This window comes from Heloderma suspectum, chromosome 6, assembly GCF_057233095.1.
Source record: "Heloderma suspectum isolate Gila_16-S chromosome 6, 16-S_ref, whole genome shotgun sequence".
Classification (NCBI taxonomy): domain Eukaryota; kingdom Metazoa; phylum Chordata; class Lepidosauria; order Squamata; family Helodermatidae; genus Heloderma; species Heloderma suspectum.
In genome coordinates, this window is record NC_139463.1 from 107,620,945 (window position 1) to 107,692,843 (window position 71,899).

Consider the following 71,899-nt stretch of genomic DNA (forward strand, 5'->3'; position numbering starts at 1 on the left):
ATAGCCCAACAGGAGGTTAAGTGATATGTATGTCATAAAAAGTTTTGTATTGTGCTTTGCAGACTATTATAAGCATTCGCTTATCAGAAATGCTATAATTGTAATAAAATTATGCATTTAAAGGGGGAAATGTAGTAGCAATGTAGAGGGTCAGACTAAGTAGCCTCATGCCTCATGTTCTTGCTGAGCTCTTGCTCCCTTAAATATATGTTTGTAAGCTGACGAGACACAGGAACGTCTTATCTTGTCAACAAGGCTAAGGTCAGCATAGAGTTGTATATCATGTTCTCTGCTGTTCTCTGCTTATCATGCCCTATAACCCATTTCCTGTGCTATAAACAGTGGTGCTAGAAGAGGACAGGCTGAATACTGCAAAACCACACAGAAAAGAGAGGGGGAGCTTTTTCCTATGTGTCATAATGTCTATAAAAACAATTTGCTGGTGTACCTCAGGGCTTTTGGCTCTTTGGAAGTGATTCCAGCCATAAAGCCCGCGCGTTAATAAAGAAAAACTCTTTTTCCTTCACTCCGTGGTCTCTCTGACTCTGATTTCTGCAACAGAAATACAAATAAGACTGTTAACCACTCAGCCCAAACACACCATCCTGTCTGTATGTTAATAAAGGAAAAAGCGGAGGAAGATGAGCATCCAAAGTAAGTCACAAAGGTGAGAAACAGGTTCTCAGGATGCAAAATAGTTCAGTAACAAAAAGCCCAATGCGTTTCCACCTGTTATTCTCCCCAATAGAATGTTGGAGAGAGTTCACACCTTTGCACAAGAAACCTTCTTCTTACCAGATGTAATATAGTTCTGTCACACAGAGTAGTGGGCCAAGTGTCTTCTTCTGCTGGTATGTTTCTGAGAGTATCCTTTAGACACAGGTGCTTAATATACAGGTAGACCAGCTGGATCACTGCCTTGTTGTGGCGAAGGGGCTTGCGTAACTCAGTGAAGCCATAAGCTATGCCGTGCAGGGCCACCCAAGACGGACAGGTCATGGCAGAGAGTTCTGACAAAATGTGGTCCACTGGAGAAGGAAATGGCAACCCACTCCAGTATTCTTGCCAAGAAAACCCCATGGAACCTATCACAAGGCTAAAAGATATGACGCCGGAAGATGAGCCCCTCAGGTCGGAAGGTGTCCAGTATGCTGCTGGGGAAGAGCAGAGGGAATTTCCAAGTAGCGCCAGAAAGAGTGAAGCGGCTGGGCCAAAGCCAAAAGGACACTCAGCTGTGGATGTGTCTGGTGGTGAAAAGAAAATCCGATGCTGTAAAGAACAATATCGTTTAGGAACCTGGAATGTCAGATCAATGAATCAAGGTAAGCTGGAGGTGGTCAAACATGAGATGGCAAGATTGAACATCGACATCTTGGGAATCAGCAAACTAAAATGGACAGGCATGGGCGAATTTAATTCAGGTGACCATCATATCTACTATTGTGGGCAAGAATCCCTTAGAAGAAATGGAGTAGCACTCATAGTCAACAAAAGGGTGGGAAAAGCAGTACTGGGGTACAATCTTAAAAATGATAGAATGATCTCAGTACGAATCCAAGGCAAACCATTCAACATCACAGTAATTCAAGTCTATGCCCCAACCACTGAGGCCGAAGAAGCTGAGGTTGATCGGTTCTATGAAGACCTACAACACCTTGTAGAACTAACACCAAAAAAAGATGTCCTCTTCATCATAGGGGATTGGAATGCTAAAGTAGGAAGTCAAGAAATCACCGGGATAACAGGCAGGCATGGCCTTGGTGTACAAAATGAAGCAGGACAAAAGCTAATAGAGTTTTGCCAAGAGAACATGCTGATCATAGCAAACACTCTTTTCCAACAGCACAAGAGGCGACTCTACACATGGACGTCACCAGATGGTCAATATCGAAATCAGATTGATTATGTCCTTTGCAGCCAAAGATGGAGAAGCTCCATACAGTCAGTAAAAACAAGACCTGGAGCTGACTGTGGCTCAGATCATGAGCTGCTTCTTGCAAAATTTCGGCTTAAATTGAAGAACGTCGGGAAAACCACTAAACCATTCAGGTATGACCTAAATCATATCCCTGATGAATATACAGTGGAGGTGAGGAATAGATTTCAGGGATTAGACCTGATAGACAGAGTGCCTGAGGAACTCTGGATGGAGGTCCGTAACATTGTTCAGGAGGCAGCAACGAAATCCATCCCAAAGAAAAATAAATGCTCCCCATAGGGAGCCGCCATTCGCGTTCCTTATTTAGATGCTGTAGTCTACGTCAATGTACAAGTACAAGCTGGGTTTCGAAGAGGCAGAGGAACTAGAGATCAAATCGCCAACATTCGCTGCATCATGGAGAAAGCAAGAGAATTCCAGAAAAACGTCTATTTCTGCTTCATTGACTACGCTAAAGCCTTTGATTGTGTGGATTACAACAAACTGTGGCAAATTGTTAAAGTGATGGGAGTACCAGACCACCTTACCTGTCTCCTGAGAAACCTGTACGAGGGTCAAGAAGCAACAGTCAGAACCAGACATGGAACAACCGATTGGTTCAAAATTGGGAAAGGAGTACGACAAGGCTGCATATTGTCACCCTGCTTATTTAACTTATATGCAGAGTACATCATGAGAAACGCTGGGTTGGATGAATCACAGGTCAGAATTAAGATTGCTGGGAGAATTTTCAACAACCTCCGATATGCAGACGATACCACCCTAATGGCAGATGGCATTTTATATGCCATCAATTCCTGGCATATAAAAGGGGAAGAAATAGGAGCAGTGACATATTTTATTTTCTTGGGCTCCAAGATCACCACAGACGGTGACTGTAGCCATGAAATTAAAAGACGCTTGCTCCTTGGGAGGAAAGCTATGGCAATCCTAGACAGCATAGAAAGAAGCAGAGACATCACCTTACCGACAAAGGTTCATCTAATCAAAGCTATGGTTTTCCCAGTAGTAATGTATGGCTGTGAGAGCTGGACTATAAGGAAGGCTGAGCGCCGAAGAATTGATGCTTTCCAACTGGGGAGCTGGAGAAGACTCTTACGAGTCCCCTGGACTGGAAGGAGGTCAAATCAGTCAATCCTAAAGGAAATCAACCCTGAGTGCTCATTGGAGGGACAGATACTGAAGTTGAAGCTCCAATATTTTGGCCACCTAATGCAAAGAGAAAACATTTCTCTGGAAAAGACCCTGATGCTGGGAAAGACAGAAGGCAAAAGGAGAAGGGGACAGCAGAGGATGAGATGGCTAGATAGCATCAATGATGCAATGAATATGAACTTGAGCACGCTCCAGGAGAGAGCGCAGGACAGGAAGGCCTGGCGCGCTATGGTCCATGGGGTCACGAAGAGTCGGACATGACTGAACGAGTGAACAACAAGAGGCATTTCAAGTTTTTAGAATGGGGAAAAATGTGCAAAAGGCTGGAAACGAACAACCCATCTGTGGTGGGGGGATTGGTGGTGTTGGCCAGGTAAAGGGGCATAGCTGCCTGGGCAGCCCTGAAGGCTCAGCTTGGTGCTCCGGGAGAGCTGGATTTGACCCACAGGCCTGAGGTTTCCCTCCCCTCCTCTAGCCCTTTAATGTGCCTCTAGTGTGTAATACTGGATAGACCTTTGTAGAGTTTTAAAACTTTTTTTTTTAGTAGTCATGCGCAGAGGCTGTGATGGTGGTGGATAAACCAGTCTCAACATCTATGTGCCATGTTACTTTACAGACCATCCCCCAGACTGGTTAACAGTGGTGGCCTTTCAGCAGTGCCCCTTAGTCTCAAGGTGCCATTGAATAATGCCAGGTCTTTAAGGGGAAAGAGTATGATCTGGCCCAGAAAGAGAGACCTAGTTGGATGAAAGGGAAGGATAAACTTCTCCCAAATGTGTCCTCCAGAATATGCGGGGGGGGGGCAGTCTAGCACCAGTCAAGACTTGAGGGGCCTGGAGAGGCATAGCTGCATGCCATAAAGATTCCATCTTGTTGACCAAATACCCCATTCAGCAGTTGGCCCGGTTTGAGTGTCTTTTCCTGTTAAGAGAGCTACACAAAAATCCTAAATAAGTGACCACAGCATTGATAGTTGGAGGTTGGGTGGAGCGGTATCAGTTGAACTCCTTACCAACCTTGGACAATTCCATCTCCAAACAAAGGCCACCTCAGTGACCGTTGTGAAGGTAAGACAATGTAATTCGGCCATTTTGAGCTTATTGGAGAAAGGATGGGATATATATGTGATAAATAAATAGTGCAATATGTTGGTGGGGAAAGCAAGTAATGAATTCTACCCATCCCCCCCTCACACACACACACACACACACACACATGATTTTCTTTTTCATTTGTTCAGAGATAATTAGGAAGTGACACAGCGAGCCATGGCTGCAAAGGGGCTTTGTCTATTATGGCTGCTACTGGTGTTCCCTTGGATGATGGTAGGGATGGAAGCTTTCCGTAATTATGAATACTTCAAACTACATCATGTCGATTTTCCAAAGACAAATGCCCAGAATGGCAATGTCTACTGCACGATGATTCTGACCAAGAGATGCATTGCCTTTGGAATCTTTCACACTTACATCATTCATGCCTCAGAAGAGCAGCTTCAAGACATCTGCACCACTGATGGCAAACCAGTCACTGGAGACCATCGACACTCATCTCCCCTTTCACTGACTTCCTGTTATGATGGCTCATGACCTCACTTTCTCTGGTGCAGGCATCACTCGAATAACTGAAGTTCGGTGTAAGAATGGAAAACCAGTTGGATTTCTGGGATTTTGTAGATTTGTTCGGCTCCCAAGTCGCTGAATGTCTCAGCCAAAAATGTAGGCCTAGGTTGTAAAAGATCTGGAATGTTAATGAATTTAGATCTGCCTTAGATGACCTTTAGTCTGTCTAGAGATTCAAATGTCCACCCTGCTCCCTTTGGGCTTCCATCCACCCTCCTCTGATCCTTCGTCTCACTTTGCATGATTTCCTTGCTTGCTACTTTTCCTGCTGTAGGGCTGCAGCTGCTTCTTGACATCCTGCTGCCTTTCTGGCTCTCCCCATGGTGACTCAGATAAGCATACCTGGAACACTCTGATCAGCTTGTGAAAACACACCTGACAATTACATCACTACCTCCAGCCTAGATTGCATAGTTCAAGCGGGGGGGAAAGAAGTTGGTGTCTGCATAATTTAGCAACCACATCTGGCAAAGCTCAGGACTTCTGGGCCTTTGAAGGGTCCACTCAAAGGAGCCCCATTCTTGGCCAAATCCCGAACTCTCCTTCTACAGCCTTTAGTTAGCAAGCGTTTAATTAGGTAGCAGGTACATGTTCTGGATGGTTTTCTGCAGTATCTGAGATCATGGATCATTCTGGCTTTGATAAAATAAAACTTGTCCTTGTTTGAGCATGAAAAGATGTGCTTCATTATTCAAAGAAAACCTCTGGCCTCATTGCGCAAAATCTTCTCAATGGGGGAGGGGATAAAGGAAGGGGAATCTAGATGTCTCTTTGGTGATAGTCTTCTGTAACCAGAAGAAAAAGATGAAAAAGTCACAACCTCCCCTTTTTGCGTTCAGAACCCTAATGTCCTTGTGCACCACATACCAGATGAGGTGGCAAACCCCTGTGTCTGGACTGTACAATTTGGGATTGCAGGTGGAGGCTGACATAACTGAATGACCTTCCATTCTACATTATTCCCCCCATCATGAAAAATAGCTTGTTACATTGAAGTCTGGGCTAGAATCCTCTCACCTTAAGTTTAGTTTCCCTATGTGCATTTTAAAATTATATTGCTTGTCTTTGGTTGGAAGAGGCTTCAGTTGTATGAGGCTTCACCTCCAGTGGGACTGCCCAGTCCCGGAATTGCCACTGCAAGAAGAACTGGGCCTGTATGTAAATACAGCAATTCTTGTAGTTATTGAGATAACAGACCTTCTAGGATCTGTGACAAAGGAACTCTCGTTGCATTGTGTTCAGGGGTGGAAAAAGCAGTTGTGGTCCTGCACCCCTCTATGTACTCTGCTGATATTGTCCTGCCTTGGCTCAAAGTTCCCAGGGGAGCCACCCTGAAGCAGTTGCACTTACTGGAAGGACAAGGCGGAGTCAGGTCCAGCTACGCAGGAAGGCAGGACAGGGTCTTTCAGCACTCTGGCCAGATCTCTGCTGGCTGGAACTCACTCAGGAAGAGCTGTTGTCTCAGCAACATGCAGAAGCCTTCTGAAACCTTCGGAGGGCTGGCAGGTCTGGACCTGTGTTAACTCTGCACGCTCTAAGGAGCCATCTACTTATTAAAGGACCATTTTCTGATTCTGCAGCTGCTGGCTCCTACTGGCAATGAAGACTGTATTGGAGGGGTGCCTCTGAATCTTAGTAGTACTAAAGCTACATCCTCTGGCCTGGAAGATCCCCGATTAGTAGATGATAGGTGACTGGATGAAACCTCCTTCCCCTCTGAGTCCTCCTCTGAGTCATAGGGGGGAATCTAAGCCAGAGAACATGTGGATGGAAATTGATGTGTGGAAATGGAGGTAGTCTCAGAAGAGATGCGGAGACCTCCAAGACGTATAGTCTCAGGCAACTTTAACATGCATGCCAAGGCTGCCTTGTGTGGAGTGGTTCAGAACTTCATGGCCACCATGACAGCCATGGGCCTGTCACAAATAATATCTGGCCCAATACATGTGGCGGTGCACACATTGGGTTTGGTCATCTAAACTGGGATGGAAGAAAATGATATGTGGGTAGGGGATCTTATGATGACTCTAGGGATGTGGGAGAAATCCTCCACGGACCCCAATGAGGCTGGATTCAATGAGGCTGAATCCGGCCCTCTGAAGTCCATGCAGGATCGGAACTCCTACCTCCACCTCCCCTGTGAAGTCCTTGCCAGGGGATCCTGCCTGCTGCCAGCTCTGAAGCCCCAGCGATATGGCCACCATTGCTGTATCACTGGCTGGGATGACAAACTGCGCACAGAAATGGCGTCCAGCACAGCGGACTCCATTTGCGTCCATGCTCTTTGACGTGATAGGGAACGTAAATCTTTACGTAGCCTATCGCATGAAGGAACAGGGATGCAAAAGGCGTATAATCACTCCTAAATGTGCTCAGCCAAACAATAGAGTCATATTGGCTCCTTGGCATTCTGAGGAGCTGGGAAACAGCAAGGTCAATAAGTAGAATGCAGCTGGTGTAAAAACTGAAGCAAACATGACTAAAAATATGACCCTTTTAGGGCCTACTCCATGGATGTGACTTTGGTGTGTAGGGCGGAGTTTATTTCTTCCCCATCACTGTGTCTGCACAACATTTGCCAATAGAGCTGTTTCAGGTGGTCAGGAGTCTGCTTCGTATAGTTCAACACACACACACACACACACAGAGGCCCATTGTGTTGCATTTGTAGATTGTAGATACAATTATTTATTGTATCTACAATATTTATTGTAGATAGTTTTGTAGATTTGTAGATACAATTATTTATATTTTCTCCAACTTGGATACCACCATTCTGAAAGAAATGGAGATGGATGTAGCCATGGCACCCGCTCGTCCTGTAGCTATGGATACTTCTCAGCTTGTGCAAGCTGCTTCGAGGACTGAGGCCTATCACTTGTCCTTTAGGTCTTTGCTCTTGCTGGCTAGACAGGTCTTCCAGGGCTGGGCGTACAACATGAATATCAGGAGTGGTCAATGCCTCATTAAGGGATACATAGTTACCGCATTCCTAAAGGAGGCAGTAGTAAAACCGCTGTTGAAAAAGGCCTGTCTAGATCCCTAGGCTATGAAGAATGATCACCCAGTTTTGAATCTACCATTTCTGAGCAAGATCTTGGAATGGATGGCTTCATGTGAGGGCCAGTGAGGTTTAGATGACACTGATTATTGAGATACATTCCAGTCTAGCTTCCAGCCTCGTTTCAGAACAGTGTCCTTAGCTCCAGGGACCATAAGTTCTAGTAGCAGGGCTCAGTTAAAAGGAAGCCAATTTCAATGGCAGGGAGAGATCTTAGAGCATCTTGACTAGTCAGTCCTGGGATAGATGCACTAATGGGCTGACTCAGCTGAAGGCAGATTCAGATGAGCTCGACCAGGCTAGGGATGTAGAATGGACTTCCACCATCCACCTTCTCTCCATTGGTCCTATGCCAATCTGTATCTATTCGGACAGTTAGACCAAGTCTCCAATCGATTGCTTCACCCCAACAGAGGTTTGTATCTTTCCTGCCCCAAGATTAAGCAGGGCAAGCCCTATATGGGGTATGACCAACACATTTTATTTCCTTGTACTGGGACTTGAGGACTTGGAGAAAACAGATGATGTGCCCTGTAATTTTTAAAATGAATGTGTTAGGCACTGCTGATGTTGGAAGCCCCACAGGTAATCAGAGGTCCCCATGGGGAAAAAACAACAACTGATACCTCAAACAGCCCATCTCTACTGTTAGATGTGACATTCAGTCTATAAAGACTCCTGTCTGAACAACTTGCTCCACCATTATCTGGGAGATTAAGTTGAGGCAGGCACAGCTCTGTCAACTGAAGCTTTTCTGTATCTTCTGCCAGGACTGATATTGAGGATGATGGCAATAAGTGATCATGAACGGGTCCGGTTGGAGCTTTGTCCAAATCTGTCCATGTTCCATCTGATTTTGCTGCTGCTACTGTTATATTATTCTTCGAGCAGGAGTTTGAACTCCAGCTCCATACATAGCTGGAACTCAACAGTCCAATCTCATTCATATAAACCTTCAGATGAGATGTTCATTGGCCAGTTTGTGTCCATGGCACTTGCTAACACTGTTATACAGGAGTTTATAAAACACCCAACTTATTCCACTGCAAGAAATGCTTAGTAAGTTCTTTCTTTCTTTCTTTCTTAATTCCTTCCTTCCTTCCTTCCTTTTACTCTCTCATATGAAAAGTTCTGTACAGGACCCAGTCATCATTCTTCACTTCAAAAATAAATTGCTACTGTTAAGCACCATCTTTTCTCTTTCTTCACTCTTCTTTTCTTTTTGAAGCCAGGATGGTGTTCATTCAGACTAATATTCTTCCACTCTACCCTGTACAACCAGAACAATTAGCAGGTCAAGGTCAGATCTGGTTCTTCCTTAAACTTTTCTATATCTCAACTGATGAAAATGTTTTTTGAGCTGTCTTGGGAGCAGAGGTCAGACATTCATCCATGTGGGAAGAATCCTTAAGTGCACACCCAAACTGTCCTAGATAGTACTTTTCTTTTCTGCAGGAGCACTGTTGGATGTGGGGTGGGCAAAACCTCCAGAGGTTGCCCTACCCCGCACTCGCCACTGCCGAATTCGCTGCATCCAAAATTATGGCATTTTTGCAGAGCAACAAGATGTGTTTCCCTGCATGTGCCTTGTTTCCAAGCAGAATCGTGTTCCCAAGAGCATGATTCATCTTGCAAACAAGCATGCTCCGTTGTGCCTTATTTCCCTGCAAATTACTTCAATTTCAGCAGTCTTGGAAGGGGAACACAGTCACATGCAGCCTGTATCCTGTGTGTTCACTAACCCCTGATTTAGGTAGAAACATAGTTACTTAGATGTTATGGAGCCAATGGCAGGATTCTTTTTGCTTTCTTTCTTTCTTTCTTTCTTTCTTTCTTTTTTTAAAGAAATCATGGTCAATTCAGACCTCCAGAGTCATCTGTCAATCTCTCCAAAGGCTGCCAGGGGTAACAAAAGAAAAAGCAACCCACCTACCCCTACCCATACACACACATGCAGACCCTCAGACCAAAAGAAACACACATCATTATTTTCCGTATTAATATGTAATTCATTAATGCAAAAGGAAAAATGGAGAAGATTCCGAAAGGAAAAAAGAAAGCAGAGTTCTACACTCTGTTTTACTATTTTAAAAGCCGTAAATGGCTGCAGTTAGGTTAAACTAAGACCTTTATGGCCACAAATGGCATAGTGGACGCCATTTGCTACTGCAACCCATCAGCCCAGCCAGCGATGCAGCAATAGCGGCCGCATCACTGGTGCTCTGGAGTCAGCTGGCGGGGATTATCCGGCTGGTGAGGATTCTTCCAGGAAGCAGAGGTAAGTCTTCTGATCCTCCACGTGCTCCGGAGGCCAGGGTCTTCTGAATCCAGCCTCATTGGGGTCCGTGGAGGATTTCTCCCCCATCCCTATCGTTAATGTTATTTATTATCCCATCATCGAACAGATGGTTCTTCATCCAGTTGCTTTGTTCCTGAGGTGCTTCTCTGACAATTCAGGGACTGTCATAGATCCTGAGTGTGGAAACTGCATTTCCTGGTCTTGAAGCCCTCATCAATTCTCCTCATGGGCACCTCCCCTCAGGGAATGGTGCCTCTCCTCGGACTCAGTGCCTGAGAACCAAAACCTTGCCTAATATAGCCTATTATAGCCTAATCAAAACAGGAGCCTGACATGCACAATGGGGTGATTTGTCTATCTCCGCACCCCATTAGTTTTGCCCCTGAGCTGCTAAGCATCTGTGGATCCTTTCCCAGCTCTCTTGACAGACCAGACAGCTCCCTCCCTCATAATAGCCATCAAACTGCACTTTTATTAAAGAGGGTCTCTGTTAACACTGCATTGTGGAGTAAGTGATCTTGGTTGGTAATGAACTGAGGGGGGGGGACTGATTTGGGGAGGGTTATATTGGGCAGGATATTAATTTGTGGAAATAAATGATGATAGTACATTTGAGGTGATATGGGAGTCATGGAAGGGCAGGGATGTCTGAGAATTTCAACTCAGTTTGCACATCACTCAAAATGCCCTGTTGGTAGCTCTGAATGCAAACAGGAGTGCATGTCCTCTGAAAATGTTCACAGATTCCTGAACTTGTGCTTGCATTCACAAAATGTGCACTTTTAAAAAAATGCCTGTGTAAAAATGGGAAACTCTTGGTGAATGCACAACTTGAAAAATGCACAACTTCTGAAAAATGCACAACTTTCACCATTGAAATAAACAACAACAACAACAAATGGTCACAAATAAGAAGGGGAACAAGCTAAATCAAACTTGCAAGCAAAGTTTGGAGAATTTCAGTTTGGGGGCATCCCTGGGTCCTCCATCCCGACTGAAGGGGAAATGAATTGTTTTGAAGAGGAACAGTTTTGGGGTGCAAATGGAAGAATTTGGATTTTGATGGCTTGCCTTTGTAAAATTTAAATTCTTGTAAATCAGAATGTTCATATATGCATATAAATCAGCATATGCCAATTGTATGCAATACTTCTTCTCTGTGCTTGATCTTCTGGGTACCTAGCAATACCCCTGCAGACAAGCTGGGAGGAAAAGAGAGGTGGATGAGAAAGATTCCCAGGAGTTCACTCATTGGGCAGAAAGAGAGTGGGGCATTGGAAGAGCAAGGTGAGAAAAACTGACCTTTACTCTGCAAATTAGCCACATGGATCTAGTTATTAATTTCATTGTATGTTATGCTATATCTGCAAAGAGAGCTTCAGCTATTGGGCAGTACAGAAATGAAATGAAATGAAATGAATACATAAATACATAAAATTTCAGAGATACATTATATCTTCACAACAGTCCAGTACACTGCATTTGGTAGAGATTTTGGGGGTGTCTCCATGACAATGGAAGGAGAAGGAAGGAGTGGCTTACCCGCATTTTTCATGGAGCTGGTTTTGGTCCGGGCAGGGATCCACGAGTGCTTTGCGCCATTCGAAGTCATCTCAGAGAATATACTTCTGGGGGGCAGGGGGCTGGGGTGACTGTCATCTGATGGGCAGGGGCTGCTCAACCAATAAGAGAGGCTTCCCCCCTCCAGGTTTTCCCCCTCTTTCTTCTTCCTATTGTTTTGCTGATTATGCTTTATACTGATTTGGATTTTTATTCTGGGTGTATTAGTTATGGATTTCTTTATGCTGTGTGAAAGTCTGTGGTGAGAAGCAATGAATGAATGTTGTTTTTGTTAGGTATTATTATTATAATCTTCCTATTTAGTTAGATGAGTGAATCATAGTTCAAGATCAACATACTTGATTTAATAATATATAACACTCTCATTGCAGCATGATCCCTAAAAACTACCAGCATGTGCTTGCCTTTACTTTTGCCATTCATGAGATCAAAAAGAATGTCGAATTTTTACCCAACGCCACACTCGATTCCAAGATTTATGACAGTGCATTTGATCCAGGGCGAAACTGCTGGGCCACTCTGGATCTTCTCTTCACAGGACAGAGGAATCCCATCAATTATAACTGTGGCAGGAAAGAGAAATTGATGGCTGTCGTTGGAGCACTCACCTCTCAAAACTCCATCCAGATGGCCGACATCTTCAATGCCTACAAGATGCCACAGGTATGTGTTCATGGTGAGATTAACGTCAGCACAGGGCAAGCTCCTGCTTGTATCAAAACTGGCTCCCTTCTGATCCTCCTGCCCCTGCTGCTGTAGTGGTGGCACAGCAGTGGGGCAGGAAGATGAGAGGGGACTGTTGCTCCCCTCTCATCCTCCATTTGCGCACGGCAGGCAGCTGCTGTGTGTGAGACTTCCCTTCTCCTTCCACGGCCTGCACAGAAATGGCTGCTTCTCCCCCTCCTGGGGCCCAGGAAGAGGAGAAGGAGCCCTCGCACGTGGTGGCAGTAGTACTCGCGGCAGGTCGTGGAGGTGGAAACTCCTGCTGGTGCTGTCTGCTCCCTGCCGCAACCACCATGCGCAAACCCCTCACACTCTCCTTTCTGGTGTCGGGAGGGAGAGCACAAGAAGTTGGCACATGGGGGCGGCAGTGCTGCTGACATTGGCAGGGGGCGGCAGTGCAAATCCCTGCCACTCCTATCCACTGCTGCCACCATGTGCAAACGGCTCCTTCTCCCCCTCATCAGTCCTGGGAGGGGGAGAAGGAGCCATTTGTGCGCAGTGCCCATTTGCGCACAGGAGCTGTTTGCACACAGCGCATCTGGTGGGGAGCCTGTGGCTTGGCTCACTAAAGCAAGCTGAGCCAGGGCCTCGGGGGGAAGCCATCGAACCCCAAGAGGGCTTGATTTCCCCATGCTGGACACCCCTAAATGGGAATAGCAATGCTGAGCTACTCTGCAGGGCTGGAGTAACCCACACTCAGTTACAACCATGACTCCTGTAATATAGATGTAATAATGATGAACTTTATGAGCATTGCAATGCCAGTTAAAGAAAAATACTGTTTACAAACTCAGAAAAATATTAATTAATTATTAAGAGCTGAGTTCGAAAGAGCATGAACAGCTGTCCTTCCTCCAACATTTTATTTTGGGGGCGGGGGTAGACACACTACAGAGCTACACTAAAAGCCTGGATTTCCACATTGATCTTTTGAGGCAGTAATCACTTTTCCACAAGGAAAGACCCACCAAAAGGCTTTCCAATGAACCAGGAAGTCAATTCTGCAGACAGAGGGTGTGTCAGATGCTGCTATGACTTCATTCATTGGTTCAAACCAATGAAAGGTGGGAGGTGCTACATTTGCTTACAAACCAAAAGGGCAGAGAAGTGTCTATGCATATCGCAGGTTCTACAAGAGCAAGAGGCTTAGTTTTTAAAAACATGAAAGCTGGGAATCTGGAGATTATGGGTCATCGGGGTGGGCAGCGTCTGCCCCCCGCTGGCCCTTCCTGTGGATGCCCATGAAAGCTAGTTGCTTCAACATCCTGTTTAGAATCTACTCGCAGCCAGAGTATTGATAACACCAGGCGAGCTTGCTAAGAAATTTAAGATTAGACTGTTAGAGACCACAATGTTTAAGAGTAGATTATTATATTGAGTGAGGTCAAGATGTTGGCAAAGGTTTGGATGGAGTCAGTTTGAGTCAAGAACGTTGTGATAGTTTTCTCCATCCTGAAGGTATTGTATCATTCCCATTAGCTCAGCTATGGTGCCTTTGATCCAGCACTGAGGGACAAAACTCGCTTTCCTTCTTTCTACCGGATGGTCCCAAGTGAAGGTCTTCAGTATGTCGGGATTGTTCAGCTACTCAAGCATTTCAGATGGAACTGGATCGGCCTCATTATTTCAGAGGATGACAGTGGGGAAACCTTCCTCCGAACGCTGAGACCAAGGCTCTTGGAGAACAATCTTTGCATTGCTTGGATGCAAATGATCCCAACAGTGACAAAATTTTTACCACATGAAATACTTCTACAAAAATTGAGACCAATTCAGTCAACTCTCACACTGAGTGAAATCAGTGTGATTCTTGTATATGGAGACAATCAGTCTCTGGAAGCTTTACGGCTAGTTTTATACTCTGAGGAAATTGGTTATATGAATCCAACAGAGAGAGTGTGGATCACGACAGCTGAATGGGATTTCACTGCTTTAGCACCTGGGGGTAAATTCACCACTAAATCTTTCAATGGCACCTTGTCCTTCACCCTCCATACAAACGTGGTGCCAGGATTTCAAGATTTCGTGGAGATGATCAATCCTTTCCAGTCCACTTTTTATTTCATCCATCAGTTCTGGGCCAGTGCGTTTATCTGTTCCTTCCCTATGTATAATCTTTATGTCGCAAACAAGGGAAACTGCACTGGGAAGGAGAAGCTGGGGAGCCTCCCTGGATCTATGTTTGAAACAGGGATGTCTGGCCAGAGCTACAATATCTACAATGCTGTCTATGCTGTAGCACATGCTCTCCATGCCATGGATTCATCAAGAGACACGTACAAAACAACGGGAGATGGAAGAACATGGGATCTCCAGAAACTTCAGCCATGGCAGGTCATTGCACCTCCAGGATTGAAATGGCAAAACAGTATAATATACCATACCAGAATTAACTCAAAATACAAGAAAAGCAAAATCATAAATAAATTAGAAAAAGGACAACTACATTGGCAGGCTTAATTTCTTAGACCATGACTGAAAAGGGATGTCCAGCCCCTTTGAAACCCATGAAAGCTGTGTTCTGGCTGGAAGCGGCTGTGGCAGTCAGTAGGATTCCGATATAAGCTGTGCTTGTATGTCCATTATGGACTTGCACAGTCATGTCCAGAAAGTGAACCTGTTGTGTGGACTGGCTGAGATTTTGTCGTAAACAGTGCTTTTGCTGGTTTCCTCAGTTTGGGCAGGGGGCAGGAAGCATTGTATGCAAAACCCCAATCCAGGGTCACAACTAGGGATGGACGAAAGTCCCTTGCCTGTTCTCGAAGCTTGCTTCGCGGTGTGGGGGAGGCGCTTCAGTTCTCCCCCCAAATTTCAGGTAAGGGGGGGGAGGCGCCCCATCCCTCGCCTGCAAAATTCAGGCCGTGTAGAAGTGCCCCTTCTACGCAAATAGCGTTCCCTTATTTTCGCCATAGTCTACATAAATTTTTACGTAGACTAGACGTGCCAAAATAAGGAACGCAAATGGCGGCGCCCATGGGCTGCCGCCATTTGCGTACGTGCGTTTTTTGTGTTTTTTTTCAAAGTCACCCGTTATAGGCTACGTGACGATTTACGTAGCCTATCGCGGCTGACTTTGGAAATCTAGCCGTGATAGGCTACGTTACTCGTTACGTAGCCTATCACGGGGATGGTTTGTTTTTTTTTTACTTTCCTTTTTTTTTTTTTTGCAATGGCGGCAGTGTCAGCCAGTCGGGAGACCGGCTGCCGCTCCCGCCCCCCACGAACCGCCGCCGAACCGCTGCCAGGACCCGCCGCCGAGATGGACATTCGGCTACGGTAAGTCCCATCCCGGGGGGGGGCGGCGGGGCGGTGGAGAATTTCCCCACCAATTTCGGGGGGCCGAATGCATTGGCACTCGGCCCCCCGAAGTTTCGGGGAGAAATTCTCCCCCATCCCTAGTCACAACCCTCTGAAGGAGTCCATTCAGAATTCCTATTGTAGCATATTAGGATTCTTGTTTTGTATATTGTGGAGACCACAGGTGTTCTGAGAGTTATTCGGTTTGTGTTGGTGCTCTGATAGTTGACATCTTTCTTCCTACCTTGGATAGACATTTTAAAATGTTGGGAAAGTACAAACTCTTGTAGATTCATTTTTGGTAGTAATGATTCAGTGGCTAATAGGTAGTTAAAATCAGGTTTGCATAGCAGTGATATTAACCAGTTCCTTGCTTTTTGACCCCATTCCTTTTTTTTCTCCTTCCGTTTAGCTTCACTGGTTTCTCAGAAACACCCATTTTAACAACAGTGCTGGTGAAGAAATATTTTTCAATGATAATGGGGACCTGGCAGGGGGATATGATCTCATCAACTTGGTCACCTTCCCCAATGAATCCTTTCAGAGAGTCCAAGTTGGATGGATGGACCCCCAGGCTCCTGCAGGGAAAGAGTTCATTGTGAATGGAAGTGCTATAATGTGGAATCATAAATTCAGGCAGGTAAGCACAGTGATCAACATCGCCACCATATTTTATGCACATACTCTGGATATTGGCCTCAGGATCTTCTGCATTGGGATTTAGCAGCAAAACCTGGTGTCAAGGTTCATCTTATGACCTGGACCCCCAGAGCAACTCCTTCAGGATCTCTTGCCTCCCTAAGAGGCCCACCTTCCTTCTTTGCAACTTCCCTTTCCCAGTAACATGGGGTTTAAGCTGTAGACGTGGGGTGACTGACACTGTAGAACAGGAGTTTAAACACAACAGCTTACGAGTAGATTTAAAGCAAACAAATTACATCCAAAGGTATTTACACAATAGAGCTGAGTGATACAAACGGCATTAAAAGAGAATAAAAGTGGCAAAACACAAGTTCCTTTACCTTAGCTGTACTTAGACTTCTCCAGGCTGCTTCTTCCTGCTCCCTCTTCAGTCTCTGGTCTCCCAGACTCTGCTTCTACTGGCTCCTCACTCTCTTTTTATACCCCCTCCCTCAAAATCAAATGTATTGTTTCAACCATGAAGAAACGAAACTTCAGTGGAGAAATGAAACTGACACCTGACTGGAGAAATGAAACTAGTCCTCTCAGGGTTACCCCTCCCAACAGAAAACCCCAGACCTCTAGGCCTGACCTGGCTTCCTTTTCCCTCTGTAGGCCTCAGACCTTTGCACCTGGGCACAGCTAATATGATGGAGATCAGCTACTCAGCCTCTCCCTGCTGTTCCCCCCTTCCCACTTTTCTTTGGTACATGATCATCAGATGATGTATTCAATAAGCTTTCCAGGAGGGTGAAATATATGTAGGACCACAGGTCTCAAGATTGTCTGCTTCCTGTTTAGGACTGAGCAAATCTGTCTGTTTTGCTTTCTTTGTTTGTGTAAATCTCAAGGTCTTTCTCTCCCAATATGAGCTTCATGAATTGTAGTAAAGTCTTATCAAAAATTAACTGAAACAAAATTCTCACCCATCTACACCCACCAGATTGAATCAGCACAAGTATTCCCAGCATAAAGAGGATCATGACGTGCCTGCTTGCCGTATAGCTGCTTAGAGTAGCGATGGGCAAACTCACCAGTTCTTGGCTGACACACCCCTTACTAGGCCCCCACCAGCTGCCTAACCCTACTCGCCACACACGGCGAGCTCCTGAGCGGTCCATGGGCAGGTGGTGAGAGGCTCATGGCCACCCACTCCCTTATTGACCTGCCATTTTGAGTAAAATTGGCAGCTGGGCCTTTTCCATAAATAACCATTTACGCAAATGGTGGCCATAAGGTGGCCATTTACACAACATTACAGGTGTCAATGGTCCATTGACGCCTGTAACGTTGAGTAAATGGCCACTTTATGGCCACCATTTGCATAGATGGTTATTTACGAAAAAGGCCCAGCTGCCATTTTAACGCAAAATGACAGCTTGGTGAGGGAGCAGGTGGCCACGCACTTGCCTGACTGAGTTGGGCAGGCAAGGGCATCCACGGACCGGTGTTGGGGGGGGGCAAGCCAGTGAAAAATTGCTGAGCTTCAAACCCCCACCAGAACCCCTACCACCCCTAGTTTAAAATGTGGAGGAGAAGAAGGTGGCAACCCAATTAAGCACTAACATGGTTGAAGACATCGGGATTCATATCCAGACTTTTAAGAGCTCAGGACTCAGATCCCTGGGCTTGGGTGGGGAGTTTGCCAGTTTGGGTTCCTCCCCCATTTCATTTTTTAAAAATCTTAAATCCTTTTTGTCCTGAATATGGAGATCTTTGCAAAGTTTGAGAAGTTTTTCAAGTTTTTCTGATGTATTTACTATTTTATTATGTTTATGATACGGTAATCTATCCAACTGACTAAACTAATGATACAGTTCCCAGAGGCTGTACTTTTCCGTAATACTACCGTCTGATTGCACTGCTTTTTTCTCTCTCTTTCTGCACCAATGGGAAATTAGAAATCAATGGTAGGACTGCATGAATCTGATGAAGTGGACTTGTTAGTCTCTCACTCTGTAGAAGACTCTCTCTTTTGTTAACCACAAGAGACTATCAAGGCTACATTCACTAGAAACTAGGGATGGCAGAGGATTCCACAATGGATCTCGGTGAGGCCGAATGCCAGAAGGCCCCCTGAAATCTGTGGCAGAACGGCCTGCCACCTCCCCGCCCCCCCCCACTGATCCCCCCCCAGCACGAGACTTACCTGGGGCAGATCTTCTGGGCAGTGGTGGCGGCGGCGGCTAGTCTTCCGACCAGCTGCTGCTGCCACCATTTGTCTTGTAAAAAAACACACACCAAAAAAAGACAAAAAACACAAAAAACCACAAAAAAATAGGACGCGCTACGCTATTTTCATTCCCCTTTATTTTCACCATCATACTCTACATAAATATTTATGTAGATTAAGTGGGCAAAAATAAGGAACGCAAATGGCGGCGGCCATAGCCGCCACCATTTGGGTAGAGGTGCACGAAAGTCACTTACCTGGTCTCGCAGGTTTTCACAGTGGGGGGGAGGCGCTTTGCTGCTCTCCCCGCGAAGTTCAGGCCGGGGGGGGAGGCTTCCCGCCTCGCCCGGCCAAAATTCAGGCCGGGGGGGGAGGCTTCCCGCCTCGCCCGGCTGAAATTCAGGCCGGGGAGGAGGCGCCTCTCCTCGCCCAGCCGCGAAATACAAAGTTAAAAAAAAAAACGCCCCCGTGATAGGCTAAGTGACGATTAACGTAGCCTATCACGGCTAGATTTGCAAAGTCAGCTGTGATAGGCTACGTAAATTGTCACGTAGCCTATCACAGGTGACTTTAAAAAAAAAAAAGCACGTACGCAAATGGCGGCCCCCATAGGGAGCCGCCTTTCACGTTCCTTATTTGGTCGCCGTAGTCTACGTAATCTTTTTGTAGACTACAGCGACCAAATAAGGAACGTAAATGGCGGCCCCCTATGGGGGCCGCCATTAGATGTACGTGCTTTTTTTTTTTTTTTTAAAGTCACCTGTGATAGGCTACGTTACAATTTACGTAGCCTATCACGGCTGACTTTGCAAATCTAGCCGTGATAGGCTACGTTAATCGTCATGTAGCCTATCACGGGGGCGTTTTTTTTTCTTTTATTGGAATGGCGGCGGCGGCAGCCGGTCGAAAGATCGGCTGCCGCCCCCGCCCCTGACGAAGACCCGACGAACCACCGCTGGGACCCGCCACCGGGAGGGACATTCGGGAAAGGTAAGTCCCATCCCGGGAGTGGCGGGGGGGCAGAGAATTTCTCCCCGAAACTTCTTTGGGGGCCGAAGACGGCGCTCGGCCCCCCGAAGTTTCAGGGAGCAATTCTCCTCCATCCCTACATTTGGGTACGCAGTTTTTTGTTTTTGTTTTTACCCAGAGCCCTCTGCGGCCGGAAATGCGGCTGCGGACGGCTCTGGCCCAGCTGGGCCTGTCTGGCTGCTCCGCAAAGCTGCTACAGAGCACAGCCTACAGCGGAAGATTCCGGGGGGGAGGAACGGATCCTCCCCCCCTGGTGAGGATTCCGGGGGCAGGGACGGAACGCCTCCCCCCCACCATCAACATAATCCACAAAAGGTAAGTGACTTCCGTACATCCCTACTAGGAACTGATATATCTATTCCTGCTGTTTTTCCTTTTGCTGTAGTCTTCCGAACTTGGGTCCCTCCAGACGTTTTGTACTTCAGCTCCCATCATCTCTGACCATTGGCTAGAGTGGCTGCAGCTGATGGGAGCTGTAGGTCAAAACATCTGGGAGGACTAAGGTTAGGGAAGGCTGCATTGGGTGGGTGGTAGTGTGGATTGGGTCCAGTTAGTCGAATCCTTCCCAACTCCCCAAAAGCGAGTGTAGGAGAATGAGCAGGAATGAAATATCTGAGCTGTTCCTAGGGGTGGACGAAAGTCACTTACCTTTTCTCGCAGCTTGTTTGCGGTGGGGGGGAGCGCTTCGCTGCTCCCCCCGCGAAATTCAGGCCGGGGGGGAGGCTTCCCGCCTCGCCCGGCCGAAATTCAGGCCGGGGAGGAGGCTTGCAGCCTCGCCCGGCCGCGAACGCGGAAGTAAAAAGAAAAAAAGAAAAACGCCCCCTGATAGGCTACATGACGATTCATGTAGCCTATCACGGCTAGATCTGCAAAGTCAGCTGTGATAGGCTACGTGAATCGTCACGTAGCCTATGACGGGGGACTTAAAAAAAAAAAAGGGGGACTTAAAAAAAAAAATAGCATTGCCCTTATTTTCGCCGTAGTCTACGTAAACATTTACATAGACTACAGCGACCAAATAAGGAACGGGAATGGCGGCTCCCTATGGGGGCCGCCAGTATCCGTACATACTTTTTTTTTTTTTTTAAGTCACCCGTGATAGGCTATGTGACGATTGACGTAGCCTATCACGGCTGACTTTGCAAATCTAGCCGTGATAGGCTACGTGAATCGTCACGTAGCCTATCAGGGGACTTTTTTTTTTTCTTTTATTGCAATGGCGGCGGCGGCAGCCCCGCCCCGCTCGAACACCCGACGAACCACCAGCTGGACCCGCCGCCGGGAGGGACATTCAGGGAAGGTAAGTCCTGTCCTGCGGGGGTGGGGGGGGCGGGGGGGGTGCAGAGGATTTCTCCCGAAACTTGTTCGGGGGGCTGAACACGTTGGCGCTCGGCCCCCCGAAGTTTCGGGGAGAAATTCTCCGCCATCCCTACTGTTCACCCAACTGAGACAGTGGACAAGCAGTCTGTGGCAATGGCAGCAAGAAGCACCTTCATGAATGGACTGTGGTAAGCATTGTGCCTTTCTGATGCATTAATGTCTTGCCACATGCCCAAAGATGCTGACCTGACCAAAGTCCTGCGATCTTACCATTTTCTGAAGAAAAAGGGATGTAGGTGAGGATTGCATCTATCAGGAAAAGTTACTTTCATGCCAAATGGCTTTCCTTCTGCTTTCCATTAGACGCTGCCCACCTCCACCTGTGTCGAGAGGTGCCACCCGGGACAGAGCAGGTTCGTCCAGCAGGGGAAGCAAGTGTGTTGCTATGATTGTGTTGAGTGCCCCCAAGGGAGGATTTCCATTCAGATGGGTAAGTGAAGGAATCCCGAATGATTTGAAAATAACCCAGAAGTTTGTATTTCAGGTACATTTTAATTCCTATCATGGTTCTCTAAATAAGAATATATGAGTGTGTTTACTATGAACAGGGGTGGACAAAGGAAGAAGAAACTTTGTTCTATGAGCTCCAGTTAAACAATTCCAGCTAAATACAGGGAATCTTTGTGTTCTTTGGCCACTTACACATCTGAATTCTAGAGATAATCACACAAAAATTGAAAAGTTTCAGATTCATATGTATTTTAATTCCTACCCCTTTTCTTGAAAGACAAATATATTACTGTGTTGAGTATGAACAGGGGCAGGAAGAGGAAATGCTGACAGAACCATTATCACTGATGCTGAAGAAAGAGGATTTGTTAAATGAGGTCAAATTAAAAGACCGCAGCTAAACACAGAGAATATGTTTTAATGTAAGGTTTTTGCTCAACACTTTCAGATGCAGACCAATGTGAGAAGTGCCAAGAAGATCAGTATCCAAACAAGAATCAGGACCAATGTATTCTTAAAGTCATAAGCTACCTATCTTATGAGGAGCCTTTGGGGGCAGTTCTCACCTCCTTGGCTCTTTTCATTTCTGTGATCACACTTTTGGTGTTGTGGACCTTCATTCGGCACCAAAATACACCCATTGTCAAAGCCAACAACTGGAGCATCACCTGTATCTTGGTCTCCTCCCTGCTGTTCTGCTTTCTCTGCTCCTTCTTATTCATTGGCCGGCCTGGGAAGGTGACCTGCCTTCTGAGGCAAACAGTGTTTGGCCTCATCTTCTCCATTGCTGTTGCTTGCGTGTTAGCAAAAACCATCACTGTGGTTTTGGCCTTTGTAGCTACAAAGCCTGGAAACAGGATGAGGAAATGGGTGGGGAAGAGACTTCCTGTATCAGTGATATTGTCTCTCTCTCTTATTCAAGCTGGCATTTGTTTTGTGTGGCTGGCAACTTCTCCCCCCTTCCCAGAGTTGGACATGCACTCCCAGGTCGACGCGATCCTAGTTCAGTGCAATGAAGGCTCAGCCCTCATGTTCTACATTGACCTGGGCTACATGGGGTTTCTGGCCCTCATCAGCTTCACGGTGGCTTTCCTTGCCAGGAAGTTGCCTGATACTTTCAATGAAGCCAAGCTGATCAGTTTCAGCATGTTGGTCTTCTGCAGTGTTTGGGTGTCCTTTGTGCCAACCTACCTGAGCACCAAGGGGAAATACATGGTGGCCGTGGAGGTCTTCTCCATCTTGGCCTCCAGTGCTGGCTTATTGGGTTGCATCTTCCTCCCGAAATGCTACATTATTATATTCAGGCCTGAACTGAACACCAAGGAGCAATTAGTCAGGAAAAAAGAATAGTCCCAATTTGGGGGAGAAGTGACATCACCCTTGATTTGATTTCAGAGTGTTTTTGTCTTGAGCTATTTCCCAACCTGGTGTCACTAAAGTGGGGATAACACTGCTCCCCCACATTTTCAATACCAGTGGTGTCCTTTGAAGTTGGTGGGGGCCGTTTTGGTGATTTTCACGGGTGGTATTCAAACTCTATCCATTTCTGGCTCGTGGTGACTACCATTATCTAAGATCCATGTTAAGTGGCCTTGCAGACCAGTTGGCGCATGGATTGTTGAGGATTTCAGCATGGAGATGGGAGGATAACTGACAGGGGGTTGCTTGTTTGGGCTTGAAGTCATCTGTGGCTGACGATTAAGAGGGTTGGGATTTGTGGTACAAATCAAAGAATATCTGGTTTGGACCTTCCTTCTGCCATGAATTCACAAGGTCACCTTAGGCAAGCCACTCTTGCTTAGCCTCCATCTCCCCCCCACCCTTCCATCTGCAGTATGGGGGATAACAATACTGACATAGCTTATATATGGTTGTTATAAGGATTACAACTAGGTCATTCACACAGAACACTTTTGAACCCCTAAAAGCTGGACAAATGTTATGTATTACTGTTAAGGTCAGCAGAATGCCATGAGTTCCTTCCCAATACAGTGGGGAAGTTTTGTTCAGTGAGGATAATAACCAGACACTGAAACTGAGCCTTTTAGGGAGCAATCTTAAGCCCCCGAAGCATTGTCTGAGGGCCCATAGGATAGCTGGGATTCCCCCGTCTGAGGAGACTCTGACCTCAGAAATGGGAGTTGGACATCCCTCCCTGTGCTGCCCTGTCACAGCTGATCCAGGAGCCTGCCCTCGCTTGCCCTTGCTCATGTCCTCCCAGACTCACCCTGACCTGTCTGGCAAGGGCCCGCATAATGCCTCTAGTATTGCACATGTTACGCTTTCCTGGTCTCAAACTGCACATACTTAAATATGCACATTTTTAAGCCCCCTTTTTCACAAAAAAAGGGTGGCAAAATGGTGGGCACTCACCAGACAGTCCTGGAGTGAGTGCGGACGACTCATCAAGCTTGCAGGGGCAGCGTTTCAGCAGGCGCCCTGTGAACCTGAGTTGGGGTGGGTTCCTACATGCCTACCTGCAAAGGAGATTGGTTTCTTATGGATGTTTGCAGGTCCTTTACATGACGTTGTCAACCTCCAGTGCCTCTTCTGTGCTTCTGACCATTTGGTGTGGAGAATGTGGATATGCAGACATTTTTCTGCCTCTCTCAAAATACTAGAACCTGGGGTATCCCATGAAGCTGATTGGAGGAGATTCAGGAGAGATCACAGAAAATACTTCTTCATACAGCGCATAGTTACACTATGAAATCCGCTACCTCAAGATGTAGTGATGGCCACCAATTTGGATGGCTTTAAGAGGGGATTAGATAAAAACCTGGAGGAGGAGGCTATCAATGGCTCCTCATCCTGATGTCTATGTGCTACCTCCAATGCCAGAGGCAGTAAGCTTATGCTTCTGAACTGTGATGCTGGAGGAAAATTCTGAGAGTGCCTTGGGCTGCAAGAAGATCAAACCAGTCCACACTCCAGGAAATAAAGACAGACTGCTCACTTGAGGGAATGATATTACAGGCAGAACTGAAGTACTTTGGCCACATAATGAGAAGACAGAAAACCCTGGAGAAGATGCTGATGCAAGGGACAGTGGAAGACAAAAGGAAGAGGGGCCGAACAAGAGCAAGATGGATGGATGATATTCTGGAGGTGACGGACTCCACCTTGGGGGAGCTGGGGGTGGCGATGGCCAACAGGAAGCTCTGGCGTGGGCTGGTCCATGAAGTCAGGAAGAGGCGGAAGCGACTGACCGAATAAACAACAACAAAGCTTATGTATACCAGTTGCTGGGGATCATGGGCAGGGTGGTGGTGTTGCACTCATGTCCTGCTTGTGGCTTTCCTGTGGGCAGCTGGTTGGCCACTGTGTGAACAGAAAGCTGGACTAGATGGACCCTTGGTCTGATCCAGAGTGGCTCTTCTTATGTTCTTATTTCTCTACCAAATGCACAAGGAGAAAGAATGCCCACAGCTGCTTATTCGCTGATATTTCTCCTTGATACCTTTCCTCCAGACTGACTCCTCCAGCCTTGGCTAGTTAACTCTGTTGAAGGCTCTCTGGAGTTTGCTCTTCAAGGGGCAATGTAGGAAGAGGATTCGGTCTCTTCTCTCCCCAACAAATGGGGAGAGCAGTAAGGCATATCTGATGCTTTCAAATAATAAAAGACAGTGTATGACTTTGCTTTACTTTCTTTTATGAATTTCTCCCATATTTTGTTTTGTCATTGATGAAGTAAACTATTAATAACAGAAATTGATGCATTTTGATTTTATTCTGCTGATTTGCTTATGTGTGTGTGGCCACTTTGGTTTGGGCAGGAGTTGGTTTTGATTTTTCAGAACTGGAAGAGACCATCTAGGCCATCATGTCCAACCCACTGCTCAGTGCAAGGATCCAAGAGGCTGTCTCCACCAGTGATTTACTCCAAGCCAGCTGTGTGTTGAGGTTCTTAGGGATACATGACATCATGGCCATCCAGCAGCCACCCTGAAGTTATCAGGGAAGAGCTGGATTTCCTGTGTCAGCTTAAAGTCCGATTCTTTTCCTTGTCAGGTTCTCCTCAGTATAGTTGCTGTGTGCCCCAAACCCCACCTTTACCTCAGATTAAGGATGGACGAAAGTCCCTTACCTGGTCCCGCAGCTTGCTTTGCGGTGGGGGGGAGGCACTTTGGTTCTCCCCCGAAGTTCTTGGCGGGGGGGAGGCAACCCACCCCTCCAAGCCGAAATTCAGGCCGGGGGGGAGGCGCCCCATCCCTCGCTGCCGAAATTCAGGCCAGGGGGGAGCACCCCGTCTCCCCAGCTGCGAAATAAAAAAGTAAATTAAAAAAAAAACACGTGATAGGCTACGTAACGATTTACGTAGCCTATCACGGCTAGATTTTCAAAGTCAGCCGTGATAGGCTACGTAAATCTTTACATAGCCTATCACGGGTGACTTTGGAAAAAAAAAACCCGTATGCAAATGGCGGCGCCCATGGGCACCGCCATTTGCATTCCTTGTTTGGGCAGGGGTAGTCTACGTAAAGATTTACGTAGACTACGGCAAAAATGAGGGTTGCAAATAGCGTTGCCCTTATTTTCGCCATAGTCTACGTAAATCTTTATGTAGACTACCCGTGCCCAAATAAGGAATGCAAATGCAGTTTGCAAAACAGACGCAGCAGCTGGCCGTGGCTGGAACTCCAGCTGCGGACAGCCCTGGTCAGCGGCTCCGCAGAGCTGCCACTGAGCAGAGCCGGCCCAGGGAGGATGCCAGGGGGAGGGTCAGAGCACCTCCCCTCCACCGCGAATCAAAGCTGGAAAAAGGTAAGTGACTTTCGTACATCCGTTTTGACTACGCTAAAGCCTTTGATTGTGTGAATCGATTGGTTCAAAATTAGGAAAGGAGCATGACTAGAGATGGCCCCCCGAAATCTGTGGTGGAACGGCCTGTCCCCCCGCCCCCCCGCGGATCCTCCCCGGGATCGAGACTTACCTGGGGCGTATATTCCGGGTGGCGGCGGCAGCGGCAGGAGCGGCAACGGCTGGTCTTGGAGTTTAAATTTAACCCTTTAAAGGAGAAAGAAGAAGAAAAATTCTTTTCCTTTGTTCTTTTCCTTTCTTTTCCTTTTCGTTATTGTTGTGTCCTCATAAGAATACTGCATTGTTGGGAAATTGTAGTTATTGATCAGGTTGTTGGTATTGTTTATTTCATTTATAAAGACAAAATAAATAAAAACTATTTAAAAGGGGGGGGGGTTCACAAGGTAAAGCCACTGTCTGAAGTAGATCTGGGAAAGTACAAGTTCAGAAGCCCACACAGGACTGCAAATACTGACCCAAGGGCTCAGGCTCAGGACCAGGGAAAGCGAACCTGCAGCCAAGGTAAAGAGGGCAGGCCACCAAATAGGGCATCAAATATTGCCTGCCCTAAGAAGAAGAGAAATAAGATGGAACAGCAGAACAGAGAAATCCTTAGGTAAGATATACTTTAAAGATGTGTTTCCTTTAATACATGAAAGAAAGAAAGAAAGAAAGAAAGAAAGAAAGAAAGAAAGAAAGAAAGAAAGGAGTTTTACTCTGAAAATATTGACACACAACACAGGTGCTGGGGCAGATACCTGGAACCTCAGGTCAAAAGGTACCAGGTACCTCCATGTTTTCATTATAGAGAAAGGAACTCAGAAGGAAACATAAGATTTGGGTTGCAAGTAATACTCCCTGCCTTCTGGAAACATGCAGAGGTATATAGCAATTCATCACTTCCTTAATTTAAAAAAAATATATATCACCCTCTTCCTCCCCCCCTTTTCCAAGACATCCAGTGGGGACAATTGTTTGGTTTTGTTTTTAAAGTGGTGATCTGTGGTTTGAACTGTGTTGCAATCTGCCCTGGAATCTATTACGATTAAGGGTGGTATATGAAGATTGCTAGCTCTTCCCCTCACTAAATACCGCATGTAAGCAAGCCAAGTTCAGCCATGAAGGGAGGAGAAGCAGGATTGGAGTTGGCATAAGGAAACCAAAGTGGCCACTGTCAGCTGGAATGTTTAGAGAGACCTCGTTACATCACACAGGCAGAGCCCAATGCTCAAACAGAGGAGAATAGTTTCTTATTAGTAGTAAGGAAATGTAGCCATAGCATTCTTCATTGTACAAAGTGTTCTCCAGTTCTCCTTTCCCCAACTAAAGCCGTTTGCATCTTGCTCCTAACTTACTTAAGTGCAGGAAGTTTATGGAGGAATTATGTCCCACTAAAAAGAGAGCTTCGGCTATTGGGCGGTATAGAAATGAAATAAATAAATAAATTAAATAAATAAATAAAAACAACACAAGGTTCTTTTCTGTGTAACCAGCTTTCCTCAGATCCAGATGCCAGCCCTGAAATGGCCTTTCCACCCTTCGGAGTCAGCTTTTAGCAGCTCTGTGCTTGTGCTGAAAATGGGCAAACAAAAGAGAGCATGGAGAGAAAAAAGGAGAAGGGAGGGAGTAGGCACGTCTCCTTAGAGGAACAGACTGAGCAATACTTTATTCATTCCAGATGCCTTCAAACCCATTTCAGTCCGACTTTTCTGCTGACAAGGAAATACAAAGTACAGCAGAGGCTGGGAGGAGGGGAGGAGGAGAGACCACTCTTCTTCCTTCTTGTCTCTGCCCTCACCCCCTCGGTGCAACCTCAGATTATTATTATTATTATTATTATTAAATTTATTAATTGCCCATCTGGCTGGTCACCCAGCCACTCTGGGCGATGTACAACATACAATAAAACAGCTTAAAACAATAAAATTCTACAATAAAAACATTTCTAAAATACCCTAACCCACCCCAAATGCCTGCCTGAACAACCACATTTTTAATGCACGATGGAAGCTAATTAAAGAGGGGGCATGACCGAGTTCCTTAGGGAGGGAGTTTCACAGAGTGGGGGCCACCACAGAGAAGGCCCTCTCCCTCGTCCCCACCAGTCTAGCTGTCTTGGCTGATGGGACAGAGAGAAGGCCATCCGAGGCTGATCTTGTTGAGCGGCCTGTCTGGTGCTGCTGGAGGCACTCCTTGAGATAGACTGGGCCGGAACCATGCAGGGTTTTAAAGGTCAAAACCAACACCTTGAATTTGGCCTGGAAAACAACTGGTAACCAGTGCAACTCCTTCAGCACTGGAGTGATGTGATCTCGCCGGCGGCTGCCTTTAATCAGGCGAGCCGCCGCGTTCTGTACCAGCTGCAGCTTCCGAACCGTCTTCCAGGGTAACCCCAAGTAGAGTGGATTACAGTAGTCTAAACAAGAGGAGACCAGGGCATGTACTACCGATGGGAGAAGATGGTCGGGAAGGAAGGGGAGCAGCCGCCATATCAGATGGAGTTGATACAGCACTGTCCGGCTCACAGCTGAAACCTGAGTCTCCATGGACAGCTGGGAGTCCAAAATGACCCCCAGGCTGCAGACCTGGTCTTTCAAGGGTAGCCGTACCCCATTCAACACCAGGTCAACATCCCCTAGCCTCTTTTTGTCTTCCACCAAAAGTACCTCGGTCTTGTCAGGGTTCAGCTTCAGCTTATTCCTCCCCATCCAGCCACTCACCGTCTCCAGACATTTGGACAGGGATTCTACGGCCAACCTTGGTGAAGATTTGAATGAGAGGTAGAGCTGCGTGTTATCCGCATATTGATGACACTGCACCTCAAACCTCCTGATGATAGCCTCCAGCAGCTTCACATAGATGTTAAATAGCATCGGGGAGAGGATGGAACCCTGTGGCACCCCACAAGTGAGTGGCCAAGGGTCTGAACACTCCTCTCCTAGTGCTACCCTCCGGTACCTACCGGAGATGAAGGACCGGAACCACCGCAATATGGTGTCTCCAATGCCCAACCCCTCCAGGCAGTCCAGGAGGATATCATGGTCAACGGTATCAAAAGCCGCTGAGAGGTTGAGGAGAAGAAGGAAGGAGCATTCACCCCTATCCAGAGCCCTCCTCATATCATCTACCAAGGCGACCCAGGCCGTTTCTGTCCCATGCCCAAGCCTGAAGCCCGACTGAAATGGGTCTAGATAATCAGTTTCTTCCAAGTGTGCCTTCAACTGCACCGCCACCACCCGCTCAATCACCTTGCCCAAGAATGGCAGATTTGTAGGGATGGCGGAGAATTTCTCCCTGAAACTTCGGGGGGCCGAGCGCCAACGTGTTCGGCCCCCCGAACAAGTTTTGGGGAGAAATCCTCCGCACCCCCCTGCACCCCGCACCCCCCCCCCCCGGGACGGGACTTACCTTCCCTGAATGTCCCTCCCGGCGGTGGGTCCGGCTGGCGGTTCGTCAGGTGTTCGAGCGGGGCGGCCATTGCAATAAAAGAAAAAAAAAACATCCCCTGATAGGCTACGTGACGATTCACATAGCCTATCACGGCTAGATTTGCAAAGTCAGCCGTGATAGGCTACGTCAATCGTCACGTAGCCTATCACGGGTGACTTAAAAAAAAAAAAAAAGTTTGTACGGATAATGGTGGCCCCCATAGGGAGCCACCATTCCCATTCCTTATTTGGTCTCTGTAGTCTACGTAAATGTTTACATAGACTACGGCGAAAATAAGGGCAACGCTATGGATTGGAGTTGGAGCAGCAGCCTCGGCCAGCCAGGTCTCCGTAATACATGCCAGGTCTGCACCCTCATCCAGGATCATGTCATGGATGAGGGAGGTTTTCTGGGTAACAGACCTGGCATTGCAGAGCAGCAAACGAAGGCCAGAAGATGGGGTCACACCTCCCGCAACCATCCTTTGGCTCTGGACAGGCCCGGAGCAGGGGACAGATATTACACATCTCTCCTTGTTCCCCTTACCTGGCATGGCCTGCCCCTAGCGCTCCGCCAGTGCCTGCTGCCCAGCCTCGGTATGTTCTGTCCCCCAACACTCCCCCCACTGCCTCCATCAGGTGGACACATGCCCACTCGCTCCCACCTATCAAGCAGGCTACCCACCCTGAAACACACAACAAAATCCCCCCCAAAAAAACAAAACAAACAAACAAAACAATTAAAATCCCCTTAAAAATAATGCCAGGCAGGAGTCCACAGGGAAGGCCTGGTGGTGGTGGTGGCGGCCGTAGCAGCGGCCGTGGCAGCAACAGCAGCAGGCCCACCTCTTCCCCGATGGTGGCTTCTCCTGCAGGCCCTGGCTCTCCCAGGCCACCTCAGCCAGCCAGCTTATGTAGCCCCTCCAGGGAGGGGCAGGTGGAACAGCACAGCTGGCTCAGTACCTGGGGGCCTGGTCCTGCAGAGACTGGCGGTCTGCCAGTCAGAAGTCTACAGGGAAGGCCTGGTGGTGGCGGTGGCGGCGGCGGCAGCAGCAGCAGCAGCAGCAGGCCCAGCAGCAGCAGGCACGCCTCTTCCCTGGTGGTGGTGGTGGCTTCTCCTGCAGGCCCTGGCTCTCAGAAGATGCCTCAGAACGGTGCCTCATGCCTAGATCTACTCTTGTGCAACTGGGTCATCTTATCCATGTTTACTCAGGATTCAACTGCATTGAACAACACGCCATGTACTTCTGACTAAAAGTGAATCCAGTCAGCTATTGGGGCTTCTGAGAAATAGGAGGGGAGTACTAGCATGTTTGGGACAGCTCCAGGTTTTGCAGACGTACAACAAACCTTTCGGGGGCAAAACAATGTAGGGATGTCAGAGAATTCTGCCACGGACTGAAATGGGATTGAACACCCTTCAGTCCGTGCCACGGAATCCTCTGCGGAACCACGAGGTCCTGCGGAGCCAGCAGTCATACGGCTTTTTTTTCATCGTCTGCAAAGAGTCGCGAAATTTTCATAAATAAAAACGCAGTGTAGTATATTCCAATAATAAATACGTAAGGTTAAATGAATTGTGCTCACTGCCTTGTTTGCGGGTGTTCTTTTTAAACTGAAATCCTCTGTCTCCGTTTTCTTTCAGCCAAAACACTTCTTCTTCCTAGGGGCTTCCCAAAAGAAGGCTGTCTTAGGTGTGCCTGAGCAATAAACTCTTTGTTTAAAGCAACGCTGTTTTAAAGAAAGAAAAAACCTTTTAAAATGACCATGCCACACCCGGACCGGCAAGAAGGCATAGGAATGTGAATTTTCAGGGATGTAGACTCATAAACTGGAGGTCTTCCTGGTAAAAAGAGATGGTTGGAGATGGTGGCATTCATATCTGATGCACATACTGGAATATGGACCTCAGAGGAACAGGTGGTTTGTCTTGTCTTTTCTTGAGCTGATATACAGAGATTCGGAGACAGGGAGGAATCCAGAAGTACAACAGGAACCAGCAGCCGTTTCATAGAATTTATGGTCATGGCAAGTACATCTTGTCATTCCATGTGTTCCACACGGCTGTGATTCATCGCCATCACCTGCTGGCATGTTCTGAGGCTTGGCATCTCCTCCAGGACATCCAGCCACATTTGTGTGTAAGATCCCATGGTGTCCAGCTGGTCTACCTGTATATTAAGCACCTGTGTCTAAAGGATACTCTCAGAAACATACCAGCAGAAGGAGACACTTGGCCCACTACTCTGTGTGACAGAATTAAATTACGTCTGGTAAGAGGAAGGTTTCTTGTGCAAAGGTGTGAACTCTCTCCAACATTCTATTGAGGAGAATAACAGGTGGAAACGCATTGCGCTTCTCGTTCCTAAACTATTTTGCATCCTGAGAACCTGTTTCTCACCTTTGTAACTTACTTTGGATGCTCATCTCCCTCCGCTTTTTCCTTTATTAACATACAGACAGGATGGTGTGTTTGAGCTGAGTGGTTAAGAGCCTTTTTTGTATTTCCATTTAAAAAATGTGATCAAACAAACAACAACAAAGATCAGTTGAACCCTGATGACCACTTCATCATTAGGTTTAGTCAAGAGTCTAGTCCAGGGGTGTAAAGAAATGCTGTTGGTTCAAGGGCTGAATTCAATTTTGGAGAAGTTCTTTTGTTCCAGTGATGAGTGAGGTCTAAAGCAAAAGGGATGCAGCCCAAAGCACAAAACTACCAGCATACTTTAGCTTGCAATGCTTACTGCCAGTAAGTAAATCCTAGGAGAGACATTTCAAGTTTTTAGAATGGGGAAAAATGTGCAAAAGGCTGGAAACGAACAAACCATCTGTGGTGGGGGGATTGGTGGTGTTGGCCAGGTGAAGGCTCAGCTTGGGGCTCCAGGAGTGCTGGATTTGTTTGGTTTTAATTTTTGTGAACCGCCCAGAGAGCTTCGGCTATTGGGTGGCATAGAAATGAAATAAATAAATAAATAAATAAATAAATTGTTGACCAAATATCCCATTCAGCAGTTGGTCTGGTTTGTCTTTTCCTGTTAAGAGTGCTAAGCCAAAATCCTAAATAAGTGACCACAGCATTGATAGTTGGAGGTTGGTTGGAGTGGTATCAGTTGAACTCCTTACCAACCTGGGACAATTCCATCTCCTAACAAAGGCCACCTCAGTGACTGTTGTGAAGGTAAGACAATGTAATTAGGCCATTTTGAGCTTATTGGAGGAAGGATGGGATATATATGTGATAAATAAGTAGTGCTGTTGCAGAACCCAGAGTCAGAGAGACCACGGAGTGAAGGAAAAAGAGATTCTTTATTTAACGCGCGGGCTTAAGGCTGGAATCGTTTCCAAAGAGCCAGAAGCCCCGATTTACATTAGCACATTGGTTTTATAGACATTGTGACACATATGAAACGGCTCCTCCTCCCCCTCCCGCATGGGGTTGCAATCCTCAACATTTTTTCTCTTAGCACTATTGTTTATAATACAAGAACTGGGTTATAGGGTAGCCATGATAAGGAGAGAACAGAAGAGAACAGCAGAGAACAAGATATACAACTGTATGACCTTTGACAAGATAAGGAATTCCTGTGTCTCGTCAGCTTACAACAATATATTCAAGGGAGAAAGAGCTCAGCAAGAACATGAAGCATGAGACTGCATGAGGCTACTTAGTCTGACCCCCGATATGGCTGCTACATTCCCCCCTTAAATGCATAATTTCATTACAATTATAGCATTTCTGATAACTATACAAAGCTTTTTGTGACATACATATTACTTAGCCTCTTGTTGGGCTATTAGAGCATAGAGGGCAGCAGTTTTACTAGCTGAGACATAAAACAGATTGGTTAAAGCGCATAAGACAAGGAACGCAGAGACATAACAGAACTTTTATGAACAATACTGATAGAATTAGGATGAACAATGCTTTTAAGCCAGCTAAGATCTGGAAGCCAAAGGGTTAACTAATTGAGCTAATTGTTTTGTCTTATTGTTTTGTAAGCTACTATATTGTGCAGCTTGTTGATTTGTTTATCTACAGCATTGCCATTATTAGTTAAGTTAAAACAACAGAGCTTTTGGTGTGTCTCACAACTTAAATGATGAAGAAGGAAGAGGTAATCTATACTAGCTCTGTTTTCTAGAACTGCACCTTTTAGATCACGCAGCTTTTTATTTAACAATGACAATGCTCGTGAGGTGGCATTTATGCTTTTGGCTAAGCTGCAAGCTAACCGGTTGATTTCCAGACCATCAGCCAAGGCTAAACCTGGAACCTTAACCAGTGACATTGCTAAGGCCAATTTTTCTGAGTCAGAATATAACTGCACATGACTATTACAATTTTTAGTTAGTTGGCGTGCTCGAGGCTGCCGTTGACGGATTTTCTCAGGCTACAGGGGAAGAATTGGCACTAGTTCAATTGGCGGCTGAGGCAACATGGGTGGTTATCAGACAAGTTGGCAGGAATGAATGACCAAGTGCGGGAATTACATGTCTAAAACCATCCATGAGGCAAAAGTATGTGGGCATCATTAAAAGATATGTTTTGAATTTTATTACAGTGGAAGGGGGCCAGGGATAGCTTTGTATTTTCTGGAAAAAATTTTGACAATTAAGCATTTGTGCACACGTAGCATTTGTTTCAGCAACGATGGGGGTGCGTAGAGTGAACTCTGTAGGGGGTAGGATCTTTGCAACCACGCCCCAATTAGCATTTTGGGAATAAGTTAAACTTACACCATAAACTTTTAACATGGTATCTTTTTGAATGTTCCCAGGATGTTTACAGACAGGTATTAGGCAAGAGCTAATAAGCCTGTTTGCAGGTATACCTCTTGGCAAACAAAAATGTTTTATTCTCGTGATGTTAGCCAGGTGAAGCCAGTAATTATCAGCAAATCCCTGGGACAAACTTTCTCTTTCAGGGGCTGGCCCCCCTTTTTGCACCTTATTAAGGAGACACAATGCAACACTACTAACACTACAACACACATGTTTGATCTTCTTTGGGATCTGACCGTACGCTGGGCAGCTATTCACCTGGCAAGCTGCAGTAGGGTCTAGTCCCCTTCTTCAATTCTCCAGTTGCAGGTCTGACCGTACGCAGGGGGACAGTTTCCCGGTGTGTCCACAGTAAGGTCTAGCCTGAGTCTTCTTACTGCTTTTTCAGAATGATTTTTAAAGGATTTTTAGGATTTCTGTTTACAGTCCACTCTCCCCCTCTCGCTCTCTTGACTCGTGTCCAATGTATCTAGGGTTTAACTCTAGCTGCTTTCATAGCTGCGGGGGTGGAAAGTATGACAGTTCTGAGTTCTTTCTATCTGGGAGTCAAAGGGTTATTTTTCCCTCTTTAACTCATACTTTAACTCTTGGTTGGAAAGGATGAGCTTCTGTGATGGGAATGGCTTATTTTTTTAAGACAAAGCGGCGCTGGGCTTGAAGAACTTTGCTCAGTGTTTGAACTTTTTGTTTAAGGCTAACGTTTGCTTGCTTTTGATGCTGCTCCAGTGTCAATTATGAAGTCAATGTCACGGCCCCTCACAGTCAATATCACGGCCCCTCTCAAGCTGTCTCCCTCTTCGCCCATTCTGGCCTCTTTGGTTTTTTCCTTTGTGTATTTGATTTATTTTATTTGGGCATTCATGCCACTAATGTCCATCTTGTCCACACTGGGCACACTGGTTCTTTTTTAAGAATCTTCTGCCTCTGCTGGGTCTTCTTCTTTTCTTTTTTCGTTTACGTCTTCTTGGGCCTCTGGGTCGAGGGGGGTGTACTGGCGATAGGCATTTGAAAGATGCTCCAAGTACGCTCTGGGGCCTCGGTGGCACCTTGCAGCACTTTAGACACTTTGGTCATATTAACTGACTTCTTCATACCTGCTTTCATGGCTTTTAACAGCAGGGTTTGATACTGGGTGAGGCGCTCTAGCCGCACTTGTTTTTTGGGATTCCAGCAGGGGGGGGTTACTTACAAGGAGACTTTATTGGGTAACTTACAGCACACAGGCGTACTTAATGGCTGGATCAGACAGCTTCTCTGAACCACGAGCTATTGGGCTAAATGGGTTTTTATACCATACATGTTACCCATGAGGCAGCACAACACTAGCAAGCATTTTCAGCATAGGCTAGAAGTGCTTGGTTCTCAGGCACAGCTTCTTGTAAACAACTTCGCTTCCTAAAGTGCTTGATAACACTTTTTATTTATTAGTATGGGAAGACAAATTTTTTCTCTTTCTTTTGCTTTCTTTTTCTTTGCTGATCTGCCTGTATTGCAGATCATGTTTCAAACTTTTTACACAAAACTTTCTGCTCCATGCACCAGCCTTGTCTCTTTATTTGTCTTTTTCAAGTTAAACTCACTCACTTAAACCTTTCTGCCTTACACTAGTCCCACTGACACACATTTGGGATAGGCTCTTCTTCTCCTTCTAGTTACATTTTCTTTATCTTAAAGAACTATTACATTATTGTGGCTACTTTACCCCAGGTAATAAGCTCCAGGCACAATCAGCTGCTTTTAATTTACCATGGGGGCAACTATGGCCACGCTTCTTTTTTACAAATGTTTTTTCTTTGCCTTTTGCCTTTTCTTTTTCTCTCTTCTCTATCTGTCTGCTACTTTCTCTATTCCTTCTTTTCTACTTGCTTTTGTCTTTTTTCTTCGTCATCCATTGGGAACCACACTTAGTATCATTTGGAGTTGCAACTAACACTAATCTGCAAATATCACATATATTTTATGATATCTAAGAAATCATAAAATATATACAACAAACTTTTTCTGCAATTTAACACAATGAATGGAAAACACTTCTTGCATGGTAAGGCATGATGGAGCAGATCCAGCAATTATACTGCTCTTCTGGCTGAAAGCTCAGGGCTCATTAAAATCAAGGGACAGGCATACCCACACACACAAAGAGTTCTAGGTCACCATTTTTGCATCGGCAACTCTATGCTGCATGAGTTCTGGCAGAAGGAAATCTAAAAGTCACAGATTAAACTCAGCCTGCTGTACACTGAGCTGACTACAAACATAGACACACGGTCCACAGCGATGAGAGTTCAAGTTTATCAAAAGCTTCATAGCACTGTCCATGGCAAGTTTGTGACAATTTAAAATTTTAGTTCATGTGCAGAGTGTCTCTAAAAAGCCCAGATGATGATGGAGGCAAACAGTGAAGGCTCTGGGCAATGAAGATGCGATGTTTCCAGCAAAGGCTCTCTACTTTTGCATCAGTTTAAAAAGGGGAAGTGTGGCCCTACACCCCTTCTGACAGACAAGGGCCTTTAACTTTTTAGCAAGGCCTCTGTCTAAACAGAGCGGCACAGCTCAGCTCTCTAGCTGTGACGCTTTAACCTGGGCAACTCCTCTGTAAATTTTATTCTACTTCTGTCAGGTTCTCACAGACATTTTAAAAACTTACTCTTTTTTTTTTTTTCTCTTCTAACCTGGTACACGAAAGCACTGAAACACTGAGTGCCAAAACTCAGGACACTGGGGGGTGATGGGCATCGCTTTATACTTGCATTTTTCAGGCAGCCATTAATCTTCGGGGAGGCGGTGGGGTGATTTGCAGGACTTCAAAGGCAAGCTTCTCAGTTTGTTTGTATTTGTAAATCTCAAGCTCAAAACAGGACACGATGAGGTACAGGGCCACCAAATTCTTGCTTTGGCACGGGCAACAAATAACTCGGGTTAGCTTTCTTCGCTGGGGTCTCAAACAGGAAAACAGTCTTAATTTAAAGTTGTAACATCACTGACAGCGTCAGCCAGCCAGCTACACAGATCTCATTGTTTTTCAAGACAGTTGCTCCAATATCTTCTTTTCTTCTCAATCAGGTTGGGTCTCCCAGCTTACACAGTTTATTGCAGCTTCCAGGAGCATGGCAGTAGCGTGATTTTGGCTTGGCCAGGAACATGCTGTCTGGTTTCTCGGTCTCTTTAGCACACACACTTAGGCAGTGTAACACTGGACACTCAAATCAGTGAGATTTCTTCATTGCAGGGAATCCCACGGCAAAAGCTTAATGGTTACGCTCTTCAGAAATCATATAGCTGATGGTCAGTAGCTACAGGCTCTATGCAATTTTAACACAGTTCAAAGCTAAACACGGTTACCTTGACAGAGATCTTCAACGTGGTCTTTCCGCTTCATTCTGCTTTGGGACAGTCTTATGGCACACTTTTCACTCGAAGAGGGGTCTAGCCTGTGCTCTGGGGGCTGATTCTTCACCTTTATTTTCTATTTTGCCTTCATCTTCTGGGTCTTCATTTTCAGTTTCCATTTCTTAGGGATTTCATCTCAATTAGGCGAGGTGATGATGTTGCACAACTCAGAACGTTGTGGGCAATTTTCCTGCCCCCCCCCCTCTCGGCGCGCTAGGCTAACAGCTACGTCTTCGGCCTTACACTCCCACGCTCCCACGCTTTGTTAAAAGCCAGACTGTCCTGCAACATTTTTCTAATTAACAGCCTCAGATCTTGTTTTTTTTCCTCTCAGCTCGACCTTGAGCTTTTTGCTGTTTTCTCTCTCTATTCTGAATCTTTTTAAAAAAACCTTTTTCCTTCTTTGTTTGACATACATCTCAAGGGGGTGCAAGGTTTGCTTCCCCCACCACCCATAGCCTCCCTCCTAAATTGAAGACAGACACAATTAGGGAATGGGAATTGGTCAGTGAGTAAGGGGTCTCACTGGCCGACACAAGAGGATTTTTCACACCACGCACTTTGCTACTGGCCTGGGCACCCGGACGGTCAACGGTATGCGTCAGAAACCGCAGTAGCCACTCACACAATCATCAATCTCTCCACTACATCCATATGTCCCTGCCACCCACTTTTCCCACTTTTTACCAGAGCGGAAAACGGCTTCCCCAGCTTCCTCAGCTTCCTACTGAGTACTGGCGTGCTAGGTACTGGCGCCCACTCGGGGGTGTGATCAGGCCCCCCTTCTACCCGCAAGGAGTAGGTTCTTTTGTATACGTATACCACCAACACTGACCTTCTTCATAAGGCGGGGCCCTCTTTTTTTCTGCCCAGTGGCCTTTCTCCCTAAAGGCGGGGCCCTCTTTTTCCCATATACTTGCCTTTCTCCTGAAGGCTTCCAATGTGGGTTTCAACTCAATTGCAGCTGCGATACAGGCAGGGCTCAAGTTCCTTCCTCCGCTTCCCAAGGTTCTCTTGCTGCTCACTACCGTTTGGGCGATCCCGGTGCAGGCTTTCTCCCATTCACTCGACAAAAAGGTCGGTGGCGCCAAGAAAGGGAGGCATGCGCCGAGCTCGTCCTCCCGGTGCGGCGATCAAGAGCAGGCAACTGCCACCTGTCTGGCTCAGAGCCTGCCACATCCGAGTCACGGCACCATTTATGTTGCAGAACCCAGAGTCAGAGAGACCACGGAGTGAAGGAAAAAGAGATTCTTTATTTAACGCGCGGGCTTAAGGCTGGAATCGTTTCCAAAGAGCCAGAAGCCCCGATTTACATTAGCACATTGGTTTTATAGACATTGTGACACATATGAAACGGCTCCTCCTCCCCCTCCCGCATGGGGTTGCAATCCTCAACATTTTTTCTCTTAGCACTATTGTTTATAATACAAGAACTGGGTTATAGGGTAGCCATGATAAGGAGAGAACAGAAGAGAACAGCAGAGAACAAGATATACAACTGTATGACCTTTGACAAGATAAGGAATTCCTGTGTCTCGTCAGCTTACAACAATATATTCAAGGGAGAAAGAGCTCAGCAAGAACATGAAGCATGAGACTGCATGAGGCTACTTAGTCTGACCCCCGATATGGCTGCTACAGTGCAATATGTTGGTGGGGAAAACAAGTAATGAATTCTACCCCCCCCCCCATACACACACACACACACACACACATGATTTTCTTTTTCATTTGTTCAGAGATAATTAGGAAGAGACACAGCGAGCCATGGCTGCAAAGAGGCTTTGTCTATTGTAATGGTGGTTGTAGCCACCGCCATTTCCGTCCCTGCAGTCAGCCGTGATAGGCTACGTAAATGTTTACATAGCCTATCATGACTGATTTAAAACAAAAAACAAAAACGCGCATACGCAAATTGCGGCAGCCATGGCCACCGCCATTTGCATTCTTTATTTTAGCACATCTTCTTCTACGTAAACATTTACGTAGACTAAGACGGCAAAAATAAGGGGAACGCAAATAGCGTAGCATCTTAGCATCCCCTTATTTTCACCGTCTTAGTCTATGTAAATGTTTATGTAGACTAAGATGTGCCAAAATAAGGAACGCAAATGGCGGCGGCTGTGGCCACCGCCATTTGGGTACGCGCATTTTTTTTTTTTAAGTCAGCCGTCGTAGGCTACGTAAATCTTTCACGGTGTTTTTTTTAAATCTAGCCGTGATAGGCTACAGAAATCTTTACGTAGCCTATTACATGGTTGTTTTATTAAACCTGGAAATGGTTTAATAAAACAAACGCAGCCGCCCCCACCAGAAAGTTCCGCCCCAGGTAAGTCTCATCCTGGGGGTGGAGGTGGTGGCGGGCCGTTCCGCCACCAATTTCGGGGGGGCCGAATGCACTGGCATTCGGCCTCCCCAAGATCCGTGGTGGAACTTTCATACATCCCTAATGTGGATGGAAATCGATGTGTGGAAATGGAGGTAGTCTCAGAGGAGATGTAGAGACCTCCAAGACTTATAGACTCAGACAACTTTAGCATGCATGCCAAGGCTGCTTGTGTGGAGTGGTTCAGAACTTCATGGCCACCATGACAGCCATGGGCCTGTCTCAAATAATATCTTGTCCAATACATGTGGCATAGCACACATTGGGTTTGGTCATCTAAACTGGAATGGAAGAAAATGATATGTGGGTATGGGACCCTATGATGACTCCAGGGTTGTTGGAAAAATCCTCCACGGACCCCAAAGAGGCCAGATTCTATTGAATCCAGCCCTCTGAAGTCCGTGGAGGATCGGTTTTCCTACCTAAGCCTCCCCCGTGAAATCCTCGCCGGCAGATCCTGCCTGCCACCTGCTCTGAAGCCCCAGCAATATGGCCACCATTGCTGTATTGCTGGCTGGACTGATGGACTGCACACGCAAATGGCGTCCAGCATAGCGGACACCATTTGCATCCCTGCTGTTTGACGTGCTAGGGTACGTAAATCTTTACATAGCCTATCGCATGAAGGAACAGGGACGCAAATGGCGTATGATCACTCCTAAATGTGCTCAGCCAAACAATAGAGCCATATTGGCTCCTTGGTATTCTGAGAAGCTGGGAAACAGCAAAGTCAACAAGTAGAATGCAGCTGGTGTAAAAACCGAAGCAAATATGACTAAAAATATGACCCTTTTAGGGCCTATTCCATGGATGTGACTTTGAGGAGGGGAGTTTATTTCTTCCCCATCACTGTGTCTGCACAACATTTGCCAATAGAGCTGTTTCAGGTGGTCAGGAGTCTGCTTCGTATAGTTCAACACACACACACACACACACACACAGGCCCATTGTGTTACATTTGTAGATACAATTATTTATATTTTCTCGTACTTGGATACCACCATTCTGAAAGAAATGGAGATGGATGTAGCCATGGCACCCGCTTGTCCTGTAGCTATGGATACTTCTCAGCTTGTGCAAGCTGCTTCGAGGACTGAGGCCTATCACTTGGCCTTTAGGTCCTTGCTCTTGCTGGCTAGACAGGTCTTCCAGGGCTGGGCATACAACATGAATATCAGGAGTGGTCAATGACTCATTAAGGGATACATAGTTACAGCATTCCTAAAGGAGGCAGTAGTAAAACCACTGTTGAAAAAGCCCTGTCTAGATCCCTAGGCTATGAAGAATGATCACCCAGTTTTGAATCTACCATTTCTGAGCAAGATCTCTCCACTGGTCCTATGCCAATCTTTATCCATTCAGACAATTAGGCCAAGTCTCCAATCGACTGCTTCACCCCAACAGAGGTTTGTATCTTTCCTGCCCCAAGATTAAGCAGGGCAAGCCCTATATGGGGATAGGACCAACACATTTTATTTCCTTGTACTGGGACTTGAGGACTTGGAGAAATCAGATGATGTGCCCTGTAATTTTTAAAATTAATGTGTTAGGCACTGCTGATGTTGGAAGCCCCACAGGTAATCAGAGGTCCCCATGGGGAAAAAACAACAACTGATACCTCAAACAGCCCATCTCTACTGTTAGATGCAACATTCAGTCTATAAAGACTCCTGTCTGAACAACTTGCTCCACCATAATCTGGGAGATTAATTTGAGGCAGGCACAGCTCTGTCAACTGAAGCTTTTCTGTATCTTCTGCCAGGACTGATATTGAGGATGATGGCAATAAGTGATCATGAACGGGTCCGGTTGGAGCTTTGTCCAAATCTGTCCACGTTTCATCTGATTTTGCTGCTGCTACTGTTATATTATTCTTCGAGCAGGAGTTTGAACTCCAGCTCCATACATAGCTGGAACTCAACAGTCCAATCTCATTCATATAAACCTTCAGATGAGATGTTCATTGGCCAATTTGTGTCCATGGCACTTGCTCACACTGTTACACAGGAGTTTACAAAACACCCCAGTTATTCCACTGCAAGAAATGCTTAGTAAGTTCTTTCTTTCTTCCTTTCTTCCTTTCTTTTACTCTCTCATATGAAAAGTTCTGTACTGGACCCAGTGATCGTTCTTCACTTCAAAAAATAAATTGCTACCTTTAAGCACCATCGTTTTGCTTTCTTCACTCTTCTTTTCTTTTTCAAGCCAGGATAGTGTTCATTCAGACTAATATTCTTCCACTCTACCCTGTACAACCAGAACAATTAGCAGGTCAAGGTCAGATCTGGTTCTTCCTTAAACTTTTCTAAGTTATCTCAATTGACGAAAATGTTTTTTGAGCTGTCTTGGGAGCAGAGGTCAGACATTCTTCCATGTGGGAAGAATCCTTAAGTGCACATCCAAACTGCCCTGTACAGTACTTTTCTTTTTTGCAGGAGCACTGTTGGACGTGGGGTGGGCAAACTTCCAGGGGTTGTCCTACCCCGCACTCACCACTGCCGAATTTGCCGCATCCAAACTTATGGCATTTTTGCAGAGGAACAAGGTGTGTTTCCCTGCATGTGCCTTGTTTCCAAGCAGAATCGTGTTTCCAAGAGCATGATTCATCTTGCAAACAAGCATGCTCCATTGTGCCTTATTTCCCTGCAAATTACTGCAATTTCAGCAGTCTTGGAAGGGGAACACGGTGTGTGTGTTGCAAAATAAAGCCGGGGGGGGGGGGAATAAAGCTATTTGTGTTGCCCTTATTTTCGCCGTAGTCTACGTAAAGATTTATGTAGACTACAGCGACCAAATAAGGAACGCGAATGGCGGCTCCCTATGGGGTCCGCCATATGCGTACGTGCTTTTTTTTTTTTTTTAAGTCACCCGTGATAGGCTACGTGACGATTTACGTAGCCTATCATGGCTGACTTTGCAGATCTAGCCGTGATAGGCTACGTTAATCGTCATGTAGCCTATCACGGGGGCGTTTTGTTTTGTTTTTAACTTTTGAATTCGCGGCCGGGCGAGGCGAGGCGCCTCCTCCCCAGCCTGAATTTCGGCTGGGCGAGGCGGGAAGCCTCCCCCCCAGCCTGAATTTCGGCCAGGTGAGGCGGGAAGCCTTCCCCCCCGGCCTGAACTTCGGGGGGAGCAGCGAAGCGCCTCCCCCCCACCGCGAAAAAGCTGCGAGACCAGGTAAGTGGCTTTCATGCACCCCTAGAGAAAAACTGACATTTACCCTGCAAATGTGAGCCACATGGATCTAGTCATTAATTTCATTGTATGTTATGCTACATCTGCAAAGTGAGCTTTGGCTATTGGGCAGTACAGAAATGAAATGAAATGAAATGAAATGAAATGAAATGAAATGAAATGATGAATGAATGAATGAATGAATGAATAAATAAATAAAATTTCAGAGATACACTATATCTTCACAACAGTCCAGTACACTGCATTAGAAAAAGAGATTATGGGGGTGTCTCCATGACAATGGAAGGAGAAGGAAAGAGTGGCTTACCCGCATTTTCATGGAGCTGATTTTGGTCCGGGCAGGGATCCACAAGTGCTTTGCGCCATTCAAAGTCATCTCACAGAACATACTTCTGTGGGGCGGGGGGCTGGGGTGACTGTCATCTGACTGGCAGGGGCTGCTCAACCAATAAGAGAGGCTTCCCCCCTCCAGGCTCTCCCCCCCTTTCTTCTTCCTATTGTTTTGCTGATTATGCTTTATACTGATTTGGATTTTTACTCTGGTTCTATTAGTTATGGATTTCTTTATCTCTGTGTGTAAGTCTGTGGTGAGAAGCAATGAATGAATGTTGTTGTTGTTAGATATTATTATTATTATAATCTTCCTATTTAGTTAGATGAGTGAATCATAATGCAAGATGCAACATATTTGATTTAATAATATATAACCCTCTCATTGCAGCATGATCCCTAAAAACTACCAGCATGTGCTTGCGTTTAATTTTGCCATTCATGAGATCAACAAGAATGCTGAATTTTTACCCAACGCCACACTCGATTCCAAGATTTATGACAGTGCATTTGATCCAGGGCGAAACTGCTGGGCCACTCTGGATCTTCTCTTCCCAGGACAGAGGAATCCCATCAATTATAACTGTGGCAGGAAAGAGAAATTGATGGCTGTCGTTGGAGCACTCACCTCTCAAAACTCCATCCAGATGGCCGACATCTTCAATGCCTACAAGATGCCACAGGTATGTGTTCATGGTGAGATTAACGTCAGCACAGGGCAAGCACCTGCTTGTATCAAAACTGGCTCCCTTCTGATCCTCCTGCCCCACCTGCTGTAGTGGTGGCACAGCACTGGGGCAGGAAGATGAGAGGGGACTGTTGCTCCCCTCTCATCCTCCATTTGCGCATGGCAGGCAGCTGCTGTGTGTGAGACGTCCCTTCTCCTTCCACGGCCTGTGCACAAATGGCTGCTTCTCCCCCTCCTGGGGCCCAGGAAGAGGAGAAGGAGCCCTCACACGTGGTGACCATGGTACTCGTGGCAGGTCACGGAGGTGGAAACTCCTGCTGGTGCTGCCCGCTCCCTGCCGCAACCACCATGCGCAAAACCCTCACACTCTCCTTTCTGGTGTCGGGAGCACGAGAGGTTTGCCCATGGAGGCGGCAGTGCTGCTGACATTGGCAGGGGGCGGCAGTGCGAATCCCTGCCACTGCCATCCACCGACTACCCCTGGCACTGCTGCCGCCATGTGCAAATGGCTCCTTCTCCCCCTCCTCAGTCCTCGGAGGGGGAGAAGGAGCCATTTGTGCAGTGCCCATTTGTGCACAGGAGCTATTTGCACACAGGGCATCTGGTGGGGAGCCTGTGGCTTTGCTCACTAAAGCTAGCTGAGCCAGGGCCTCGGGGGGAAGCCATCGAATCTGAAGAGGGCTTGATTTCCCCATGCTGGACACCCCGATATGGGAATAGCAACACTGAGCTACTCTGCAGGGCTCAAGTAACCCACACTGAGTTACAGCCATGACTCCCGTAATTTAGATATCATAATGATGAAATTTATGAGCATTGCAATGCCAGTTTAAAAAAATACTGTTTACCATCTCAAAGAAATATTAATTAATTATTAAGACCTGAGTTCGAAAGATCATGAACTGCTGTCCTTCCTCCGCTCCAACATTTTATTTGGGGGGGGGGGTAGACACACTACAGAGCTACACTAACTGCCTGGATTCCTGCATTGATCTTTTGAGGCAGTATTCACTTTTCCACAAGGAAAGACCCACCAAAAGGCTTTCCAATGAACCAGGAAGTTAATTCTGCAGACAGTGGGTGTGTCAAACGCTGCTATGACTTCATTCATTGGCTCAAACCGATGAAAGGTGGGAGGTGCTATATTTGCTTACAAACCAAATGGGCAGAGAAGTGTCTATGCATATCTCAGGTTCTACATGAGCAAGAGGCTTGCTTTTTAAAAACATGAAAGCTGGGAATCTGGAGATTATGGGTCATTGGGGTGGGCGGCGACTGCCCCCCATTGGCCCGTCTTGTGGATGCCCATGAAAGCTAGTTGATTCAACATCCTGTTTAGAATCTACTCGCAGCCTGAGTATTGATAACACCAGACGTGTTTGCTAGGAAATTTAAGATTAGACTGTTAGAGACAACAATGTTTAAGAGTAGATTATTATATTGAGCGAGGTCAAGATGTTAGCAAAGGTTTGGAAGGAGTCAGTTTGGGTGAAGAACGTTGTGATGGTTTTTTCATTCCTGAAGGTATCATATCATTCCCATTAGCTCAGCTATGGTGCCTTTGATCCAGCACTGAGGGACAAAACTCGCTTTCCTTCATTCTACCGGATGGTCCCAAATGAAGATCCTCAGTACGTTGGGATTGTTGGGCTACTCAAGCATTTCTGATGGAACTGGATCGGCCTTATTGTTTCAGAGGATGACAGTGGGGAAACCTTCCTCCGAACGCTGAGACCAAGGCACTTGGAAAACAATCTTTGCATTGCTTGGATGCACATGATCCCAAGAGTGACAACATATTTACCACATAAAATAATTCAAAAAAAATTGGGACCAATTCAATCAACTCTCACACGGAGTAAAATCAATGTGATTCTTGTGTATGGAGACGGTCAGTCTCTGGAGGCGTTACGGCTAGTTTTATACTCCAATGAAGTTCTTCAGACGTATCCTATAGAGAGGGTATGGATCACAACAGCTGAATGGGATTTCACTGCCTTAGCACCTGGGAGTGAATTCACCACTAAATCTTTCAATGGCACCTTGTCCTTCACCCTCCATACAAACGTGGTGCCAGGATTTCAAGATTTTGTGGAGATGATCAATCCTTTCCAGTCCACTTTTTATTTCATCCATCAATTCTGGGCCAGTGCGTTTATCTGTTCCTTCCCTACGTATAACCTTTATGTCGCAAACAAGAGAAACTGCACTGGGAAGGAGAAGCTGGGGAGTCTTCCTGGATCTATGTTTGAAACAGGGATGTCTGGCCAGAGCTACAATATCTACAATGCTGTCTATGCTGTAGCACATGCTCTCCATGCCATGGATTCATCAAGAGACATGTACAAAACAAGGGGAGATGGAAGAACATGGGATCTCCAGAAACTTCAGCCATGGCAGGTCATTGCACCTCCAGGACTGAAATGGCAAAACATTATAATATACCATACCAGAATTAACTCGAAATACAAGAAATGCCAAATCGTAGATAAATCAACAGTAGAAAAGGGACAACCATGTTGGCAGACTTAATTTCTTAGACCATGACTGAAAAGGAATGTCCAGCCCCTTTGAAACCCATAAAAGCTGTGTTCTGGCTGGAAGCGGCTGTGGCAGTCAGTAGGTTTCCGATATAAGCTGTGCTTGTATGTCCATTATGGACTTGCACAGTCATGTCCAGAAAGTGAACCTGTTGTGTGGACTGGCTGAGATTTTGTCGTAAACAATGCTTTTGCTGAGTGCCTCGGTTTGGGCAGGGGGCAGGAAGCATTGTATGCAAAACCCCAATCCAGGGTCACAACCCTCTGAAGGAGTCCATTCAGAATTCCTATTGTAGCATATTAGGATTCTTGTTTTGTATATTGTGGAGACCTCAGGTGTTCTGGGAGTTCGTCGGTTTGTGTTGGTGCTCTGATTAATGTTAGTTGACATCTTTCTTCCTACCTTGCATAGACATTTTAAAATGTTGGGAAAGTACAAACTCTTGTAGATTCATTTTTGGTGGTAATGATTCAGTGGCTAAAGGTAGTGAAAGTCAGGTTTGCATAGCAGTGATATTAACCAGTTCCTTGCCGTTTGACCCCATTCCTTTTTTTTCTCCTTCCCTTTAGCTTCACGGGTTTCTGAGAAACATCCATTTTAACAACAGTGCTGGTGAAGAAATATTTTTCAATGATAATGGGGACCTGGCAGGGGGATATGATCTCATCAACTTGGTCACCTTCCCCAATGAATCCTTTCAGAGAGTCCAAGTTGGAAGGATGGACCCCCAGGCTCCTGCAGGGAAAGAGTTCATTGTGAATGGAAGTGCTATTATGTGGAATCATAAATTCAGGCAGGTAAGCACAGTGATCAACATCGCCACCATATTTTATGCACAGACTCTGGATATTGGCCTCAGGATCTTCTGCACTGGGATTTAGCAGCAAAACCTGGTGTCAAGGTTCCTCTTATGACCTGGACCCCCAGAGCAACTCCTTTCGTCCTCCTTAACTCCTTAAGTCCCTTTCGTACATCCCTTTTGTTGTTGTTGTTGTTCAGTCGTTCAGTCATGTCCGACTCTTCATGACCCCATGGACCATAGCACACCAGGCCTTCCTGTCCTGCGCACTCTCCCGGAGCATGCTTAAGTTCATATTCATTGCATCGGTGATGCTATCTAGCCATCTCATTCTCTGCCGTCCCCTCCTCCTTTTGCCTTCAGTCTTTCCCAGAATCAGGGTCTTTTCCAGATAGTTTTCTCTTCGCATTAGGTGGCCAAAATATTTGAGCTTCAGCTTCAGTATCTGTCCCTCCAATGAGCACTCAGGGTTGATTTCCTTTAGGATGGACTGATTTGACCTCCTTGCAGTCCAGGGGACTTGTAAGAGTCTCCTCCAGCACCACAGTTCAAAAGCATCAATTCTTGGGTACTCAGCCTTCCTTATAGTCCAGCTCTCACAGCCATACATTACTACTGGGAAAAACATAGCTTTGATTAGATGGACCTTTGTTGGCAAGCTGATGTCTCTGCTTCTTACTATGCTGTCTAGGTTTGCCATAGCTTTCCTCCCAAGGAGCAAGCGTCTTTTAATTTCATGGCTACAGTCACCATCTGCAGTGATCTTGGAGCCCAAGAAAGTAAAATCTGTCACTGCTTCCATTTCTTCCCCTTCTATATGCCAGGAAGTGATAGGGCCAGATGCCATGATCTTCCTTTTTTTAATGTTGAGTTTCAAACCAGCTTTTGCACTCTCTTCTTTCACCCTCAACAAGAGGCTCTTGAGATCCTCTTTGCTTTCTGCCATTAGGGTGGTATCGTCTGCATATCGGAGGTTGTTGATAATTCTCCCAGCATTCTTAATTCCGACCTGTGATTCATCCAACCTGGCATTTCTCATGATGTACTCTGCATATAAGTTAAATAAGCAGGGTGACAATATGCAGCCTTGTCGTACTCCTTTCCCAATTTTGAACCAATCGGTTGTTCCATGTCTGGTTCTTACTGTTGCTTCTTGACCCTCGTACAGGTTTCTCAGGAGACAGGTAAGGTGGTCTGGTACTCCCATCACTTTAAGAATTTGCCAGAGTTTGTTGTGATCCACACAATCAAAGGCTTTAGCGTAGTCAGTGAAGCAGAAATAGACATTTTTCTGGAATTCTCTTGCTTTCTCCATGATGCAGCGAATGTTGGCAATTTGATCTCTAGTTCCTCTGCCTCTTCGAAACCCAGCTTGTACTTCTGGTAGTTCTCGGTTCGCATACTGCTGAAGCCTAGCTTGTAGGATTTTGAGCATCACCTTGCTGGCATGTGAAATGAGCGCAATTGTGCAGTAGTTTGAACACTCTTTGGCATTGCCCTTCTTTGGAATTGGAATGTAAACTGACCTTTTCCAGTCTTGCGGCCATTGTTGAGTGTTCCAAATTTGTTGGCATATTGAATGTAGCACTTTAACAGCATCATCTTTTAGGATTTTAAATAGCTCAGCTGGAATATTACTGTCATCTCCGCTAGCTTTGTTGTTACTAATGCTTCCTAAGGCCCACTTGACTTCACTCTCGAAGTTGTCCGGCTCAAGTTCAGTGACCGCACTATCATGGCTATCAAGGACATTACCATCATGGCTATCAAGGACATTAAGATCTTTCCTGTATAGTTCTTCTGTGTACTCTTTCCACCTCTTCTTAATCTCATCTGCTTCTGTGAGGTCCATGCCTTCTTTGTCCTTTATCATGCCCTTCTTTGCACAAAACGTTCCTTTGAGATCTCCAGTTTTCTTGAAGAGATCTCTAGTCTTTCCCATTTGGTTTTTTTCCTCATTTTCTTTGCATTGTTCATTTAAGAAGGCCTTCTTGTCTCTCCTTGCTATTCTCTGGAACTCTGCATTCAGTTGGATATATCTTCCCCTTTCTCCCTTGCTTTTTGCTTCCCTTCTTTCCTCAGCTACTTGTAAAGCCTCATCAGACAGCCACTTGGCTTTCTTGCATTTCTTTTTCTTTGGGATGGATTTTGTTGCTGTTCGTACATCCCTACCCCTAGTTTAAAATGTGGAGAAGAAGGCGGCGGCAACCCAGTTAAGCACTAACATGGTTGAAGACATTGGGATACATATCCAGACATTTAAGAGCTCAGGACTCAGATCCCTGGGCTTGGGTGGGGAGTTTGTCAGTTTGGGTTCCTCCCCCATTCCATTTTTTAAAAATCTTAAATCCTTTTTGTCCCAAATATGGAGATCTTTGCAAAGTTTGGTAAATTTTTATCCACACTGTACTGAAATGAATTTCTCATCCATCCCTACCCTATATTTACAGGGAGATTTATTTATCCAGAAGGCTACACAAGTACACTAGCACCTTATTAGGATTTCATGTCACAAACCATATGGTATCTTTTAGTAATGTGGATTTTGCTATGGTAGCTGCTGACATGCCAGTATAAGCTATCTCCATGTAGGCAAGTTACCACTTTTTAAAATCCTCTTTCAAGTTTTTCTGATTTATTTATTTTTTTATGATATTTATGGTAAGGTAATCTATCCAACTGACTAAACTAATGATGCAATTCCCAGAGGCTGTACTTTTCCGTTATAATACCATCTGATTGCACTGCTTTTCTCTCTCTCTCTCTCTGCACCAATGTAGGGATGGCCGTGAATTTCTCCACGAATCTCGGGGAGGCCGAATGCGTTGGCATTCGGCCCCCCAAAATTGTTGGTGAAATTCTCCGCCCCCCCGCCCCCCCTCCGGGATGGGACTTACCTCCCTCGAATGTCCCTCTCAGCGGCGGGTCCCGGCGGCGTCTCGGCGGCATTTCGGCAGGGGCGGGGGCGGCGGCTGGTCTTCCGACTGGCTGCCGCCACTGCCATTACAAAGTGAATGAAAAAAAAAACACACACACACCCGTGATAGGCTACGTAACGATTAACATAGCCTATCCCGGCTAGATTTCCAATGTCATCCGTGATAGGCTATGTTAATCGTTACGTAGCCTATCACAGTTGACTTTGGGGGGAAAAAAAGCACGTACACAAATGCGTTCCTTTTTTTTTTTTTTTGCGTTCCTTATTTGGGCCCGGGTAGTCTACGTAAAGATTTATGTAGACTACGGCGAAAATAAGGGCAACGCTATTAAAACTGGACACAGTACTCCAGATGAGGCCTAACCAGTGCTGAGTAGAGGGGAACTAGTACTTCCCGGGATTTGGAAGCTATGCTTCTATTAATGCAGCCCAAAAGAGCATTGGCCTTTTTGCAGCCACATCACACTGTTGGCTCATATTCAGCTTGTGATCGACAACAATTCCAGGATCCTTCTCTCTTGTAGTGTGGTTGAGCCACGTATCCCTCATCTTGTAACTGTGCATTTGGTTTCTTTTTCCTAAGTGCAGAACTTGGCATTGATCCCTGTTAAATGGCATTCTGTTGTTTTCTGCCCAGAGCTCCAGTCTATCCAGATCACTTTGAATTTTGTTTCTGTCTTCCCAAGTATTAGCTATCCCGCCCAATTTTGTGTCATTTGCAAGTTTGATCAGCATTCCCCGCACCTCCTCCTCCAAGTCATTAATACAAATGTTGAAGAGCACTGGGCCCAAGACTGAGCCCTGCGGTAGCCCACTTGTTACCTCTCCCCAGTTTTAGAAGGTCCCATTGATAAGCACTCTTTGAGTCCGATTCTGTAGCCAACTGTGGATCCACCGGATCGTTGTTTCATCTAGCCCATTTTGAGCTAGTTTGCTCATCAGGATATCATGGGGCACTTTGTCAAAAGCTTTGCTGAAGTCGAGGTATATGATGTCCACAGCATTCCGACGGTCTACAAGGGAGGTTACTTGATCAAAAAATGAGATCAGATTTGTCTGGCAGGACTTGTTTTTGACAAATCCATGTTGGCTTTGAGTAATCACGGCATTGTTGTCAAGGTGCTTCCAGATGGATTGCTTTTAGGGATGGCGGAGAATTTCTCCCCGAAACTTCAGGGGGCCGAGCGCCAACGTGTTCGGCCCCCCGAACAAGTTTCGGGGAGAAATCCTCCGCCCCCCCCGCCCCCCCCCCCGGGACGGGACTTACCTTCCCTGAATGTCCCTCCCGGCGGCGGGTCTGGCTGGCGGTTCGTCCGGTGTTCGAGCGGGGTGGGAGTGGCAGCCGGTCTTTCGAACGGCTGCCGCCCCCGCCATTGCAATGAAAGGAAAAAAAAAAAACACGTCCCCTGATAGGCTACGTGACGATTCACGTAGCCTATCACGGCAAGATTTGCAAAGTCAGCCGTGATAGGCTACGTGAATCGTCATGTAGCCTATCACGGGTGACTAAAAAAAAAAAAAAGTGCGTACGGCTAATGGTGGCCCCCATAGGGAGCCGCGATTCGGGTTCCTTATTTGGTCCCTGTAGTCTACGTAAAGATTTAGGTAGACTACTGCAAAAATAAGGGCAACGCTAGAAGAAAAAGAGATGTAGCTGAGGATTGCACCTATCAGGAAAAGTTACTTGCATGCCAAATGGCTTTCCTTCTGCTTTCCATTAGACACTGCCCACTTCCACCTGTGTCGAGAGCTGCCACCCGGGACAGAGCAGGTTCGTCCAGCAGGGGAAGCAAGTGTGTTGCTATGATTGTGTTGAGTGCCCCCAAGGAAGGATTTCCATCCAGATGGGTAAGTGCAGGAATCCCGAGTGATTTGAAAATAACCCAGAAGTTTGTATTTCAGGTATATTTTAATTCCTATCATGGTTCTCTAAATAGGAATATATGAGTGTGTTTACTATGAACAGCGGTGGACAAAGGAAGAAGAAACTTTGTTCTATGAGCTCCAGTTAAACAATTCCAGCTAAATTCAGGGAATCTTTGTATTCTTTGGCCACTTACCCATCTGAATTCTAGAGATAATCACACAAAAATCGAAGAGTTTCAGGTTCATATGTATTTTAATTCCTAGCACTTTTCTTGAAATACAAATATATTACTGTGTTGAGTATGAACAGGGCCAGGAAGAGGAAATGCAGACAGAACCATTATCACTGATGCTGAAGAAAGTGGATTTGTTAAATGAGGTCAAATTAAAGGACTGCAGCTAAACACAGAGAATATGTTTTAACATAAAGCTTTTGCTCAACACTTTCAGATGCAGATCAATGTGAGAAGTGCCAAGAAGATCAGTATCCGAACAAGAATCAGGACCAATGTATTCTTAAAGTCATAAGCTACCTATCTTATGAGGAGCCTTTGGGAGCAGTTCTCACCTCCTTGGCTCTTTTCATTTCTGTGATCACACTTTTGGTGTTGTGGACCTTCATTCGGCACCAAAATACACCCATTGTCAAAGCCAACAACTGGAGCATCACCTGTATCTTGGTCTCCTCCCTGCTGTTCTGCTTTCTCTGCTCCTTCTTATTCATTGGCCAGCCTGGGAAGGTGACCTGCCTTCTGAGGCAAACAGTGTTTGGCCTCATCTTCTCCATTGCTGTGGCTTGTGTGTTAGCAAAAACCATCACTGTGGTTTTGGCCTTTGTAGCTACAAAGCCTGGAAACAGGGTGAGGAAATGGGTGGGGAAGAGACTTCCTGTATCAGTGATATTGTCTCTCTCTCTTATTCAAGCTGGCATTTGTTTTGTGTGGCTGGCAACTTCTCCCCCCTTCCCAGAGTTGGACATGCACTCCCAGGTTGACGCGATCCTAGTTCAATGCAATGAAGGCTCAGCCCTCATGTTCTACATTGTCCTGGGCTACATGGGGTTTCTGGCCCTCATCAGTTTCACGGTGGCTTTCCTTGCCAGGAAGTTGCCTGATACTTTCAATGAAGCCAAGCTGATCAGTTTCAGCATGTTGGTCTTCTGCAGTGTTTGGGTGTCCTTTGTGCCAACCTACCTGAGCACCAAGGGGAAATACATGGTGGCCGTGGAGGTCTTCTCCATCTTGGCCTCCAGTGCTGGCTTACTGGGTTGCATCTTCCTCCCCAAATGCTACATTATTATATTCAGGCCTGAACTGAACACCAAGGAGCAATTAGTCAGGAAAAAAGAATAGTCCCAGCTTGGGGGAGAACTGACATCACCTTTGATTTCAGAGTGTCTTTTTCTTGAGCTATTTCCCAACCTGGTGTAACTGAAGTGGGGATAACACTGCTCCCCCACATTTGCAATGCCAGTGGTGTCCTTTGAAGTTGGTGGGGGCATTTTTGGTGATTTTCACGGGTGGTATTCAAACTCTATCCATTTCTGGCTCGTGGTGGCTACCATTATCTAAGATCCATGTTAAGTGGCCTTGCAGACCAGTTGGCGCATGGATTGTTGAGGATTTCAGCATGGAGATGGGAGGATAATTGACAGGGGGTTGCTTGTTTGGGCTTGAAGTCATCTGTGGCTGACGATTAAGAGGGTTGGGATTTGTGGGCTGGTTTAGTTTCGTGTCTATGAAACTGAGGTACAAATCAAGAAATATCTGTTTAAGAGCAATCTTAGGCTCCCGAAGCATTGTCTGTGGGCCCATAGGAGAGTTGAGATTCCCCCCTCAGAGGAGACTCTGACCCCAGAAGCGGGAGTTGGACAACCCTCCCTGTGCTGCCTAGGGATGGCGGAGAATTTCTCCCCGAAACTTCGGGGGGCCGAGCGCCAATGTGTTCGGCCCCCCGAACAAGTTTCGGGGAGAAATCCTCCGCACCCCCCCACACCCCGCACCCCCCCCCCGGGACGGGACTTAACTTCCCTGAATGTCCCTCCCGGCGGCGGGTCCGGCTGGCGGTTCGTCCGGTGTTCGAGCGGGGCGGCTGCCGCCCCCGCCATTGCAATCAAAGAAAAAAAAAAAACGTCCCCTGATAGGCTACATGATGATTCACGTAGCCTATCACGGCTAGATTTGCAAAGTCAGCCGTGATAGGCTATGTGAATCGTCACGTAGCCTATCACGGGTGACTTTAAAAAAAAAAAAAAGCACGTACGCATATGGCGGTCCCCATAGGGAGCCGCCATTCGCGTTCCTTATTTGGTCGCTGTAGTCTACGTAAATCTTTACGTAGACTACGGCGAAAATAAGGGCAACACAAATAGCTTTATTTCCCCCCCCCCCCGGCTTTATTTTGCAACACACACACTGTATTCCCCTTCCAAGACTGCTGAAATTGCAGTAATTTGCAGGGAAATAAGGCACAATGGAGCATGCTTGTTTGCAAGATGAATCATGCTCTTGGAAACACGATTCTGCTTGGAAACAAGGCACATGCAGGGAAACACACCTTGTTCCTCTGCAAAAATGCCATTATTTAATAATGCCATTATTAGACGATTCACGTAGCCTATCATGGCTAGATCTGGAAAGTCAGCTGTGATAGGCTACGTGAATCGTCACGTAGCCTATCACGGGTGACTTTAAAAAAAAAAAATGCGTACGCGAATGGCGGCCCCCATAGGGAGCCGCCATTCGCGTTCCTTATTTGGTGGCTGTAGTCTACGTAAATCTTTACGTAGACTACGGCGAAAATAAGGGCAACGCTATTTGCGTTGCCCTTATTTTCGCCGTAGTCTACGTAAAGATTTACGTAGACTACAGCCACCAAATAAGGAACGCGAATGGCGGCTCCCTATGGGGGCCGCCATTCGCGTACGCATTTTTTTTTTTTAAAGTCACCCGTGATAGGCTACGTGACGATTCACGTAGCCTATCACAGCTGACTTTCCAGATCTAGCCATGATAGGCTACGTGAATCGTCACGTAGCCTATCAGGGGACGTTTTTTTGTTTTTGTTTTTACTTTCGTGTTCGCGGCCGGGCGAGTTGGGAAGCCTCCTCCCCGGCCTGAATTTCAGCCGGGCGAGGCGGGAAGCCTCCCCCCCAGCCTGAATTTCGGCCGGGCGAGGCGGGAAGCCTCCCCCCCTGGCCTGAACTTCACGGGGGGAGCAGCGAAGCGCTCCCCCCCACCGCGAACAAGCTGCGAGAAAAGGTAAGTGACTTTCGTCCACCCCTAGTGCTGCCCTGTCACAGCTGGTCCAGGAGCCTGCCCTCGCTTGCCCTTGCTCATGTCCTCCCAGACTCACCCTGACCTGTCTGGCAAGGGCCCGCATAATGCCTCTAGTATTGCACATGTTACACTTTCCTGGTCTTAAACTGCACATACTTAAATATGCGCATTTTTAAGCCCCCTTTTTCGCAAAACGCAAAAGAGGGCAGCGTTTCAGCAGGCGCCCGGAGAACCTGAGCTGGGGTGGGTTCCTACATGCCTATCTGCAAAGGAGATTGGTTATTGATGGATGTTTGCGGGTCCTTTACATGATGTTGTCAACCTCCAGTGCCTCTTCTGTGCAAACTACTTAACTTTGTGTTCCTTATTTGGTCCCGGTAGTCTACGTAAAGATTTACGTAGACTACAGCCAAAATAAGGGCAACGCTATTTGCATTGCCCTTATTTTCTCCGTAGTCTATAAGGAACGCATTTGCCACCATTTGCGAACGCGCTTTTTTTTTTTTGTCCAAAGTCACCCGTGATAGGCTACATAACGATTTATGTAGCCTATCATGGTGGACTTTGGAAATCTAGCCGTGATAGGCTACGTTGATCGTTACGTAGCCTATCACGGGGTTTGTTTGTTTGTTTTACTTTATTTTGTAATGGCAACGGCGGCAGCCGGTCAGAAGACCGGCTGCCGTCCCCGCCCCCGACAAAACGCCACCGAACCGCTGCCGGGACCTGCCGCTGGGAGGGACATTCGCAGGAGGTAAGTCCCATCCCGGGGGGGGGTGGGGGGTGGAGAATTTCACCAATTTCGGGGGGCCGAATGCGTTGGCATTCGGCTTCCCAGAGATTCGGGGAGAAATTCTCCACCATCCCTACCTACCTCACATCGATCAGCCAAGGCAGCCAGAGAAAGGCCTCTGAGGATGATGGAAGGGTCAGGGCAGATATTTATGGAAGTAGACAGTCCTTCCAGTTACCTGGCGCTACGCTGTTTAAGAGCTTTGTAGGTTAATACCAGCACTTTGAATTGGGCCTGGAAATGGACTAGCACCCAGTATAGATCATAAAGCACTGGCATTATATGATCATATTGGCCAGTCCCTGTTAACATTTTCACTGCCATATTTTGGACCTGAAGCGAAGGAAAAGAAAACAGGAAAGAAAGCACCAATGGCCTCAGATCCAGATGCCAGCCCTGAAATGGCCTTTCCACCCTTCGTAGTCAGCTCTGTGCTTGTGCTGAAAATGGGCAAACAAAAGAGAGCACGGAGAGAAAAAAGGAGAAGGGAAGGAGTAGGCACGTCTCCTTAGAGGAACAGGCTGAGCAATACTTTATTCATTCCAGATGAATCTTCAAACCCATTTCAGTCCGACTTTTCTGCTGTCAAGGAAATACAAAGTACAGCAGAGGCTGGGAGGAGGGGAGGAGGAGAGGCCACTCTTCTTCCTTCTTGGCTCTGCCCTCACCCCCTCGGTGCAACCTCAGATGCCTCAGAACGGTGCCTCATGCCTAGGTCTAGTCTTGTGCAACTGGGTCATCTTATCCATGCTTACTCAGGATTCAACTGCATTGAACAACACGCCATGTACTTCTGACTAAAAGTGAATCCAGTCAGCTCTTGGGGCCTCTGAGACACAGGAGGGGAGTACTAGCATGTTTGGGACAGCTCCAGGTTTTGCAGACATACATAGGGGTGAACGAAAGTCACTTACCTTTTCTCGCAGCTTTTTCGCGGTGGGGGGGAGTGCTTCACTGCTCCCCCCGCGAAGTTCAGGCCGGGGGGGGAGGCTTCCCGCCTCGCCCGGCCGAAATTCAGGCCGGGGGGGGAGGCTTTCCGCCTCGCCCGGCCGAAATTCAGGACGGGGAGGAGGCTTCCCGCCTCGCCCGGCCGCGAACACGAAAGTAAAAACAAAAACAAAAAAAGTCCCCTGATGGGCTACGTGACGATTCACGTAGCCTATCACGGCTAGATCTGGAAAGTCAGCCGTGATAGGCTACGTGAATCGTCACGTAGCCTATCACGGGTGACTTTAAAAAAAAAAAAAGCGCGTACGCGAATGGTGGCCCCTATAGGGAGCCGCCATTCGCGTTCCTTATTTAGTTGCTGTAGTCTACGTCAATGTTTACGTAGACTACGGCGAAAATAAGGGCAACGCAAATAGCGTTGCCCTTATTTTCGCCGTAGTCTATGTAAACATTGACGTAGACTACAGCGACCAAATAAGGAAGGGGAATGGCGGCTCCCTATGGGGGCCGCCATTATCCGTACACACTTTTTTTTTTTTAAAGTCACCCGTGATAGGCTACGTGACGATTCACGTAGCCTATCACGGCTGACTTTGCAAATCTTGCCGTGATAGGCTACGTGAATCGTCACGTAGCCTATCAGGGGACTTTTTTTTTTTCTTTCATTGCAATGGCGGGGGCGGCAGCTGGTCGAAAGACCGCCCCGCTCGAACACCGGACGAACCGCCAGCCGGACCCGCCGCTGGGAGGGACATTCAGGGAAGGTAAGTCCCGTCCCGGGGGGGGCGGGGGGCGGGGGGGCGGAGGATTTCTCCCCGAAACTTGTTTGGGGGGCCGAACACGTTGGCGCTCGGCCCCCCGAAGTTTCGGGGAGAAATTCTCCGCCATCCCTAGACATACAATAAACCTTTCGGGGGCAAAACTCTTATGTAGGGATGTCAGAGAATTCTGCCACGGACTGAAATGGGATCGAACTCCCTTCAGTCCGTGCCACAGAATCCTCTGCGGAACGGCGACACGAGGTCCTGCGGAGCCAGCAGTCATGCAGCTTTTTTTTCATTGTCCGCAAAGAGTCACAAAATTTTCATAAATAAAAACGCAGTGTAGTATATTCCGATAATAAATACCTAAGGTTTTTTTTAAAAAATGAATTGTGCTCACTGCCTTGTTTGCGGGTGTTCTTTTTAAATTGAAATCCTCTGTCTCCATTTACTTTCAGCCAAAACACTGAATACAGCCAAAACACTTCCTCTTCCAAAACACTTTGGAAGTGTTTCCAAAACACTTTCAGCCAAAACACTTCCTCTTCCTAGGGGCTTCCCCAAAGAATGCTGTCTTAGGTGTGCGTGAGCAATAAACTCTTTGTTTAAAGCAACGCTGTTTTAAAGAAAGAAAAAACCTTTTTAAACTGACCATGCCACTCCTGGACCGGCAAGAGGGCAAAGGGATGTGAATTTTCAGGGATGTAGACTCATAAACTGGAGGTCTTCCTGGTAAACAGAGATGGTTGGAGATGGTGGCATTCATATCTGATGCACATGCTGGTGGAATATGGACCTCAGAGGAACAGGTGGTTTGCCTTGTCTTTTCTTGATCTCATATACAGAGATTCGGAGACAGGGAGGAATCCAGAAGTACAACAGGAACCAGCAGCCATTTCATAGAATTTATGGTCATGACAAGTACGTCTTGTCATTCCATGTGGTCCACACAGCTGTGATTCATCGCCATCACCTGCTGGCATGTTCTGAGGCTTGGCATCTCCTCCAGGACATCCGGCCTCATTTGTGTGTAAGATCCCATGGTGTCCAGCTGGTCTACCTGTATATTAAGCACCTGTGTCTAAAGGATACTCTCAGAAACATACCAGCAGAAGAAGGCACTTGGCCCACTACTCTGTGTGACAGAACTATATTACATCTGGTAAGAAGAAGGTTTCTTGTGCAAAGGTGTGAACTCTCTCCAACATTCTGTTGGGGAGAATAACAGGTGGAAACGCATTGGGCTTTTTGTTACTGAACTATTTTGCATCCTGAGAACCTGTTTCTCACCTTTGTGACTTACTTTGGATGCTCATCTCCAATAGCATTACTATTATCAGTCAAATTAAAACAACAAAGCGTCTGATGTACTTTACAGCCTAAATGATGGAGGAGAAAAAGATAAAAAAAAAAAAAAAACAACCCAGTTTGCAGGTATATCTCTTGGCAAACAAAAATGTTCTACTCCCGTGATGTTAGCTAGGTGAAGCCAGTAATTATCAGCGAATCGCTGGGACAGACTTCCCCCTTCAGGGGCAGACCCCCCTTTAGTACACATTATTTTAAAAACACAACACTACACTACTACTACTACAACCCGCATGTTTGGTTTTCTTTGGGATCTGACCGTACGCCAGGCAGCTGTCACCTGGCTAGCTGCAGTAGGGTCTAGTCCCCTTCTTCAATTCTCTCCAGTTGCAGGTCTGACCGTACGCCGGGTGGGTGGTCTCCAGGTGCGCCCACAGTAGGGCCTAGCCTGAGCTTTTTTACTGTTTCGTTTAGGGGTGCACGAAAGCCACTTACCTGGTCTCGCATCTTGCTTCACGGTGGGGGGGAGGCGCTTCGCTGCTACACCCGAAGTTCAGGCCGGGGGGGGGAGGCTTCCCTCCTCGCCCGGCAGAAATTCAGGCCGGGGAGGAGGCGCCTCACCTCGCCCGGCCGCGAAATAAAAAGTAAAACAAAAAACAAAAAACCGCCCCCGTGATAGGCTACGTGACAATTAACGTAACCTATCACGGCTAGATCTGCAAAGTCAGCCGTGATAGGCTACGTTAATCGTAGCCTATCACAGGTGACTTTAAAAAAAAAAAAGCGCGTACGCAAATGGTGGCCCGCATAGGGAGCTGCCATTCGCGTTCCTTATTTGGTCGCTGTAGTCTACGTAAATCTTTACGTAGACTACGGCGAAAATAAGGGCAACGCAAATAGCGTTTCCCTTATTTTCACCGTAGTCTACGTAATCTTTACATAGACTACAGCGACCAAATAAGGAACGCGAATGGCGGCTCCCTATGGGGGCCGCCATTAGCCGTATGCGCTTTTTTTTTTTTAAGTCACCCGTGATAGGCTACATGATGATTTACGTAGCCTATCATGGCTGACTTTGCAAATCTAGCCATGATAGGCTACGTTAATCATCACGTAGCCTATCATGGGGGCGTTGTTGTTTTTTTACTTTTATTGGAATGGCGGTGGGGGCAGCCGGTCGAAAGACCGGCTGCCGCCTCTGCCCCTGTCGAAGACCTGTCGAACCGCCTCCGGGACCCGCTGCCAGGAGGGACATTCGGGAAAGGTAAGTCCCATCCCGGGGGGGGCGGGGGGGGAGAATTTCTACCCGAAACTACTTCGGGGGGCCGAACACGTTGGCACTCGGCCCCCCAAAGTTTCGGGGAGAAATTCTCCCCCATCCCTAGTTTCTTTAGAATGACTTTTAAAGGATTTTTAGCTACAGTCTACTTTCCCCTTTGCTTTCTTGACTCGTGTCCGATGTATCCAGGCAGGGTTTAATTCCAGCTACCTTTACGGCTGTGGGGGTGGAAAGTATGACAGTTTTGGGTCTTCTCCACCTGGGAGTTAAAGGGTTATTTTTTCCACTCTTTAACCCATACTTCATCTCCTGGTTGGAAAGGATGAACTTCTGTGACAGGAATTGGGGCCTATTTTCTAAGACAAAGTGACACTGGGCTTGAAGAACTTTGCCCAGTGTTTGGACTTCTTGTTTAAGGCTAACGTTTGCTTGCTCTTGATGCCGCTCCAGTGTCAATCATGAAGTCAATGTCATGGCCCCTCACAGTGGCAGTGACTAGGGGCTTCCCGGGGCCGAGATTAAGGGGGCCCCGGTTTGTCTTATTTAAGACTTTTGGCTTTAGCCACTTTAATGAAGGGGGCTTCTTTATACATTTTTATAGACCCCTGCTTTTGCCAGTTTGGTTGCCAACCATGCTGTCTCCTCCCTCGCCCGTTCTGGCCCCTTTGGTTTTCTCTTTTGTGTATTTGATTTATTGCACACTGATTCTTTCTTAAGAATCCTCTGCCTCTGCTGGGTCTTCCTCTATTTCCTCGTCCACGTCTTCTTGGGCCTCTGGGTCGAGGGGGGTATACTGGTGATAGGCATTTAAAAGATGCTCCAAGTAGGCTCTGGGGGCCTCGGTGGCACCTTGCAGCACTTCAGACACCTTGGTCATATTAACTGACTTTTTCATACCTGCCCTCATGGCTTTTAACAGCAGGGTTTGATACTGGGTGAGGCGCTCTAGCCCCACTTGTGTGTTGGGATTCCAGAGAGGGTGTTTTTTTTTTTTTACTTACAAGGAGACTTTATTGGGTAACTTACAGCACACAGGCGTACCTAATGGTTGGATCAGACAGCTTCTCTGAACCACGAGCCATTGGGCTAAATGGGTTTTATACCATACATGTTACCCATGAGGCAGCACAACACTAGCAAGCATTTTCAGCATAGGCTAGAAGTGTTTGGTTCTCAGGCACAGCCTCCTGTAAACAAACTTCGCTTCCCAGGCAGAGTGCTTGATAACACTTTCATTCATTAGCATGGAACGTGCTATACCATGCTATCTGCCCTTTGAATCATTTTCATATGCTCAGAAGGCTTAGAGGCTTACTAGCAAGGGAATTGCAACAATAATGAACTTAAGCAAGCACTGTGGAACTCTAGGCCCCTCTTACACTGCAAATGACTTGGCTACGCTCCTGGGCCCAATACATTTTACCCTCAGATGATTCAAGGCCACTAGCAGTCTTGCCCAGAGGGCCAGATCTTTTTGCTCTGCTGTTTTATCACTAGGGGGTTGACATCTACTTTAATGTACACTTTAAATGCGATAGCCATATAAGCAAGCACACAAAGTTACAAAGCAGCCAATAACAGTAAGAATTATTGCAACTACTCACTTTTATCACCCCCTGATCTCTTGAAACTCATTTGAAATTAGGTCGAAGAGGGACTCCCCTCTGAGGTGCTGTGTTTTTTTCACTTTGCACATACAGAACCTTGTTGCTGTGATTCATCACACTTTGCATGTATGTAACAGCCCAAAGGCAGGCTATTACTTCTTCCCCCTGTTTGGGAAGAGAAATCTCTCTCTCTCTCTCTCTTTCTTGCTTTCTCTTTCTTGCTGATCTGCCTGTATTGCAGATCATGTTTCAAACTTTCTATATAAAACTCTCCGCTCCATGCACTAGCCTTGTTTCTTTATTTGTCTTTTTTTCAAGTTAAACTCACTGACTTAAACCTTTCTGCCCTACACTAGTCCCAATGACGCACATTTGGGATAGGCTCTTCTTAAGCTCCAGGCATAATCAGCTGCTTCCAATTTACCCTGGGGGCAACTATGGCCACACTTCTTCTCTACAAATGTTCTTTCTCTTTGCTTCTTGCCTTCTCTGTCTTCTTTTTTTCTCCCTTCTGTATGTGTCTGCCACTTTCTCTATTTCTCTGTCTTTTTCTACTTGTCTCTGTCTTTCTCTACTTGTCTCTGTCTTTGCCCTTGTCAACCACTGGGAACCACACTCAGTATCATTTGGAGTTGCAACTAACAGTAAAAACATCTGCAAATATCACATATATTTTATGATATCTAAGAAATCATAAAATACACACAACAAACTTTTTTTTTGCAATTTAACACAATGAATGGAAAACACTTCTTGCATGGTAAGGCATGATGGAGCAGATCCAGCAACTATACTGCTCCTCTGGCTGCATGCTCAGGGCTCATCAAAATCAAGGGATGGGCATACTCACACACGCAAAGAGTTCTAGGTCACCATTTTTGCATCAGCAACTCTATGCTGCATGAGTTCTAGCAGAAGGAAATCTAAAAGTCATAGATCAAACTCAGCCTGTTGTACACTGAGCTGACTACAAACACAGACACACAGTCTACAGCAATGAGAGTTCAAGTTTATGAAAAGCCTCACAGCACTGTGAAAAGGGGGGGAAGCTCTCGGGGCTATCTATCGCTAGACAAGCTTGCCAGGGATTTGTAATATCTCCCACACACACACACACACACACACACACACACACACCCCTCTTCTCTTCTCTTTCAACCTGGTACACGAAAGCAAAGTGCTGAAACTCAGGATGCTGGGGGGTGATGACATCACCTTATACTTGCATTTTTCAGGCCGCCATTAATCTTTTTCGGGGAGGCGGTGGGGTGATTTGCAGGACTTCAAAGGCAAGCTTCCCAGTTTGTTTGTATTTGTAAATCCCAAGCTCAAAACAGGACACGATGAGGTACAGGGCAGCCAAATCTTTGCTTTGGCATGGGCAACAAATAACTCAGGTCAGCTTTCTTTGCTGGGGTCTCAAACAGGAAAACAGTCTTAATTTAAAGTTGTAACATCACTGACAGCGTCAGCCAGCCAGCTACACAGATTTCACTGTTTTTTAAGACAGTTACTCCAATATCTTCTTTTCTTTTCAATCAGGTTGGGTCTCCCAGCTTACACAGTTCATTGCAGCTTTCAGGAGCATGGTAGTAGCGCGATTTTGGCTTGGCCAAATGATGAAGACGGACACAAAGAGGGAAGGGAATTGGTCAGCGAGTAAGGGGTCTCACTGACCGACACAAGAGGACTTCTTACACCACGTGCTTTGCTACTGGCCTGGGCACCCAGACGGTCAACGGCGTGCTATAGAAACCGCAGTAGCCACTCACACAATCTTCTATCACTTCATTTATACGTTTCTGCCGCCCACTATCCCACTTTTTCCACTAGAGTGAAGCAGTTTCCTCAGCGCCTTGCTGAGTACTAGTGCCTGCTCGGGGAGTGATCAAGTCCCCCTTCCACCCCAACTGGGTGGGTTCCCCTTGTATACGTATACTTACACTGGCCTTTCTCCCGAAGGCGGGGCCCACTTTCAACTTCATATACTTGCCTTTCTCCTGAAGGCCTCTAATGTGGGTTTCAACTCAATTGCAGCTGCAATATGGGCAGGGCTCAAGTTCCTTCCTCCGCTTTCCGAGGTTGTCTTGACGCTCGCTGCCGTTCGGGCGGTCCCGGCTCAGGCTTTCTCCCGTTCACCTGACAAAAAGGTCGGTGGCGCCAAGAAAGGGAGGCATGCGCTGAGCTCTCCCTCCCGGCACGGCGACTAAGAGCAAGCAACTGCCACCTCTCTGTCTCAGTGCCTGCCACAATCCGAGTCACGGCACCATTTATGTTGCAGGAATCAGAGTCAGAGAGACCACAGAGTGAAGGAAAAAAGAGTTTTTCTTTATTAACGCGTGGGCTTTATGGCTGGAATCACTTCCAAAGAGCCAAAAGCCCTGAGGTACATCAGCAAATTGTTTTTATAGACATTATGACACATAGGAAAAAGCTCCCCCTCTCTTTTCTGTGTGGTTTTGCAGTATTCAGCATGTCCTCTTCTAGCACCATTGTTTATAGCACAGGAAATGGGTTATAGGGCATGATAAGCAGAGAACAGCAGAGAACATGATATACAACCCTATGCTGACCTTAGCCTTGTTGACAAGATAAGACATTCCTGTGTCTCGTCAGCTTACAAACATATATTTAAGGGAGCAAGAGCTCAGCAAGAACGTGAGGCATGAGGCTACTTAGTCTGACCCTCTACATTGCTACTACATTTCCATTTAAAAATGCAATCAAACAAACAACGACAAAAATCAGTTGAACCCTGATGACCACTTCATCATTAGGTTTAGTCAGGAGTCTAGTCCACGGGTGTAAAGAAATGCTGTTGGTTCAAGGGCTGAATTCAATTTTGGAGAAGTTCTTTTGTTCCAGTGATGAGTGAGGTCTAAAGCAAAAGGGATGGAGCCCAAAACACAAAACTACCAGCATACTTTAGCTTGCAACGCTTACTGCCAGTAATTAAATCCTAGGAGAGGCATTTCTGCTTTCTGCTTCATTGCCTACGCTAAAGCCTTTGATTGTGTGGATCACAACAAACTCTGGCAAATTCTGAAAGACATCGGGGTACCAGACCACCTTACCTGTCTCCTGAGAAACCTGTACGAGGGTCAAGAAGCAACAGTAAGAACCGGACATGGAACAACCGATTGGTTCAAAATTGGGAAAGGAGTACGACAAGGCTGCATATTGTCACCCTGCTTATTTAACTTATATGCAGAGTACATCATGAGAAATGCCGGGTTGGATGAATCAGAGATCGGAATTAAGATTGCCCTGAGTTGGACACGACTGAACGATTCAATCAGCAATCATCTGATTGAATCATCAGTCGTTTCACGACTGAAACGATTCAATCAGCAATCATCTGCATGCCAGGCATTCCTGTCCTCTGCTCTCTCCCGGAGTGTGCTCAAGACAAGTTCAAGTTCAAGTTTTCGTTCCTTATTTTGGCACGTCTTAGTCTACGTAAACATTTACGTAGACTAAGTCGGCGAAAATAAGGGGAACACAAATAGTGTAGCGTCTACGCTATTTGCGTTCCCCTTATTTTCGCCATCTTATTTTCGCCATCTTCGCCATCAAAATAAGGAACGCAAATGGCAGCGGCCATGGCCGCCGCCATTTGCGTACGCACGTTTGTTTGTTTTTTAAAGTCAACCGTGATAGTCTACGTAAACATTTATCTAGCCTATCATGGTTTTTTAAAAAAAACCTAGCTGTGATAGGCTACGTATATTTTTACATAGCCTATCACTTTTTCTTTTTTTTTTAAACGGGAAATGGCAGCGGCAGCAGCCGGTCGGAAGACTGGCCGCCGCAGCCGCTACCGCCGAACTGCCGCCAAACCGCCGCGGGAGCCACCGGCGGAGCTGCCGCCACCCGGAAGATCTGCCCCAGGTAAGTCTCGTCCTGGGGGGGATCCGCGGGGTGCAGGGGGGTGGCAGGCCATTCCGCCACAGATTTCAGGGGGCCTCAAAATCCTACAAGCTAGGCTTCAGCAGTATGTGAACTGAGAACTACCAGCAGAGGAACTAGAGATCAAATTGCCAACGTTCGCTGGATCATGGAAAAAGCAAGAGAATTCCAGAAAAAACATCTATTTCTGCTTCAATGACTACTAGGGATGGTGGAGAATTCTGGCACGGATTTCAGTGAGGCCGAATGCCAATGCATTCGGCCTCCCGAAACCTGTGGCGGAACGGCCTCCCACACCCTGCCAACCGACGGAATCCCCCCTGGGACGAAGCTTACCTGGGACAGATGTTCTGGTGGCGGTGGCTCTGGCGGCAGTGGCGGCGGCAGCTGCTGGTCTCTCAGCCAGCTGCTGCAGCCACAAATGATAGCTGCGTAAGTATTTACATAGCCTATCATGGCAAAGAGCAGGGGCGCAAACAGCGGCCGTTTGCGCTGCTGCTCTTTCCGTGATAGGCTATGTAAGTATTCTGCATAGCTGCCTTTACCGTGATAGGCTACGTAAATATTTACGTAGCCTATCACAGAAAGAGCAGCAGCGCAAACGGCGTAGCGGCCACCGTTTGCACCCCTGCTCTTTGCCATGATAGGCTAAGTAAGTATTTATGTATCACGGCAGCCTGGCAGGACGCAATTTGAGACGCAGCAGCTGGCCGTGGCTGGAACTCCGGCTGCGGACAGCCCTGGTCAGCGGCTCCGCGCAGCCACCGCCGCGCAGAGCCGGCCCAGGGAGGATGCCAGGGGGAGGGTCAGAGCGCCTCCCCTCCACCGCGAAGCAAAGCTGGAAAAAGGTAAGTGACTTTCGTACATCCGTTTTGACTATGCTAAAGCCTTTGATTGTGTGAATCGATTGGTTCAAAATTGGGAAAGGAGTATGACTAGAGATGGCCCCCCGAAATCTGTGGTGGAACGGCCTGTCCCCCCGCCCCCCCGCAGATCCTCTCCGGGATCAAGATTTACCTGGGGCGTATCTTCCGGGTGGCGGCGGCAGCAGCGGCTGCGGCTGGTATTGGAGTTTAAATTTAACCCTTTAAAGGAGGAGAAAGAAGAAGAAAAAATTTCTTTTCCTTTGTTCTTTTCCTTTCTCTTCCTTTTCGTTATTGTTGTGTCCTCATAAGAATACTTCATTGTTGGGAAATTGTAGTTATTGATCAGGTTGTTGGTATTGTTTATTTCATTTATAAAGATAAAATAAATAAAAACTATTTAAAAGGGGGGGTTCACAAGGTAAAGCCACTGTCTGAAGTAGGTCTGGGAAAGTACAAGTTCAGAAGCCCACACAGGACTGCAAATACTGACCCAAGGGCTCAGGCTCAGGACCAGGAAAAGTGAACCAGCAGCCAAGGTAAAGAGGGCAGGCCACCAAATAGGGCATCAAATATTGTCTGCCCTAAGAAGAAGAGAAATAAGAAGGAACAGCAGAACAGAGAAATCCTTAGGTAAGATATACTTTAAAGTAGGGATGGCGTAGAATTTCTCCCCGAAACTTCGGGGGGCCGAGCGCCAACGTGTTCGGCCCCCCAAAGAAGTTTCATGGAGAAATGCTCCGCACCCCCCCGCACCCCGCACCCCGCACCCCCCCCGGATGTGACTTACCTTTCCCGAATGTCCCTCCCGGCGGCGGGTCCCGGCGGCGGTTCTTCGGGTCTTTGTCAGGGGCAGGGGTGGCAGCCGGTCTTTCGACCGTCTGCCGCCACCGCCATTCCAATAAAAGTTAAAAAAAAACGCCCCCGTGATAGGCTACGTGACAATTAACATAGCCTATCATGGCTAGATTTGCAAAGTCAGCCGTGATAGGCTACGTAAATCGTCACGTAGTCTATCACGGGTGACTTTAAAAAAAAAAACAAAAAGCGCGTACGGCTAATGGCGGCCCCCATAGGGAGCCGCCACTCACGTTCCTTATTTGGTCACTGAAGTCTACGTAAAGATTACGTAGACTACGGCGAAAATAAGGGCAACGCTATTTGCGTACGCGCTTTTTTTTTTTTTAAGTCACCCGTGATAGGCTACGTGACGATTTACGTAGCCTATCACGGCTGACTTTGCAGATCTAGCCGTGATAGGCTAAGTTGATCGTCACGTAGCCTATCACAGGGGCGTTTGTTTTTTTTTTAACTTTTGAGTTCGCGGCCGGGCGAGGCAAGGCGCCTCCTCCCCGGCCTGAATTTCGGCCGGGCGAAGCAGGAAGCCTCCCCCCCAGCCTGAATTTCGGCCAGGCGAGGCGGGAAGCCTCCCCCCCCGGCCTGAACTTCGGGGGGAGAGCAGTGAAGCGCCACCCCCCCACCGCGAAAAGCTGCGAGACCAGATAAGTGGCTTTCGTGCACTCCTACTTTAAAGATATGTTTCCTTTAATACATGAAAGAAAGAAAGAAAGAAAGAAAGAAAGAAAGAAAAGAAAGAAAGAAAGAAAGAAAGAAAGGTATAAAGAAAGAAAGAAAGGTATATGCAGAGGTATATAGCAATTCATCACTTCCTTAATTAAAAAAAATATATCTATCACCCTCTCCCTCCCCATTCCAAGACATCCAGTGGGGACAATTGTTTGGTTTTGTTTTTAAAGTGGTGATCTGTGGTTTGAACTGTGTTGCAATCTACCCTAGAATCTATTACTATTAAGGGTGGTATATGAAGATTGCTAGCTCTTCCCCTCACTAAATACCCCATGCAAGCAAGCCAAGTTCAGCCATGAAGGGAGGAGAAGCAGGATTGGAGTTGGCATAAGGAAACCAAAGTGGCCACTGTCAGCTGGAATGTTTAGAGAGACCTCGTTACATCACACAGGCAGAGCCCAATGCTCAAACAGAGGAGAATAGTTTCTTATTAGTAGTAAGGAAATGTAGCCATAGTACTTCATTGTACAAAGTGTTCTCCAGTTCTCCTTTCCCCAACTAAAGCCGTTTGCATCTGCTCCTAACTTACTTAAATGTAGGGATGGCGGAGAATTTCTCACCGAACCTTCGGGGGGCCGAGCGCCAACGTGTTTGGCCCCCCAAAGAAGTTTCAGGGAGAAATGCTCCACACACCCCCGGACCGCGCACCCCGCACCCCCCCCCGGGATGTGACTTACCTTTCCCGAATGTCCCTCCCGGCGGCGGGTCCCGGTGGCGGTTCTTCGGGTCTTTGTCAGGGGCGGGGGCGGCAGCCGGTCTTTCGACCGGCTGCCGCCGCCGCCATTCCAATAAAAGTTAAAAAAAAAAACCGCCCCCGTGATAGGCTACGTGACAATTAACGTAGCCTATCACGGCTAGATCTGCAAAGTCAGCTGTGATAGGTACGTAAATCATCACGTAGCCTATCACGGGGGCGTTTTTTTTAAAAAACTTAATTTCGCAGCCGGGCGAGGCAAGGCGCCTCCTCCCCAGCCTGAATTTCGGCCGGGCGAGGCGGGAAGCCTCCCCCCCCCACCTGAACTTCGGCCGGGCGAGGCGGCAAGCCTCCCCCCGTGCCTGAACTTCGCGGGGAGAGCAGCGAAGCGCCTCCCCCCCACCGCGAAAAGCTGCGAGACCAGGTAAGTGACTTTCGTGCACCCCTACTTAAATGCAGGAAGTTTATGGAGGAATTATGTCCCACTAAAAACAACTCAAGGTTCTTTTCTGTGTAACCAGCTTTCCTTAGATCCAGATGCCAGCAACGCAAATAGCGTTGCCCTTATTTTCGCCGTAGTCTACGTAAATCTTTACGTAGACTACAGCGACCAAATAAGGAACGGGAATGGCGGCTCCCTATGGGGGCCGCCATTATCCGTACGTGCTTTTTTTTTTTTTTTTAAGTCACCCGTGATAGGCTACGTGACGATTGACGTAGCCTATTACGGCTGACTTTGCAAATCTAGCCATGATAGGCTACGTTAATCGTCACGTAGCCTATCACGGGGGCGTTTTTTTTTTCTTTTATTGCAATGGTGGCGGCGGCAGCCGGTCGAATGATCAGCTGCCGACCCCGCCCAGGACGAACACCCGCCAAACCGCCGGCCAGACCCGCCACTGGGAGGGACATTCGGCAAAGGTAAGTCCCATCCCGGGGGGGGTGCGGGGGGTGGGGGGGTACGGATAATTTCTCCCAAAACTTGTTCGGGGGGCCGACACATTGGTGCTCGGCCCCCTGAAGTTTCGGGGAGAAATTCTCCGCCATCCCTACTGTACACGCACATCAGAGACCACCTCAAGCACCTCGGCCAGGGAGTCAGTCGTGTAGCGGGGTGGACGGTACATGAGCAGAATCCCCAGACTGCCCTTCAGGCCCAACCTCCAGTACATGCACTCAGCAACCTTGGTCTGCTGGAGAAGGGGTCTGGTGAAGACCAAGGACTCTCGGTAGATAACAGCCACTCCCCCTCCCCAATCCCCAGCCCTCAGCTGCTGTGCATACGAAAATCCAGCTGGACACATGGCTGCAAGGGTTGGAGCAGCAGCCTTGGCCAGCCAGGTCTCCGTAATACATGCCAGGTCTGCACCCTCATCCAGGATCATGTCATGGATGAGGGAGGTTTTCTGGGTAACAGACCTGGCATTGCAGAGCAGCAAATGAAGGCCAGAAGATGGGGTCACGCCTCCCCCAACCATCCTTTGGCTCTGGACAGGCCCGGAGCAGGGGACAGATATTACGCATCTCTCCCTTGTTCCCCTTACCTGGCATGGCCTGCCCCTAGTGCTCCGCCAGCGCCTGCTGCCCAGCCTCGGAATCTTCTGGCCCCCAACACTCCCCCCACTGCCTCCATCAGGTGGACACATGCCCCCTCGCTCCCGCCTATCAGGCAGGCTACCCACCCCGAAAAACACAACAAAATCCCCCCCCAAAAAACAAAACAAACAAAACAATTAAAATCCCCTTAAAAATGCCAGGCAGGAGTCCACAGGGAAGGCCTGGTGGTGGTGGCGACGGCGGGCCCGCCTCTTCCCCGGTGGTGGTGGTGGTGGTGGTGGTGGTGGCTTCTCCTGCAGGCCCTGGCTCTCCCAGGCCACCTCAGCCAGCCAGCTTATGTAGCCCCTCCAGGGAGGGGCAGGTGGAGCAGCACAGCTGGCTCAGTACCTGGGGGCCTGGTCCTGCAGAGACTGGCGGTCTGCCAGTCAGAAGTCTACAGGGAAGGCCTGGTGGTGGCGGTGGCGGCGGTGGCAGCGGCGGCAGCAGCAGCAGCAGCAGGCCCAGCAGCAGCAGGCACGCCTCTTCCCTGGTGGTGGTGGTGGCTTCTCCTGCAGGCCCTGGCTCTCAGAAGATGCCTCAGAACGGTGCCTCATGCCTAGATCTACTCTTGTGCAACTGGGTCATCTTATCCATGTTTACTCAGGATTCAACTGCATTAAACAACACGCCATGTACTTCTGACTAAAAGTGAATCCAGTCAGCTATTGGGGCTTCTGAGAAATAGGAGGGGAGTACTAGCATGTTTGGGACAGCTCCAGGTTTTGCAGAAGTACAACAAACCT

General features: G+C 47.1%; 1 protein-coding gene and 1 pseudogene across 1 annotated transcript; both read left to right on the plus strand.

Annotated features, from left to right (window-relative positions):
- The first annotated feature begins 4,425 nt into the window (after positions 1 to 4,425).
- LOC146342349 (vomeronasal type-2 receptor 26-like) lies at positions 4,426 to 23,740 on the plus strand. The gene is made up of 7 exons (XM_084807813.1): positions 4,426 to 4,612; positions 8,548 to 8,836; positions 12,029 to 12,320; positions 13,860 to 14,714; positions 16,090 to 16,317; positions 21,244 to 21,370; positions 21,839 to 23,740. The coding sequence occupies exons 1-7, from the start codon at positions 4,426 to 4,428 to the stop codon at positions 22,738 to 22,740; spliced, it is 2,880 nt and encodes a 959-aa protein (XP_084663939.1). The 3' UTR covers positions 22,741 to 23,740.
- Positions 23,741 to 42,126: 18,386 nt separating this feature from the next.
- LOC146342350 (vomeronasal type-2 receptor 26-like) lies at positions 42,127 to 53,885 on the plus strand (annotated as a pseudogene).
- The last annotated feature ends 18,014 nt before the right edge of the window (positions 53,886 to 71,899 follow it).

Excerpts from the sequence above, each read along its gene's own strand:
- LOC146342349 (XM_084807813.1), top strand. The coding sequence starts at position 4,426 with ATGGAAGCTTTCCGTAATTATGAATACTTCAAACTACATCATGTCGAT. Across the intron at positions 14,715-16,089 it reads AGAAACTTCAGCCATGGCAG|CTTCACTGGTTTCTCAGAAA; the intron begins GTCATTGCACCT and ends CCTTCCGTTTAG. Across the intron at positions 16,318-21,243 it reads GGAATCATAAATTCAGGCAG|ACGCTGCCCACCTCCACCTG; the intron begins GTAAGCACAGTG and ends GCTTTCCATTAG.